The 72089-nt window shown below is 43.8% G+C and overlaps 2 protein-coding genes and 1 long non-coding RNA gene across 3 annotated transcripts; all 3 read left to right on the top strand.

The window, feature by feature from the left end:
• The first annotated feature begins 29994 nt into the window (after positions 1-29994).
• LOC142193033 (uncharacterized) lies at positions 29995-33137 on the top strand. The gene is made up of 3 exons (XR_012714990.1): positions 29995-30073; positions 30978-31029; positions 32992-33137. It is a non-coding gene; the product is annotated as an uncharacterized LOC142193033 (long non-coding RNA).
• A 2494-nt stretch (positions 33138-35631) lies between these two features.
• LOC142200847 (uncharacterized) lies at positions 35632-45133 on the top strand. Its single transcript, XM_075271533.1, has 8 exons — positions 35632-35658; positions 38249-38341; positions 38650-38762; positions 42288-42423; positions 42580-42750; positions 44149-44274; positions 44995-45087; positions 45119-45133. Exons 1-8 carry the CDS (start codon positions 35632-35634, stop codon positions 45131-45133), a joined length of 774 nt encoding a protein of 257 aa, XP_075127634.1.
• Positions 45134-47155: 2022 nt separating this feature from the next.
• Positions 47156-69338, top strand: LOC142200769 (uncharacterized). The gene is made up of 11 exons (XM_075271406.1): positions 47156-47239; positions 47829-47930; positions 48795-48977; positions 52749-52880; positions 55125-55354; positions 56247-56415; positions 57718-57801; positions 58199-58401; positions 65263-65341; positions 66824-67033; positions 69258-69338. The coding sequence occupies exons 1-11, from the start codon at positions 47156-47158 to the stop codon at positions 69312-69314; spliced, it is 1533 nt and encodes a 510-aa protein (XP_075127507.1). The 3' UTR covers positions 69315-69338.
• The last annotated feature ends 2751 nt before the right edge of the window (positions 69339-72089 follow it).

Here is a 72089-nt window from a genome sequence, read left to right as displayed (position 1 = left end):
TAAATTGGTGCGCGGGGTTTCACTTGCTGTCTCACAGACAAAGCCAGCTCTGCTATCTCTCTTCATAGCAGTATGTTTGCAGTCAGTAATGAGGGATGGTTGTAAATAAATTGGCACAGTATCACTGGAAGATACATAATATGAAGCTGATGTAGCAGAGTTGTATTTGATAGGTGATGAGAATCCCAAATTTACATGCTACAGGACCAAAATTCAGCTTGCAATAAACTCATTTTTAGGCCTGTGTTTACATACAGAGGTAACAGACTCCCTGTCTCAGCCCTTATCAGCAAAATTCAATTAGCCGACCTGATAACTGGAAGAGCCAGAGATAAACAGCTCAGAAATACACGCTCACTCCGAGCACTCAGCTCCCCCTCCACTCCCTGAGAGCAGGGAGCTACATCACTTGTCCTGGGTGGAAAGATAAGATCATCCCCTGGTCTGTGGTTATGGAGACGCAGTGTAAACAATGAAGTGAATAATCTCAGATAGCAGCCAAACCAAGCAGTTTTGCTGAAGCAATGTATTTCGGAAAAGTCTTAAATCCACATAAGCTAGCAGTATAGATAGGATCCTTGAGATGGGACAACCCCATTAAACTATACCCTTTTTTGATCTACTTGTAATATTTTGGTCTAAAATTAGATGCACCAAAATGTTGTTAGTTCACCATTACAGCTTATTTGCTAAATTTAGCATAAAGGAAAAAATGATAATATAAAATTTGGTATGTGCAAAAGATTTGCTATCAAACTGTACAGAATATGGAGACACAAAATAATGGATGATTTAATATGGCAAGTTGCATATACAGTATTTACAAATGGACAAGTGTTATTACCCATATGGTTGCTTGGCACTCAAGTAGAATTGAACAGGTAGGTGTGTTTAGTCAAATATAAGGTGATCCAGTATGCATGTCATCTTTTGTAATATAAAAACAGTGATTTATTTGGCATTATATCCATGGACATTGTATTTCAGTGTAAGATCCCTGGAGCCATGTTAAATATCAGAATACTGTATCTTGTCTGCCATCTAGTGTCTGCTTGTAACAAGGGCTGAGTCACATGAACATATGATATATAATTTAAATTGCATCCACAACAGACGATTTTTCATCTGTGTTGTAAGTCCATATGCCAGATATATAACAAAACTGTGTGAATAAGGCCTTATGCTGCGTGCACATTTGTCCTTTCAAGCCATATGATCACATTCACACCTCTGTGGTGGGGGTAGCTCAGAAACAAGCAGCTACTGAAAATAAGAGCGCTTAGAGCCTGTGCACACAGGTGTCAAGTTGTCTAGCTTAGTCAATAAACAGCAGCATTTGATTGGTTGGGAGAAGGAAGTTGCAGGCTGCGGCCATGTATGCGCATGTTGTTATCAGTGGCGGACACGCTACACGGCACATCAAGTTAAATTGATTTTTTTGTCAAAGCAGACCTTTGCTGAAAACAGGAGGCAGGAACAAGTAGGGTCAGGCTAATAAGAGTAGTGGAGAGGGACTACAGGCTGCCAATCTATTTTTCACTGTAAAATATGGCAGATTACCACTACAGGGAAATAATGGGTTTATATTTAGCCACTTCCTATTGTATGGACATGAAGTGATTTACAGCAGAAACTGATTTTAGCGCCCATTTATAAGGTTGCTCAATTTTCATATCAATCAGTGATATAAAACAGATGGTCGCTTTTAGGCTTAATATTCATTAGAATTAGAGATGAGCGAACACTAAAATGTTCGAGGTTCGAAATTCGAATCGAACAGCCGCTCACTGTTCGTGTGTTCGAACGGGTTTCGAACCCCATTATAGTCTATGGGGAACATATACTCGTTAAGGGGGAAACCCAAATCCGTGTCTGGAGGGTCACCAAGTCCACTATGACACCACAGGAAATGATGCCAACACCTCTGGAATGACACTGGGACAGCAGGGGAAGCATGTCTGGGGGCATCTAACACACCAAAGACCCTCTATTACCCCAACATCACAGCCTAACAACTACACACTTTACACACTCAATACCACCTCTCTGACAGTAGGAAAACACCTTGAAACATGTGTATTTGGCACTTGCAGTGAGGAGAGCTTGTCACCAGCAGTGAATTTGGCCCTTGTAGTAAGTTGAGGTTGGCACCAACATTTGTTTTGAAAATCAGGGTGGATTGAGCCTCTAACCAGCAGAGTTTGGGCAAATTCATGGTGGAGGGAGCCTCTAAAAACCCCAGTTTGGACCAATTCATGGTGGAGGGAGCCTCTAAAAACCCCAGTTTGGACCAATTCATGGTGGAGGGAGCCTCTAAACAGCCCAGTTTGGACCAATTCATGGTGGAGGGAGCCTCTAACCAGCAGAGTTGTGGGAAAGCAGGGTGGAGGGAGCCTCTAAACAGCCCAGTTTGGACCAATTCATGGTGGAGGGAGCCTCTAAAAACCCCAATTTGGACCAATTCATGGTGGAGGGAGCCTCTAACCAGCCCAGTTTGGACCAATTCATGGTGGAGGGAGCCTCTAAACAGCCCAGTTTGGACCAATTCATGGTGGAGGGAGCCTCTAAAAACCCCAATTTGGACCAATTCATGGTGGAGGGAGCCTCTAACCAGCCCAGTTTGGACCAATTCATGGTGGAGGGAGCCTCTAACCAGCCCAGTTTGGACCAATTCATGGTGGAGGGAGCCTCTAAAAACCCCAGTTTGGACCAATTCATGCTGGAGGGAGCCTCTAAACAGCCCAGTTTGGGCAAATTCATGGTGGAGGGAGCCTCTAAAAACCCCAGTTTGGACCAATTCATGGTGGAGGGAGCCTCTAAAAACCCCAATTTGGACCAATTCATGGTGGAGGGAGCCTCTAAACAGCCCAGTTTGGGCAAATTCATGGTGGAGGGAGCCTCTAAAAACCCCAGTTTGGACCAATTCATGGTGGAGGGAGCCTCTAAAAACCCCAGTTTGGACCAATTCATGGTGGAGGGAGCCTCTAAAAAACCCAGTTTGGACCAATTCATGGTGGAGGGAGCCTCTAAACAGCCCAGTTTGGGCAAATTCATGGTGGAGGGAGCCTCTAAAAACCCCAGTTTGGACCAATTCATGGTGGAGGGAGCCTCTAAAAACCCCAGTTTGGACCAATTCATGCTGGAGGGAGCCTCTAAAAACCCCAATTTGGACCAATTCATGGTGGAGGGAGCCTCTAAAAACCCCAATTTGGACCAATTCATGGTGGAGGGAGCCTCTAAACAGCCCAGTTTGGGCAAATTCATGGTGGAGGGAGCCTCTAAAAACCCCAGTTTGGACCAATTCATGGTGGAGGGAGCCTCTAAAAACCCCAGTTTGGACCAATTCATGGTGGAGGGAGCCTCTAAAAAACCCAGTTTGGACCAATTCATGGTGGAGGGAGCCTCTAAACAGCCCAGTTTGGGCAAATTCATGGTGGAGGGAGCCTCTAAAAACCCCAGTTTGGACCAATTCATGGTGGAGGGAGCCTCTAAAAACCCCAGTTTGGACCAATTCATGGTGGAGGGAGCCTCTAAAAACCCCAGTTTGGACCAATTCATGGTGGAGGGAGCCTCTAAACAGCCCAGTTTGGACCAATTCATGGTGGAGGGAGCCTCTAAAAACCCCAATTTGGACCAATTCATGGTGGAGGGAGCCTCTAACCAGCCCAGTTTGGACCAATTCATGGTGGAGGGAGCCTCTAACCAGCCCAGTTTGGGCAAATTCATGGTGGAGGGAGCCTCTAAAAACCCCAGTTTGGACCAATTCATGGTGGAGGGAGCCTCTAAAAACCCCAGTTTGGACCAATTCATGGTGGAGGGAGCCTCTAAAAAACCCAGTTTGGACCAATTCATGGTGGAGGGAGCCTCTAAACAGCCCAGTTTGGGCAAATTCATGGTGGAGGGAGCCTCTAAAAACCCCAGTTTGGACCAATTCATGGTGGAGGGAGCCTCTAAAAACCCCAGTTTGGACCAATTCATGGTGGAGGGAGCCTCTAAAAACCCCAGTTTGGACCAATTCATGGTGGAGGGAGCCTCTAAAAACCCCAGTTTGGACCAATTCATGGTGGAGGGAGCCTCTAAACAGCCCAGTTTGGACCAATTCATGGTGGAGGGAGCCTCTAAACAGCCCAGTTTGGACCAATTCATGGTGGAGGGAGCCTCTAAACAGCCCAGTTTGGGCAAATTCATGGTGGAGGGAGCCTCTAAAAACCCCAGTTTGGACCAATTCATGGTGGAGGGAGCCTCTAAAAACCCCAGTTTGGACCAATTCATGGTGGAGGGAGCCTCTAAAAAACCCAGTTTGGACCAATTCATGGTGGAGGGAGCCTCTAAACAGCCCAGTTTGGGCAAATTCATGGTGGAGGGAGCCTCTAAAAACCCCAGTTTGGACCAATTCATGGTGGAGGGAGCCTCTAAAAACCCCAGTTTGGACCAATTCATGGTGGAGGGAGCCTCTAAAAACCCCAGTTTGGACCAATTCATGGTGGAGGGAGCCTCTAAAAACCCCAGTTTGGACCAATTCATGGTGGAGGGAGCCTCTAAACAGCCAAGTTTGGACCAATTCATGGTGGAGGGAGCCTCTAAACAGCCCAGTTTGGACCAATTCATGGTGGAGGGAGCCTCTAAACAGCCCAGTTTGGGCAAATTCATGGTGGAGGGAGCCTCTAAAAACCCCAGTTTGGACCAATTCATGGTGGAGGGAGCCTCTAAAAACCCCAGTTTGGACCAATTCATGGTGGAGGGAGCCTCTAAAAAACCCAGTTTGGACCAATTCATGGTGGAGGGAGCCTCTAAACAGCCCAGTTTGGGCAAATTCATGGTGGAGGGAGCCTCTAAAAACCCCAGTTTGGACCAATTCATGGTGGAGGGAGCCTCTAAAAACCCCAGTTTGGACCAATTCATGGTGGAGGGAGCCTCTAAAAACCCCAGTTTGGACCAATTCATGGTGGAGGGAGCCTCTAAAAACCCCAGTTTGGACCAATTCATGGTGGAGGGAGCCTCTAAACAGCCCAGTTTGGACCAATTCATGGTGGAGGGAGCCTCTAAAAACCCCAATTTGGACCAATTCATGGTGGAGGGAGCCTCTAACCAGCCCAGTTTGGACCAATTCATGGTGGAGGGAGCCTCTAACCAGCCCAGTTTGGGCAAATTCATGGTGGAGGGAGCCTCTAAAAACCCCAGTTTGGACCAATTCATGGTGGAGGGAGCCTCTAAAAACCCCAGTTTGGACCAATTCATGGTGGAGGGAGCCTCTAAAAAACCCAGTTTGGACCAATTCATGGTGGAGGGAGCCTCTAAACAGCCCAGTTTGGGCAAATTCATGGTGGAGGGAGCCTCTAAAAACCCCAGTTTGGACCAATTCATGGTGGAGGGAGCCTCTAAAAACCCCAGTTTGGACCAATTCATGGTGGAGGGAGCCTCTAAAAACCCCAGTTTGGACCAATTCATGGTGGAGGGAGCCTCTAAAAACCCCAGTTTGGACCAATTCATGGTGGAGGGAGCCTCTAAACAGCCCAGTTTGGACCAATTCATGGTGGAGGGAGCCTCTAAAAACCCCAATTTGGACCAATTCATGGTGGAGGGAGCCTCTAACCAGCCCAGTTTGGACCAATTCATGGTGGAGGGAGCCTCTAACCAGCCCAGTTTGGACCAATTCATGGTGGAGGGAGCCTCTAAAAACCCCAATTTGGACCAATTCATGGTGGAGGGAGCCTCTAACCAGCCCAGTTTGGGCAAATTCATGGTGGAGGGAGCCTCTAACCAGCAGAGTTGTGGGAAAGCAGGGTGGAGGGAGCCTCTAACCAGCAGAGTTGGTGGAAATCAGGGTGGAGGGAGCCTCTAACCAGCAGAGTTGGGGGAAATCATGTTGGAGGGAGCCTAGTATTAGCAGAATTGTGCAACGCTTATGGTGGATGAGTATGAGGATGCGGAGGAATTGGAGAGGTTGAGTACAGACATGGAGTTTCATGTTGGGGTGCTTTACACAGGTGGGCACAAAAATGAAGGCTCTATCCAGTGGTGGTTCATTTTTATCAAAGTGAGCCGGTCGGCACTCTCAGCTGACAGACGGGTGCGCTTGTCAGTGATGATGCCACCGGCTGCACTGAACACCCTCTCAGATAGGACGCTGGCGGCAGGACAGGACAGCACCTCCAAGGCATATAGGGCAAGTTCAAGCCACAGGTCCAACTTCGACACCCAATACGTGTAGGGCGCAGAGGGGTCGGAGAGGACAGGGCTGTGGTCGGAAAGGTATTCCCGCAACATGCGCCTATACTTCTCACGCCTGGTGACACTAGGACCCTCTGTGGCGGCACTTTGGCGAGGGGGTGCCATCAAGGTGTCCCAGACCTTAGACAGTGTGCCCCTCGTTTGTGTGGACCGGTGAGAACTTGGTCGCCTACTGGAGGAACTGTCCTCCCTGCCGCCAACGTCACATGCTGGAAACATCTCCATCATATTCTGCACCAATTGCCTGTGGCAAGCATTGATGCGATTGGCCCTCCCCTCTACCGGAATAAAAGACGAGATGTTGTTTTTATACCGGGGGTCAAGGATAGCAAAGATCCAGTACTGGTTGTCCTCCATGATTTTGACAATACGCTTGTCGGTTGTAAAGCACCCCAACATGAACTCAGCCATGTCTGCCACAGTGTTAGTTGGCATGACTCCTCTGGCCCCACCGGAAAGTTCAATCTCCATTTCCTCCTCATCCTCCATGTCTACCCATCCGCGCTGCAACAATGGGACGATTCGAAGTTGCCCGGAAGCCTCCTGTATCACCATCACATCATCGGACAACTCTTCTTCCTCCTCCTCCTCCTCCTCCTCCATTAAACGCGATGAAGCGGACAGATGTGTGGACCTACTCTCCAGCTGTGACGGATCGGATGCTATCCCTGACTCCTCTGTGTGATCTGAGTTATCCCTGATGTCAATCAGGGATTCTCTCAGAACACACAAGAGCGGGATTGTAAGGCTCACCATCGCATCCTCAGAGCTCACCCTCCTTGTGGACTCCTCAAACACCCGTAGGATGTCACAAAGGTCTCTCATCCATGGCCACTCATGGATGAGAAACTGAGGCAGCTGACTTTGTGGCACCCTAGGGTTTTGTAGCTGGTATTCCATCAAAGGTCTCTGCTGCTCAACCACTCTATTCAACATCTGAAACGTTGAGTTCCAGCGTGTGGGGACGTCGCACAAAAGCCGGTGTTGTGGCACATGCAGGCGTTGCTGGAGAGATTTTAAGCTAGCAGCGGCTACTGTCGACTTGCGAAAGTGGGCGCACATGCGCCGCACTTTCACCAGTAGCTCTGGAACATTGGCGTAGCTCTTTAGGAAACGTTGCACCACTAGGTTGAAGACGTGGGCCAGGCATGGAACATGTTGGAGTCCGGCAAGCTCCAGAGCTGCTACCAGGTTCCGGCCGTTATCACAAACGACCATGCCTGGGCCCAGGTGCAGCGGCTCAAACCATATTGCCGTCTCATCGAGGAGGGCATCCCTCACCTCGGAGGCAGTGTGCTGTCTGTCCCCCAAGCTGATCAGCTTCAGCACAGCCTGCTGACGTCTACCAACGCCAGTGCTGCAACGTTTCCAACTCGTAGCTGGGGTCAATCTAACAGCGGAAGAGGAGGCGGTGGCGGAGGAGGAGGCGGTAGAGGAGGAGGAGGAGGGGGGTGTTCTTCTCGTGTCCCTGCCAGGAATGTTAGGCGGGGAGACGAGGTACACCGGGCCAGTTTGGGAAGCAGTCCCAGCCTCAACTACATTCACCCAGTGTGCCGTCAGTGAAATGTAGCGTCCCTGTCCGCATGCACTTGTCCACGCGTCGGTGGTCAAGTGGACCTTTGTGCAAAGCGCGGAACTAAGGGCCCGCCTGATGTTGAGTGACACGTGCTGGTGCAAGGCGGGGACGGCACACCGGGAGAAGTAGTGACGGCTAGGGACGGCATAGCGAGGTGCCGCAGTTGCCATCAGGTCCAGGAAGGCGGGAGTTTCAACAAGCCGGAACGCCAACATCTCCTGGGCCAGCAGTTTAGCGATGTTGGCGTTCAAGGCTTGCGCGTGTGGGTGGTTAGCAGTGTATTTCTGCCGCCGCTCCAATGTCTGAGAGATGGTGGGTTGTTGTAAAGAAACGCCTGATGGTGCCTTTGATGGTGCAGGAGAAGGAGATAAGACAGGACCAGGGGAGGATGAGGTAGAAGTCAACAAAGTGGCGGAGGCAGATGAAGTGGTGTCCTGGCTCGTCCTCTGGAGTGCATCGCCAGCACAGTCAGCAGTGGCAGTGGCAGAGGCAGAGGCAGTGGCAGAGGCAGTGGCAGTGGCGTGAACGGCAGGCGGCCTTTGTCCTGCCGTTGCTGCCTGCCACTGATTCCAGTGCTTGGATTCCAAATGACGGCGCATTGAAGTGGTGGACAGGTTGCTCTTCTCAGAGCCCCTAATCAATTTCGAGAGGCAAATTGTGCAGACAACACTATATCTGTCCTCGGCGCATTCCTTGAAAAAACTCCACACCTTCGAGAAACGTGCCCTCGAGGTGGGAGTTTTTCGGGGCTGGGTACGAACTGGAACATCTTGGGAGATTCCGGGTGTGGCCTGGCTTCGCCTAAGCTGCTGACCTCTGCCTCTGCCTCTAGCTACCCTTTTTGGTGCTGCACCTGCCTCAACATCCACACTACTTTCCCCGCTTGACATCCCCCCTGTCCAGGTCGGGTCAGTGTCCTCATCATCCACCACTTCCTCTTCCAACTCCTGTCTCATCTCCTCCTCCCGCACAATGCGCCGGTCAACTGGATGCCCTGACGGCAACTGCGTCACATCATCGTCGATGAGGGTGGGTTGCTGGTCATCCACCACCAAATCGAACGGAGATGGAGGAGACTCTAGTGTTTGAGCATCTGGACACAGATGCTCCTCTGTTAGGTTCGTGGAATCGTGACGTGGAGAGGCAGGTTGAGGGACAATGAAAGGAGCGGAGAACAGCTCTGGGGAGCAGGGACAGTTTGGGTTATTGTTCTGTAAAGCTTCGGAATTTTGGGAGGAAGGAAGACAAGACTGTTGGGTAATAGGAGGAGAGGAGGCAGAGTCTGACTGGCTGCTGGACAATGTGCTGTAAGCGTTCTCTGACAGCCATTGCAAGACCTGTTCCTGGTTCTCGGGCCTACTAAGGTTTGTACCCTGCAGTTTAGTTAATGTGGCAAGCAACCCTGGCACTGTGGAGTGGCGCAATGCTTGCTGCCCCACAGGAGTAGGCACGGGACGCCCTGTGGCTTCACTGCTACCTTGCTCCCCAGAACCATTCCCCCGACCTCGCCCACGGCCTCGTCCACGTCCCTTTCCGGGAGCCTTGCGCATTTTGAATTCCTAGTTAGAAATTGGCACTGTATACCAGTAGTAAAAATTGTGGGTGCACGTAACCCCAATATATTCTTTGAATTCCCAGTCAGACACTGGCACTATATGGCAGTAGCAAGAAATGAGGGTATTTGTATTCCCAATATACTCTTTGAATTCCCAGTCAGACAATGGCACTGTATACCAGTAGTAAAAATTGTGGGTGCACGTAACCCCAATATATTCTTTGAATTACCAGTCAGAAACTGGCACTATATGGCAGTAGCAAGAAATGAGGGTATTTATAACCCCAATATATTCTTTGAATTACCAGTCAGAAACTGGCACTATATGGCAGTAGCAAGAAATGAGGGTATTTATAACCCCAATATATTCTTTGAATTCCCAGTCAGACAATGGCACTGTATACCAGTAGTAAAAATTGTGGGTGCATGTAACCCCAATATATTCTTTGAATTCCCAGTCAGAAACTGGCACTGTATACCAGTAGTAAAAATTGTGGGTGCACGTAACCCCAATATATTCTTTGAATTCCCAGTCAGAAACTGGCACTGTATACCAGTAGTAAAAATTGTGGGTGCACGTAACCCCAATATATTCTTTGAATTCCCAGTCAGAAACTGGCACTATATGGCAGTAGCAAGAAATGAGGGTATTTATAACCCCAATATATTCTTTGAATTCCCAGTCAGAAACTGGCACTGTATACCAGTAGTAAAAATTGTGGGTGCACGTAACCCCAATATATTCTTTGAATTCCCAGTCAGAAACTGGCACTGTATACCAGTAGTAAAAATTGTGGGTGCACGTAACCCCAATATATTCTTTGAATTCCCAGTCAGACAATGGCACTATATACCAGTAGCAAGAAATGAGGGTATTTATAACCCCAATATATTCTTTGAATTCCCAGTCAGAAACTGGCACTGTATACCAGTAGTAAAAATTGTGGGTGCACGTAACCCCAATATATTCTTTGAATTCCCAGTCAGAAACTGGCACTGTATACCAGTAGTAAAAATTGTGGGTGCACGTAACCCCAATATATTCTTTGAATTCCCAGTCAGAAACTGGCACTGTATACCAGTAGTAAAAATTGTGGGTGCACGTAACCCCAATATATTCTTTGAATTCCCAGTCAGAAACTGGCACTGTATACCAGTAGTAAAAATTGTGGGTGCACGTAACCCCAATATATTCTTTGAATTCCCAGTCAGAAACTGGTACTGTATACCAGTAGTAAAAATTGTGGGTGCACGTAACCCCAATATATTCTTTGAATTCCCAGTCAGAAACTGGCACTATATGGCAGTAGCAAGAAATGAGGGTATTTATAACCCCAATATATTCTTTGAATTCCCAGTCAGAAACTGGCACTGTATACCAGTAGTAAAAATTGTGGGTGCACGTAACCCCAATATATTCTTTGAATTCCCAGTCAGAAACTGGCACTGTATACCAGTAGTAAAAATTGTGGGTGCACGTAACCCCAATATATTCTTTGAATTCCCAGTCAGACAATGGCACTATATACCAGTAGCAAGAAATGAGGGTATTTATAACCCCAATATATTCTTTGAATTCCCAGTCAGAAACTGGCACTGTATACCAGTAGTAAAAATTGTGGGTGCACGTAACCCCAATATATTCTTTGAATTCCCAGTCAGAAACTGGCACTGTATACCAGTAGTAAAAATTGTGGGTGCACGTAACCCCAATATATTCTTTGAATTCCCAGTCAGAAACTGGCACTGTATACCAGTAGTAAAAATTGTGGGTGCACGTAACCCCAATATATTCTTTGAATTACCAGTCAGAAACTGGCACTGTATACCAGTAGTAAAAATTGTGGGTGCACGTAACCCCAATATATTCTTTGAATTCCCAGTCAGAAACTGGCACTGTATACCAGTAGTAAAAATTGTGGGTGCACGTAACCCCAATATATTCTTTGAATTCGCAGTCAGACAATGGCACTATATACCAGTAGCAAGAAATGAGGGTATTTATAACCCCAATATATTCTTTGAATTCCCAGTCAGACAATGGCACTGTATACCAGTAGTAAAAATTGTGGGTGCACGTAACCCCAATATATTCTTTGAATTCCCAGTCAGAAACTGGCACTATATGGCAGTAGCAAGAAATGAGGGTATTTATAACCCCAATATATTCTTTGAATTCGCAGTCAGACAATGGCACTGTATACCAGTAGTAAAAATTGTGGGTGCACGTAACCCCAATATATTCTTTGAATTACCAGTCAGAAACTGGCACTGTTTACCAGTAGTAAAAATTGTGGGTGCACGTAACCCCAATATATTCTTTGAATTCCCAGTCAGAAACTGGCACTGTATACCAGTAGTAAAAATTGTGGGTGCACGTAACCCCAATATATTCTTTGAATTCCCAGTCAGAAACTGGCACTGTATACCAGTAGTAAAAATTGTGGGTGCACGTAACCCCAATATATTCTTTGAATTCCCAGTCAGAAACTGGCACTGTATACCAGTAGTAAAAATTGTGGGTGCACGTAACCCCAATATATTCTTTGAATTACCAGTCAGAAACTGGCACTATATGGCAGTAGCAAGAAATGAGGGTATTTGTAACCCCAATATATTCTTTGAATTCCCAGTCAGAAACTGGCACTGTATACCAGTAGTAAAAATTGTGGGTGCACGTAACCCCAATATATTCTTTGAATTCCCAGTCAGACAATGGCACTATATACCAGTAGCAAGAAATGAGGGTATTTATAACCCCAGTATATTCTTTGAATTCCCAGTCAGACAATGGCACTGTATACCAGTAGTAAAAATTGTGGGTGCACGTAACCCCAATATATTCTTTGAATTCCCAGTCAGAAACTGGCACTATATGGCAGTAGCAAGAAATGAGGGTATTTATAACCCCAATATATTCTTTGAATTCCCAGTCAGACAATGGCACTGTATACCAGTAGTAAAAATTGTGGGTGCACATAACCCCAATATATTCTTTGAATTCCCAGTCAGAAACTGGCACTGTATACCAGTAGTAAAAATTGTGGGTGCACGTAACCCCAATATATTCTTTGAATTCCCAGTCAGAAACTGGCACTGTATACCAGTAGTAAAAATTGTGGGTGCACGTAACCCCAATATATTCTTTGAATTCCCAGTCAGAAACTGGCACTGTATACCAGTAGTAAAAATTGTGGGTGCACGTAACCCCAATATATTCTTTGAATTACCAGTCAGAAACTGGCACTATATGGCAGTAGCAAGAAATGAGGGTATTTATAACCCCAATATATTCTTTGAATTCCCAGTCAGAAACTGGCACTGTATACCAGTAGTAAAAATTGTGGGTGCACGTAACCCCAATATATTCTTTGAATTCCCAGTCAGAAACTGGCACTGTATACCAGTAGTAAAAATTGTGGGTGCACGTAACCCCAATATATTCTTTGAATTCCCAGTCAGAAACTGGCACTGTATACCAGTAGTAAAAATTGTGGGTGCACGTAACCCCAATATATTCTTTGAATTACCAGTCAGAAACTGGCACTATATGGCAGTAGCAAGAAATGAGGGTATTTGTAACCCCAATATATTCTTTGAATTCCCAGTCAGAAACTGGCACTGTATACCAGTAGTAAAAATTGTGGGTGCACGTAACCCCAATATATTCTTTGAATTCCCAGTCAGACAATGGCACTATATACCAGTAGCAAGAAATGAGGGTATTTATAACCCCAGTATATTCTTTGAATTCCCAGTCAGACAATGGCACTGTATACCAGTAGTAAAAATTGTGGGTGCACGTAACCCCAATATATTCTTTGAATTCCCAGTCAGAAACTGGCACTATATGGCAGTAGCAAGAAATGAGGGTATTTATAACCCCAATATATTCTTTGAATTCCCAGTCAGACAATGGCACTGTATACCAGTAGTAAAAATTGTGGGTGCACATAACCCCAATATATTCTTTGAATTACCAGTCAGAAACTGGCACTGTATACCAGTAGTAAAAATTGTGGGTGCACGTAACCCCAATATATTCTTTGAATTCCCAGTCAGAAACTGGCACTGTATACCAGTAGTAAAAATTGTGGGTGCACGTAACCCCAATATATTCTTTGAATTCCCAGTCAGAAACTGGCACTGTATACCAGTAGTAAAAATTGTGGGTGCACGTAACCCCAATATATTCTTTGAATTCCCAGTCAGAAACTGGCACTGTATACCAGTAGTAAAAATTGTGGGTGCACGTAACCCCAATATATTCTTTGAATTACCAGTCAGAAACTGGCACTATATGGCAGTAGCAAGAAATGAGGGTATTTGTAACCCCAATATATTCTTTGAATTCCCAGTCAGAAACTGGCACTGTATACCAGTAGTAAAAATTGTGGGTGCACGTAACCCCAATATATTCTTTGAATTCCCAGTCAGACAATGGCACTATATGGCAGTAGCAAAAATAGTGGGTGTATATAGCCCCAATTCTATTGCTAGGGGACTTGCAGGGTATTTCTGGGGTGAAGGTGGGGGGGCACACCGTTGGAACGGGTATCGGGGGTATATATCGGGTATACGGGAATACACTGACAGTGTATTCCATTCAGGATCCTGGGAAAGCTGGGTTGCGGCGATTGAGCCCGTCAGTGCCACGTTACACTGACAAGCTTCTCCCTGGAATTTAGCTCTTATAAGAGCTGTTGTGGTTGTCTTCTCCTTCCTATCCTAGCCTGTCCCTGCCTACCCAGAATCTAAGCCCTAGCTAGCTGGACGGAAACCTCCGTCCTCGGTGAATTGCAAGCTCAGAATGACACGAACCTGGGCGGCGCTGTTTTTTTAAATTAGAGGTCACATGTTTTCGGCAGCCAATGGGTTTTGCCTACTTTTCTCAACGTCACCGGTGTCGTAGTTCCTGTCCCACCTACCCTGCGCTGTTATTGGAGCAAAAAAGGCGCCAGGGAAGGTGGGAGGGGAATCGAGTAATGGCGCACTTTACCACGCGGTGTTCGATTCGATTCGAACATGCCGAACAGCCTAATATCCGATCGAACATGAGTTCGATAGAACACTGTTCGCTCATCTCTAATTAGAATAAGAACACAGCACTTCATTTCTTCTTATATAAAGATGTCTGAACTAGGCCCCAAGAGCTATTGAGATCAATATACACAGCTGTCCTGAAAAGCTGTGTATACAGGCTCCTCTGCAAACAAGTGGAAATACAGTTCCTCTTCATCTGCCATCATCTGGTATAGGGACAAACTTGTACTCTCCATATCATAATAATTATCTGACATCCTTTTTCATTACCATGTAGTCACACGACAGTAAAACTGTGTGACGGTCGTTTTTTTAGTGGGGTCGCACAACTGTACTAATTTTACTGTAGGTGAATGGGGGCAATACACATGGCTGATATTTTGACAGTCCATGAAAATGAAGCATCAGATTATAGGTATCCTATTTTTGTGCATTTTCACAGATCTCCGCATACACTGAAATGTAAGAGGGATCTGTGACCCTCAGGTGCAGTTTGGTTGTTTGAATGTAGCCAAAGGGTAAGTTCACACGGGGTTTTTTGGTCCGGAACCTGAGGCGAAGGCCGCCTCAGGTTCCGGACCAAAATACAGGTAGCTGCGACTGGATGCCAGTGAAGTGCATTGGCATCCAGTCACACACTCCGTTCCGGATTAGACCCAAATGAATGGGCCTAGTCATGAGGGAGTGTCTTCAGGCGGATTCGCCTTGCTTCTTTTTCCAGGAGCCGCAACAAACAGCTCCCGGAAATAAGAACTGACTGGCTCCCATTGATTTCAATGGGAGACGTCTTTTTGGTCAGGATTTTGAGGCAGATACGGCCTAAAAATCATGACCAAAAAACCCTGTGTGAACTTACCCTTATTCTGAATTTTGTTGTTCCTTTAATACTCTTCCTACATTGTATGACTAAATTGACAACTGGGTGTTACCCTTTCCCATGTTAAAGGGGATGTCCCTACACAGACTGATAATACTGTCACTGATTGGACAGTATAAGACTGTGTAAATAGGTCATAAAATTGCTATTTCATGGGAATGCAAGAATTTACTAACATAGACATGTCAGGAAGGATGATGAGTTCTCTTTACATATGATTTTTGTAATGTAGATCTCAGTAGCACTGTCTATATAAGGAGAAGTGTATTAAAGTGTTAATCTGTGTTACCTCAACAAGCAGTTGTGATTGAATTGCAGTATTGGATTATTGATGTAGTCATACCATTAAAACCCTACAAGAAGGTGCAGAACATGTGTATTTTCACTCATTTAGTGATGTCCTGATTCATCACTGTACGTGGAGGAGCAATAACTATATACTATCTTATACCCTCTCCGTCTCTTGTGCAGATAAACAGCAACTGCATGAAGTCAATTCTTATAAAGCTGACGTTACCTCTGACGCTAGAGAACAAAGGAAAGACACAGAGAGTAAGAAAGATGAGTACAAGTGGAGGCTATCCCAGCTATTAGGCTCTGAAGAGACCGTGGGTGAAGAATACCAGAGTGACGCCAACTCCGCTGAGAGTGTTTGTACAGAGGACTTTGCTGTAAAGTTCAAGCAAAGAATGGTCGAGCCAATAGCAAGGGCTCATGAAAATGCAGAGTACAGCATTGAGAAGACTACTGTAGGTTACTCTGAGAGGGTAGCACTACTACTCCCATCAGCTGAGGAAAGCCCAGGAGATACTGAGTTGAATACAGCTAGGAGAGAACATATCCTTCAACAGTTCAAGGAGGAGTTGGAGGATGACCTGCAAGCTGCTCTTACCAAAAATACAGAGGGTCAAGCTTACCGAGAGAGGAAAGATAGCATGGAATCTTTAGGCGGACAGATATCAAGACTAAGCCAAGTCAATTATTCACAAGTCTCAAGTTTACAGAGTTTGGAGAGAAGTTCTGCTGTATGCAACCTGTCCTCCAGAGGTGGTGAAAAACCCCAGCTTCCTCTTCATGCCGGGAACTCCGCTGAAAACATGAGCAGGAATGGAGTGTCCCAATGCCCCAATGATTATGAGGCTGCCAGGGAACGGAATACATACCCATATGAGGATGAGAGGCGCCCTGCAGACCTAGATCAGACTGAATGTAAATCCATGAATCCCATGTTGAGCACTACTGACACAGGAACTGCAGGTCATACTGCAGACACATTGGATGCCAGACGGATGAATAGATGCGAAGGATTTATTCCCACAAGAGAAGATGGCAGGGGTACAAATCCTGTCTACCAAGTGTCTGACTCAAGTGTACTGTCAAGCTGTATGGACAAGAAGGCCAACACTGAAGGATCTTCATTATCTAGTAAGAAATCGTTGTATGATGGAACAGAAATGCGGCAATCAATCTGTAATGTCATAGAATGGCCTAGCGTAGATGTAACACTCATATTTGTAGAAGAGGATTTGTATTAAGCTGGTTATAGACATATACTTAGGCATGAATAACTTGTAGAAATAGTTTTGTTTCTTTAATAAGAAATTATCTTTTCTGACTGAGGAAAATCTGTTCCACGGAGGACTAGCCAAACTCCTCCAAAATAATTTCAGCAGTAAGGAAGGATGGACATCACGCCCAATGCTTTTTACTGAGCTTGCTTATTTATTATAACTTGAGAATCCATGCACAATTTTATGTCGAATTATAGACTTTGTATAAACATGGGATTTTGGGCACATAATGTGAAATGTTTAAAATTGTCCATCCTTCTTCACTGTTAGATTTACACCAGGCTCAGTGTGCTGAATACCACAATAGGAGGCGCCACAGGTTACTACCACAATCAGGTACCCTGCAGGCCCCCCCAGCTCTGCACCAACCCCAGGAGGTGGACTGGAGCAGATGACTGAGATTTTTAGCTTCTGTGACAAGTGCTATTATTTCAACTACTACCCCCATTCTCCAGATTGCCTCCAGTGGGTTGCTGCAGAACCTATAGTGTCCGTAGCATGACTGCACAGATCTGTGCATCTTGGAGTGGTACTCCACCAGTATTCAGAGATACACTAGTGAAGGACAAATTTTTGAGGCACCAGAAGTCGATCTAGAATATGGTTTTTATTTTTTTGCCAAGCTTAAAGTTATTGTTTTTTTTTGCCCTAGAAAGCTTTTTGTTAAAGTCAATGCAGTCTATAGTAGTCCTTGCTTTTTAATATTACATACAGATCAGTCCCAAGTATTCAGTATCCTACAGTGCCTGTACTGGTATTGTGATTTATTATAAGTAGTAATAGTAACTGACCGGTAATTGTAGATGCTAATATTAATTGTAATCCTATCATGGGTGTAATTGATATGTGCAAGGCCTGGAGCCATTTATATCCACCTCTGGGATCCATTACTGCTCCAGTATAAGACAGTAGTAAGGTGATGGTTGAACGAACAGCTGTCTGGTGAACAGTCGATTTGCTCAATTGACCACACGATCAAAAACAATCACTCACTACTAAATTCATTCACATGTCAACTTCAGTCTAATATATATGACCATCTTTATGCCTACAAATGAAGGGGGTGTTGTTCCTTTATCTTCTGCTCTAAATCTGTTTTGTGAATCGTGACCTAATTCCTACCGTAATAATCCCATATAAACCGATGTTATCTCTGATATCCAGGTTGTAGCTGTCACTTGTATTCAGAGAATAGTTTGCGCATTACCATTAGGCTGGAACACATTCATGTATATATTTTATATATTTAAGACCTTGCAGACTTTGGTACTTATAGTGTTTCCTGTAAATGACAGTCATCCCATATTTCAGTTTATGTATATGTAGAAAGTAGAAAAGCGTTACTATTATTATTTTCATGTGACGTTGAATAGTTTATGTAAAGCCCACATACTGTAGACGGGTTAGCTTTCCAGGTCATGGGTTGGTAGGGTCTTTTGGATGAATGTGTTACTTGGAATTGCCTGTGCATGGCATCTAGTGGGATAAAAGAACCTAAAATGTTTTGGTGTGAATGTTGACATACGTGTGATGCTCTATGTATGCATTACATTTGACAATATTCTGTATAGTACTACCATGAATCTTCAGTGTCTGTCACAGATAGAAACGATTTGTTCATAGCATTAAGAAAGATTGCAAGGAAACAAGGACAGTAGAGATGAGCGAACACTAAAATGTTCGAGGTTCGAAATTCGATTCGAACAGCCGCTCAATGTTCGTGTGTTCAAATGGGTTTCGAACCCCATTATAGTCTATGGGGAACAGATACTCGTTAAGGGGGAAACCCAAATCCGTGTCTGGAGGGTCACCAAGTCCACTATGACACCCCAGGAAATGATGCCAACACCTCTGGAATGACACTGGGACAGCAGGGGAAGCATGTCTGGGGGCATCTAACACACCAAAGACCCTCTATTACCCCAACATCACAGCCTAACAACTACACACTTTACACACTCAATACCACATCTCTGACAGTAGGAAAACACCTTGAAACATGTGTATTTGGCACTTGCAGTGAGGAGAGCTTGTCACCAGCAGTGAATTTGGCCCTTGTAGTAAGTTGAGGTTGGCACCAACATTTGTTTTGAAAATCAGGGTGGATTGAGCCTCTAACCAGCAGAGTTTGGGCAAATTCATGGTGGAGGGAGCCTCTAAACACCCCAGTTTGGGCAAATTCATGGTGGAGGGAGCCTCTAAAAACCCCAGTTTGGACCAATTCATGGTGGAGGGAGCCTCTAACCAGCCCAGTGTGGGCAAATTCATGGTGGAGGGAGCCTCTAAAAAACCCAGTTTGGACCAATTCATGGTGGAGGGAGCCTCTAACCAGCCCAGTTTGGGCAAATTCATGGTGGAGGGAGCCTCTAAAAAACCCAGTTTGGACCAATTCATGGTGGAGGGAGCCTCTAACCAGCCCAGTTTGGGCAAATTCATGGTGGAGGGAGCCTCTAAAAAACCCAGTTTGGACCAATTCATGGTGGAGGGAGCCTCTAACCAGCCCAGTTTGGGCAAATTCATGGTGGAGGGAGCCTCTAAAAAACCCAGTTTGGACCAATTCATGGTGGAGGGAGCCTCTAACCAGCCCAGTTTGGGCAAATTCATGGTGGAGGGAGCCTCTAAACAGCCCAGTTTGGGCAAATTCATGGTGGAGGGAGCCTCTAACCAGCCCAGTTTGGACCAATTAATGGTGGAGGGAGCCTCTAACCAGCCCAGTTTGGACCAATTAATGGTGGAGGGAGCCTCTAACCAGCCCAGTTTGGACCAATTAATGGTGGAGGGAGCCTCTAACCAGCCCAGTTTGGACCAATTAATGGTGGAGGGAGCCTCTAACCAGCCCAGTTTGGACCAATTAATGGTGGAGGGAGCCTCTAACCACCCCAGTTTGGACCAATTCATGGTGGAGGGAGCCTCTAAACAGCCAAGTTTGGACCAATTCATGGTGGAGGGAGCCTCTAAAAACCCCAGTTTGGACCAATTCATGGTGGAGGGAGCCTCTAACCAGCCCAGTTTGGGCAAATTCATGGTGGAGGGAGCCTCTAAACAGCCCAGTTTGGGCAAATTCATGGTGGAGGGAGCCTCTAACCAGCCCAGTTTGGACCAATTAATGGTGGAGGGAGCCGCTAAACAGCCCAGTTTGGGCAAATTCATGGTGGAGGGAGCCTCTAAACAGCCCAGTTTGGACCAATTCATGGTGGAGGGAGCCTCTAAAAAACCCAGTTTGGACCAATTCATGGTGGAGGGAGCCTCTAAACAGCCCAGTTTGGGCAAATTCATGGTGGAGGGAGCCTCTAACCAGCCCAGTTTGGACCAATTAATGGTGGAGGGAGCCTCTAAACAGCCAAGTTTTGGGAAATTCATGGTGGAGGGAGCCTCTAACCAGCCCAGTTTGGACCAATTCATGGTGGAGGGAGCCTCTAAACAGCCCAGTTTGGGCAAATTCATGGTGGAGGGAGCCTCTAAAAAACCCAGTTTGGACCAATTCATGGTGGAGGGAGCCTCTAACCAGCCCAGTTTGGACCAATTAATGGTGGAGGGAGCCTCTAAACAGCCAAGTTTGGACCAATTCATGGTGGAGGGAGCCTCTAAAAACCCCAGTTTGGACCAATTCATGGTGGAGGGAGCCTCTAACCAGCCCAGTTTGGGCAAATTCATGGTGGAGGGAGCCTCTAAACAGCCCAGTTTGGGCAAATTCATGGTGGAGGGAGCCTCTAACCAGCCCAGTTTGGACCAATTAATGGTGGAGGGAGCCGCTAAACAGCCCAGTTTGGACCAATTCATGGTGGAGGGAGCCTCTAAAAACCCCAGTTTGGACCAATTCATGGTGGAGGGAGCCTCTAAAAAACCCAGATTGGACCAATTCATGGTGGAGGGAGCCTCTAACCAGCCCAGTTTGGACCAATTAATGGTGGAGGGAGCCTCTAAACAGCCAAGTTTGGACCAATTCATGGTGGAGGGAGCCTCTAAAAACCCCAGTTTGGACCAATTCATGGTGGAGGGAGCCTCTAACCAGCCCAGTTTGGGCAAATTCATGGTGGAGGGAGCCTCTAAACAGCCCAGTTTGGGCAAATTCATGGTGGAGGGAGCCTCTAAACAGCCCAGTTTGGGCAAATTCATGGTGGAGGGAGCCTCTAAAAACCCCAGTTTGGACCAATTCATGGTGGAGGGAGCCTCTAAAAACCCCAGTTTGGACCAATTCATGGTGGAGGGAGCCTCTAAAAAACCCAGTTTGGACCAATTCATGGTGGAGGGAGCCTCTAAAAACCCCAGTTTGGACCAATTCATGGTGGAGGGAGCCTCTAAAAAACCCAGTTTGGACCAATTCATGGTGGAGGGAGCCTCTAACCAGCCCAGTTTGGACCAATTCATGGTGGAGGGAGCCTCTAAAAACCCCAGTTTGGACCAATTCATGGTGGAGGGAGCCTCTAAACAGCCCAGTTTGGACCAATTCATGGTGGAGGGAGCCTCTAAAAACCCCAATTTGGACCAATTCATGGTGGAGGGAGCCTCTAACCAGCCCAGTTTGGACCAATTCATGGTGGAGGGAGCCTCTAACCAGCCCAGTTTGGGCAAATTCATGGTGGAGGGAGCCTCTAAAAACCCCAATTTGGACCAATTCATGGTGGAGGGAGCCTCTAAACAGCCCAGTTTTGGCAAATTCATGGTGGAGGGAGCCTCTAAAAACCCCAGTTTGGACCAATTCATGGTGGAGGGAGCCTCTAACCAGCCCAGTTTGGGCAAATTCATGGTGGAGGGAGCCTCTAACCAGCAGAGTTGTGGGAAAGCAGGGTGGAGGGAGCCTCTAACCAGCAGAGTTGGGGGAAATCATGTTGGAGGGAGCCTAGTATTAGCAGAATTGTGCAACGCTTATGGTGGATGAGTATGAGGATGCGGAGGAATTGGAGAGGTTGAGTACAGACATGGAGTTTCATGTTGGGGTGCTTTACACAGGTGGGCACAAAAATGAAGGCTCTATCCAGTGGTGGTTCATTTTTATCAAAGTGAGCCGGTCGGCACTCTCAGCTGACAGACGGGTGCGCTTGTCAGTGATGATGCCACCGGCTGCACTGAATACCCTCTCAGATAGGACGCTGGCGGCAGGACAGGACAGCACCTCCAAGGCATATAGGGCAAGTTCAAGCCACAGGTCCAACTTCGACACCCAATACGTGTAGGGCGCAGAGGGGTCGGAGAGGACAGGGCTGTGGTCGGAAAGGTATTCCCGCAACATGCGCCTATACTTCTCACGCCTGGTGACACTAGGACCCTCCGTGGCGGCACTTTGGCGAGGGGGTGCCATCAAGGTGTCCCAGACCTTAGACAGTGTGCCCCTCGTTTGTGTGGACCGGTGAGAACTTGGTTGCCTACTGGAGGAACTGCCCTCCCTGCCGCCAACGTCACATGCTGGAAACATCTCCATCATATTCTGCACCAATTGCCTGTGGCAAGCATTGATGCGATTGGCCCTCCCCTCTACCGGAATAAAAGACGAGATGTTGTTTTTATACCGGGGGTCAAGGATAGCAAAGATCCAGTACTGGTTGTCCTCCATGATTTTGACAATACGCTTGTCGGTTGTAAAGCACCCCAACATGAACTCAGCCATGTCTGCCACAGTGTTAGTTGGCATGACTCCTCTGGCCCCACCGGAAAGTTCAATCTCCATTTCCTCCTCATCCTCCATGTCTACCCATCCGCGCTGCAACAATGGGACGATTCGAAGTTGCCCGGAAGCCTCCTGTATCACCATCACATCATCGGACAACTCTTCTTCCTCCTCCTCCTCCTCCTCCTCCTCCATTAAACGCAGTGAAGCGGACAGATGTGTGGACCTACTCTCCAGCTGTGACGGATCGGATGCTATCCCTAACTCCTCTGTGTGATCTGAGTTATCCCTGATGTCAATCAGGGATTCTCTCAGAACACACAAGAGCGGGATTGTAAGGCTCACCATCGCATCCTCAGAGCTCACCCTCCTTGTGGACTCCTCAAAGACCCGTAGGATGTCACAAAGGTCTCTCATCCATGGCCACTCATGGATGTGAAACTGAGGCAGCTGACTTTGTGGCACCCTAGGGTTTTGTAGCTGGTATTCCATCAAAGGTCTCTGCTGCTCAACCACTCTATTCAACATCTGAAACGTTGAGTTCCAGCGTGTGGGGACGTCGCACAAAAGCCGGTGTTGTGGCACATGCAGGCGTTGCTGGAGAGATTTTAAGCTAGCAGCGGCTACTGTCGACTTGCGAAAGTGGGCGCACATGCGCCGCACTTTCACCAGTAGCTCTGGAACATTGGGGTAGCTCTTTAGGAAACGTTGCACCACTAGGTTGAAGACGTGGGCCAGGCATGGAACATGTTGGAGTCCGGCAAGCTCCAGAGCTGCTACCAGGTTCCGGCCGTTATCACAAACGACCATGCCTGGGCCCAGGTGCAGCGGCTCAAACCATATTGCCGTCTCATCGAGGAGGGCATCCCTCACCTCGGAGGCAGTGTGCTGTCTGTCCCCCAAGCTGATCAGCTTCAGCACAGCCTGCTGACGTCTACCAACGCCAGTGCTGCAACGTTTCCAACTCGTAGCTGGGGTCAATCTAACAGCGGAGGAGGAGGCGGTGGCGGAGGAGGAGGCGGTGGCGGAGGAGGAGGCGGTAGAGGAGGAGGAGGAGGGGGGTGTTCTTCTCGTGTCCCTGCCAGGAATGTTAGGCGGGGAGACGAGGTACACCGGGCCAGTTTGGGAAGCAGTCCCAGCCTCAACTACATTCACCCAGTGTGCCGTCAGTGAAATGTAGCGTCCCTGTCCGCATGCACTTGTCCACGCGTCGGTGGTCAAGTGGACCTTTGTGCAAAGCGCGGAACTAAGGGCCCGCCTGATGTTGAGTGACACGTGCTGGTGCAAGGCGGGGACGGCACACCGGGAGAAGTAGTGACAGCTAGGGACGGCATAGCGAGGTGCCGCAGTTGCCATCAGGTCCAGGAAGGCGGGAGTTTCAACAAGCCAGAACGCCAACATCTCCTGGGCCAGCAGTTTAGCGATGTTGGCGTTCAAGGCTTGCGCGTGTGGGTGGTTAGCAGTGTATTTCTGCCGCCGCTCCAATGTCTGAGAGATGGTGGGTTGTTGTAAAGAAACGCCTGATGGTGCCTTTGATGGTGCAGGAGAAGGAGATAAGACAGGACCAGGGGAGGATGAGGTAGAAGTCAACAAAGTGGCGGAGGCAGATGAAGTGGTGTCCTGGCTCGTCCTCTGGAGTGCATCGCCAGCACAGTCAGCAGTGGCAGTGGCAGAGGCAGTGGCAGTGGCGTGAACGGCAGGCGGCCTTTGTCCTGCCGTTGCTGCCTGCCACTGATTCCAGTGCTTGGATTCCAAATGACGGCGCATTGAAGTGGTGGACAGGTTGCTCTTCTCAGAGCCCCTAATCAATTTCGAGAGGCAAATTGTGCAGACAACACTATATCTGTCCTCGGCGCATTCCTTGAAAAAACTCCACACCTTCGAGAAACGTGCCCTCGAGGTGGGAGTTTTTCGGGGCTGGGTACGAACTGGAACATCTTGGGAGATTCCGGGTGTGGCCTGGCTTCGCCTAAGCTGCTGACCTCTGCCTCTGCCTCTAGCTACCCTTTTTGGTGCTGCACCTGCCTCAACATCCACACTACTTTCCCCGCTTGACATCCCCCCTGTCCAGGTCGGGTCAGTGTCCTCATCATCCACCACTTCCTCTTCCAACTCCTGTCTCATCTCCTCCTCCCGCACAATGCGCCGGTCAACTGGATGCCCTGACGGCAACTGCGTCACATCATCGTCGATGAGGGTGGGTTGCTGGTCATCCACCACCAAATCGAACGGAGATGGAGGAGACTCTAGTGTTTGAGCATCTGGACACAGATGCTCCTCTGTTAGGTTCGTGGAATCGTGACGTGGAGAGGCAGGTTGAGGGACAATGAAAGGAGCGGAGAACAGCTCTGGGGAGCAGGGACAGTTTGGGTTATTGTTCTGTAAAGCTTCGGAATTTTGGGAGGAAGGAAGACAAGACTGTTGGGTAATAGGAGGAGAGGAGGCAGAGTCTGACTGGCTGCTGGACAATGTGCTGTAAGCGTTCTCTGACAGCCATTGCAAGACCTGTTCCTGGTTCTCGGGCCTACTAAGGTTTGTACCCTGCAGTTTAGTTAATGTGGCAAGCAACCCTGGCACTGTGGAGTGGCGCAATGCTTGCTGCCCCACAGGAGTAGGCACGGGACGCCCTGTGGCTTCACTGCTACCTTGCTCCCCAGAACCATTCCCCCGACCTCGCCCACGGCCTCGTCCACGTCCCTTTCCGGGAGCCTTGCGCATTTTGAATTCCTAGTTAGAAATTGGCACTGTATACCAGTAGTAAAAATTGTGGGTGCACGTAACCCCAATATATTCTTTGAATTACCAGTCAGAAACTGGCACTATATGGCAGTAGCAAGAAATGAGGGTATTTGTATTCCCAATATATTCTTTGAATTCCCAGTCAGACACTGGCACTATATGGCAGTAGCAAGAAATGAGGGTATTTGTATTCCCAATATATTCTTTGAATTCCCAGTCAGACAATGGCACTGTATACCAGTAGTAAAAATTGTGGGTGCACGTAACCCCAATATATTCTTTGAATTACCAGTCAGAAACTGGCACTATATGGCAGTAGCAAGAAATGAGGGTATTTGTATTCCCAATATATTCTTTGAATTCCCAGTCAGACAATGGCACTGTATACCAGTAGTAAAAATTGTGGGTGCACGTAACCCCAATATATTCTTTGAATTCCCAGTCAGACACTGGCACTATATGGCAGTAGCAAGAAATGAGGGTATTTGTATTCCCAATATATTCTTTGAATTCCCAGTCAGACAATGGCACTGTATACCAGTAGTAAAAATTGTGGGTGCACGTAACCCCAATATATTCTTTGAATTACCAGTCAGACACTGGCACTATATGGCAGTAGCAAGAAATGAGGGTATTTATAACCCCAATATATTCTTTGAATTCCCAGTCAGACAATGGCACTGTATACCAGTAGTAAAAATTGTGGGTGCACGTAACCCCAATATATTCTTTGAATTACCAGTCAGAAACTGGCACTATATGGCAGTAGCAAGAAATGAGGGTATTTGTATTCCCAATATATTCTTTGAATTCCCAGTCAGACAATGGCACTGTATACCAGTAGTAAAAATTGTGGGTGCACGTAACCCCAATATATTCTTTGAATTCCCAGTCAGACACTGGCACTATATGGCAGTAGCAAGAAATGAGGGTATTTGTATTCCCAATATATTCTTTGAATTCCCAGTCAGACAATGGCACTGTATACCAGTAGTAAAAATTGTGGGTGCACATAACCCCAATATATTCTTTGAATTACCAGTCAGAAACTGGCACTATATGGCAGTAGCAAGAAATGAGGGTATTTATAACCCCAATATATTCTTTGAATTCCCAGTCAGACAATGGCACTGTATACCAGTAGTAAAAATTGTGGGTGCACGTAACCCCAATATATTCTTTGAATTCCCAGTCAGACACTGGCACTATATGGCAGTAGCAAGAAATGAGGGTATTTGTATTCCCAATATATTCTTTGAATTCCCAGTCAGACAATGGCACTGTATACCAGTAGTAAAAATTGTGGGTGCACGTAACCCCAATATATTCTTTGAATTACCAGTCAGAAACTGGCACTATATGGCAGTAGCAAGAAATGAGGGTATTTGTATTCCCAATATATTCTTTGAATTCCCAGTCAGACAATGGCACTGTATACCAGTAGTAAAAATTGTGGGTGCACGTAACCCCAATATATTCTTTGAATTCCCAGTCAGACACTGGCACTATATGGCAGTAGCAAGAAATGAGGGTATTTGTATTCCCAATATATTCTTTGAATTCCCAGTCAGACAATGGCACTGTATACCAGTAGTAAAAATTGTGGGTGCACGTAACCCCAATATATTCTTTGAATTGCCAGTCAGAAACTGGCACTATATGGCAGTAGCAAGAAATGAGGGTATTTGTATTCCCAATATATTCTTTGAATTCCTAGTCAGACAATGGCACTGTATACCAGTAGTAAAAATTGTGGGTGCACGTAACCCCAATATATTCTTTGAATTCCCAGTCAGACACTGGCACTATATGGCAGTAGCAAGAAATGAGGGTATTTGTATTCCCAATATATTCTTTGAATTCCCAGTCAGACAATGGCACTGTATACCAGTAGTAAAAATTGTGGGTGCACGTAACCCCAATATATTCTTTGAATTACCAGTCAGACACTGGCACTATATGGCAGTAGCAAGAAATGAGGGTATTTATAACCCCAATATATTCTTTGAATTCCCAGTCAGACAATGGCACTGTATACCAGTAGTAAAAATTGTGGGTGCACGTAACCCCAATATATTCTTTGAATTACCAGTCAGAAACTGGCACTATATGGCAGTAGCAAGAAATGAGGGTATTTGTATTCCCAATATATTCTTTGAATTCCCAGTCAGACAATGGCACTGTATACCAGTAGTAAAAATTGTGGGTGCACGTAACCCCAATATATTCTTTGAATTCCCAGTCAGACACTGGCACTATATGGCAGTAGCAAGAAATGAGGGTATTTGTATTCCCAATATATTCTTTGAATTCCCAGTCAGACAATGGCACTGTATACCAGTAGTAAAAATTGTGGGTGCACGTAACCACAATATATTCTTTGAATTACCAGTCAGACACTGGCACTATATGGCAGTAGTAAGAAATGAGGGTATTTATAACCCCAATATATTCTTTGAATTCCCAGTCAGACAATGGCACTGTATACCAGTAGTAAAAATTGTGGGTGTATATAGCCCCAATTCTATTGCTAGGGGACTTGCAGGGTATTTCTGGGGTGAAGGTGGGGGGGCACACCGTTGGAACGGGTATCGGGGTATATATCGGGTTATACGGGAATACACTGACAGTGTATTCCATTCAGGATCCTGGGAAAGCTGGGTTGCGGCGATTGAGCCCGTCAGTGCCACGTTACACTGACAAGCTTCTCCCTGGAATTTAGCTCTTACAAGAGCTGTTGTGGTTGTCTTCTCCTTCCTATCCTAGCCTGTCCCTGCCTACCCAGAATCTAAGCCCTAGCTAGCTGGACGGAAACCTCCGTCCTCGGTGAATTGCAAGCTCAGAATGACGCGAACCTGGGCGGCGCTGTTCTTTTAAATTAGAGGTCACATGTTTTCGGCAGCCAATGGGTTTTGCCTACTTTTCTCAACGTCACCGGTGTCGTAGTTCCTGTCCCACCTACCCTGCGCTGTTATTGGAGCAAAAAAGGCGCCAGGGAAGGTGGGAGGGGAATCGAGTAATGGCGCACTTTACCACGCGGTGTTCGATTCGATTCGAACATGCCGAACAGCCTAATATCCGATCGAACATGAGTTCGATAGAACACTGTTCGCTCATCTCTAAAGGACAGTTATTTGGGAAATGTTTTGGGGCTAACTTATCAGCCATGTTATGTATTCCAAAACGGCTAGACTGAGGCTCCATGTTGCGGAAAAGCTTTTTTTTTTGTTGCAGATTTTGCTGTGGATTTTTGCACAGTAGTACAGTAGTATCTATCTACTCGTGAACTTGCCTCGTCGTCCTGACAGCAGTGCAGCACACAGTGATTCACCTGCTGCATTCGGACTATTGGCTACAATACAGAATTGCTTTGAAATTCACTCATCGCAAGCAACTGCAAGGAGCCCCAGATTGAGGGCCCCTGCTGACAACATAGTGAGCAACAGGTTCTTGTTTTTTTTTTTCTTAAATCAGCCATTACCGATAGGATTATTTCACTTCTCCTCCCACCTAGCTCCTACTCTTCAGCCCAACATACACCCATATAAGATGAGCTGAGACTGTCAGCAAGTGGACGTAATGTGCAGCAGCTCCTGTAGCAACTCCATGACAATGCCAGGGCTTTACAGCAGATGTAACAAGCAAATGTGGGGACACTAAGGGGGCATTATGCTGTGTGTGAGGGCAGTAGAGGGCTCCATACTATATGTGTGGGCACTAAGGAGGTAGTATCGGTGAGGGCAAATATTTCATTGCTTGGGGCCCAAGAAAGGCCAAATCCTGACTATATAACTTGCAATCTTGTGCTAGAAACTTGCCGCCACTTATCGACAGAACATATTTAATGTATGTACATCAGAACATGTATATTTGTATGTCATTTATTGGTTTCTATGTTATTCACTATTTAGGATTATATGCTGGATTTGTCATCAGTCTTTTCTATGTGTTGGATTATATTTTCACAGAATCAAATGATCAAGTAGAAGATGTGATGACTGTGGACTCCTCATTGACAGAAAATAACAAAATTTCCTCTCCATATAAACATGTGGCTGGTATGTAATAGATAACACTTGTCAGTCCTGCTCAACTAAAATAAGGGCTCTAAAGTTTCCATAGACATAAATTCTGTTTCCAAATTCCCTATTATTGCGCCTATTCAGCTCTGTTTTATCCTTGTTTCAGCTGGTGGGAGATGATGGGCTGAGCCCAAACTGTATCAGATTATAAGCAGATATACTGATATATATCTAATGCCTATGACCAGAATTGATTTCTGACCTCTAAGGGCACTATCGTGTCCCTTCTCTACAGATCTATACTGTTATTTGATATTACTCAATGGTTATCTGTAGGCTGCTCCTAGACTGTTACATAGCACTGAGAGAGACTGACATGAGTATCAATGGGATTTAGGACAGTATCACCACCTGTGGATACTATAAATCACAGCAGTCACCGAAGCTTAGCCAGTGACCTAAACAGCTCTTACAATGAATGGGATTGAAGAGGCCATCCTTGTATTGTTTACAAGAATCCTGTCATCCAGTCTCTTTCCAAGCGAGACTGATCAGGTCTTCCAGATATTACATGATCCATACCAATACCTGCTCATTGTCTAATCTACATCTACAGGGTTGGAAGGGGATAAGGTTGGATAGTCAACCAAATGAAAACAACTTTTTATTGCCTATGATATTGTATTGGATTCCTAAAATGAGGCCCCAGAATGGTAAACTTTGTTATTTTGTCTTCTCTTAAGGTGTTCCTTTAAGGAGTTTTGATGCAGTGACTGTTGACAGTGATTTGGACTCTGTGACAACAGAAAGAGTCCGGGATCACATCCGTAAAGCTCTGAGCAACAGCAAAGGAGGTGAGCGGTTAAATTAGCTTTACTGTATAAATAATCCAATATTAACTCTTTGGAAGATGCATTTTAAAGGTGATTTTTTTTTTTTTTTTTTATTTATTGCCCAAATATTTTCAGTTTCCTTTGTATGGAATTGATGGCTTCTACATTGGGATGAGCTCTGTGTGGTAGCTGGGATAGACCGCAGTTTGATTTACTTACTTTTTTACCCTCTTGTTTCTTGAGATTTACTATTTGATGTATTTTAGTTATATAACATATAATTTAGCTTGTACTCTCACATGACATTGCTTATTTTGGTTTAAACCACCATTATGACTTTTCAGACAGTGAAAATCTTTTTTCCTTCCTCTCTCCTCAGCTGTATTCTTTAGATCTGTTGTGACCATTACAAAGATTCTTTAAGGGTTAGTTCTCACGGGGATAAGCCCCGTGCATTTTGGTCCTGATTCTGATGCGGGAAGCTGCATCAGAATTGGACCAAAATGCGCCTGCCACGACTGTCGCAGCTTCCGACAGTCACGGCTTCCCCCATTGGATTAGGCTCAAATGAATGGACCTAGTCCAGCGGTTGCTGTCGCAAGGCGGAAGCCGGGGCTGATTCAGCTGCAGAGTCCGCCTGAAGAAAGGCCAGCTCGCTTATTTTTTCCATGAGCTGGAACATACCGCTCACGGAAAAAAGAAATCTAGCGGTCTACATAGACCTCCATTGTGAGGGGGCGGATTCTGAGCTAGATTTGGCATCCGTGTGAACCCCGTGCCGAGCCCTAAAGCTTGTGCTGATTTATAGTGAAAACATGGAAGAAAAACCTCTTGCATGTGTCACAGTCCTTTATTTTTGATGTTCATGTTCTCTATTTGTTTTTAAATAACTGTAAGTAAAATCCTATATTTATTTCTCTTACAGATTCCACTCATAGAACCCGAAGGTTTACCCACAGTAGGAGTAGTTCAGGACGGTAGGTCATTTCTACTGAATTATTACTTAGTCTCTAGCTGTACTTACATACCCATGCCCATCACATGACCATGAACTGAATTTTATCCACTGGTAGTAAACAATGAATGACAACAAGCAGAGATCTAGAAAACTGTGAGGAATTGATTCAGAAAGTATATTGGAAAAGTGTACAACTTTTCATTATACATACAATAACATTTCGTTTCTGAGGACAATTCCTTTAGGCTGTGTTACGCTGCGTTTTATATTACCTGCAAAGTGGATGGGATTCTGGCTAATTCCATCCACGCATTGTAGAAAAAGATCTGCAGGAGAAATGTCAAGTTACACCTACAGAAAAACAATGCAAAAATGTAAACAATGGAGCCGCACACTCTTAATAGGTGCTGGCAAAAAAAGGTCCTCCAACCCCAAACGTGCAAGGAAGTAGATTGCCGCACACACTAGGACAGTGCCAGAAAACAATTCGTGAAATCTTTTACCTCCATTGTAGATCTTACCTGAAGAAGGTCTTTCGACCGAAACGTCCTAAATTTTGTGATCTGTTTCTTTTTTGTACATATTGTCTCCGATACATGGCGTGTATATGACGTATCAACCTATATTGTTATTATGTGGATTTCATGAATTAAATATTTTCTGGCACTGTTCTAGTATGTGCGGCAATCTACTTCCTTGCAAGTTACACCTACGGAAATGCTGGCTGGATGTTCTTTGAAAAACGCTGCAGAAAAAAATGCTCTTCCACTGCAGTCTTCCGCAGTGTTTTTTAGCTTACTACGTGAAGCCTTAGGTTGCGTTCACACGATGTAACGTGGAGCGCAATCGACACGTATACACGTGTCAGCAGATTGCGCGCTCAAAAATATCGCATTCATTTCAATGGGAGTTAGGAGCATATACGCCGCGTTATTTTACGCCCGTGATTTTGCGGCCACAAAATCACGGGTGCAAAATAATGCGGCGTATACGCTCCTAACTCCCATTGAAATGAATGCGATATTTTTGAGCGCGCAATCTGCTGACATGTGTACACGTGCCAGATTGCGCTCCACGTTACATCGTGTGAACGCACCCTCAGCCTCAAAAATGTTTTACTACATTTGTTTTATTAATAATTCCTGCTTGCTAAGAGATTATGAAGAAGTTAAGATACCTTTAAATATGAAATTCCATTTTCTTAGGACTGAAAATGGTGCTAATCCTCTGTTGTTCTTTGTGAAAATTTTACATATGAAATTAATAAGTGGGTATTATCCCTGTCAATAAGGCGTGTCTCTATACAGTATTATATTGTTAACACTATTTGGTCAGTATCAATGTCTATAGGGACATGACTTTTCAAATGACCATTTCCAAGTTGTGCATTTAATTTTTTTTAAGGTCACACTGAGGCATGCCCCTTACTACAAAAATAGTCTGACCCCTCGTTCACATCTGCGTTTGTATTCTGTCCGGAGGAGTCCACATGGGGACCCCCCGAACGGAATATCAAACGCAATTAGTATAAATATAAATATATTAAAAAAAAGTTACAAGTGTCAGACTATGGTCACTGAAAGATTTTTTTTTTTTAAAGTTTTGGATTTTTGTAAAGGAATTAAAACATACAATCTATATAAAATTGGCGTCTTTGTTATCCTACCAATCCACATAATATAGTCAACATGTAATTTTTACTGTACAGTGAATGCTATAAAAGCAAAACACACAAGAAAATGGTGCAGTTTTTTTCTAATTTCAGCATCCAAGAACACTTTGCGGAGTATTAAATGGTACCATTAGGGAGTTCAACTTGTCCCACAGCATATATATGGTTCTGTAAACTGAAAAGTTAAAAAAAAAGTCAAAAATGGCTTTTGGAAGGTGAATAGTAAAAAAAAGAAAATGCAAAAATGAAATAGCTGTGGAAGATAGACGTTAACTTATACTATTCACTAACCCACATATATTCTTTCAGATACCCTGACTACAGCAAAGTGTCCACAGATGATGAAGAAGACTTTGATAGATCATTTACCAACAGAGAACAGAAGGAAGAAAGTACTAAACGATGGATCCTAAGCCCTCTTAAAACAGGAGAGTCATCCAGAAATAGCAGTGCAAAGGGCATTCCTAGTGACCTTCTGGTAGGTGCTACAGATACACTTGTTGGTGTGCTATTGGTGCATTTGACCCAAATGTTATGCTAATCAATTCTGTTTTGTCTTTTTATACCACGTTGGACCTGGCACAGCACCAGACATGAAAGCCCATTGCTTTTCATGAGCTTTTTTGCTTTATGTCAGTCAGCATCAGTTTTGCCCATGTGACTCGGGTTTTAGTAGAACTGTACATTAAGCAAATAGAGGGCATTTGTATTGAACACATAGTTGTTTAAAGTGATTCTACCATTAAAATGCTTTTTTTCCTCGATAACACGTAGGAATAGCCTTAAAGGGATCCTATCATTAAAACACAATTTTTTTCTGGTTGACACATAGGAATAGCCTTAAAAAAGTCTGTTCTTCTCCTACCTTTAGATGTCTTCTCCGCGCCGCCGTTCTGTAGAAATCTCGGTTTCGTCGGTATGCAAACGAGTTCTCTCGCATTACTGGGGGCGGCCCCCAGCACTCAAACAGCGCTGCGGGCGTCCCCAATGCTGGGAGAGAACTCTCCAGCGACGCCTCTATCTTCTTCAGGAACTTCCTTTTCATGTGTCTTCTTCCGGCGCAGGCAGTCAAGCTTGTAGGTCTCGGCAGAGCCGACTGCGCATGCCCGTGGCCACAAGAAAAATGGCCACTTACACAGTAAGCGTAAGTGGCCATTTTCTTGTGGCTGCGGGCATGCGCAGTCTGCTCTGTCCGAGGCATGAGGCCTAGAAAATTGAAACCCAGCTCAGGAAGAAGAAGCGCAGAGAGGCGGGTTCCTGAAGAAGATGGAGACGTCGTTGGAGAGTTTTCTCGCAGTATTGGGGACGCCCCAGTGCTGTTTGAGTGCTGAGGGTGCCCCCAGTGCTTCGAGAGAAATCATTTGAATACTAAAGAAAACCAGGATTTCAACCGAACTGCGACACTAAGAAGACATCTAAAGGTAGGAGAAGAATAGACTTTCTTAAGGTTATTCCTACGTGTTATCAAGAAAAAAAAAAAAGCATTTTAATGGTATGATCCCTTTAATATACTGTATTTGCACTCCATTCATAACTTGTATGCAAAGCACCTCAGCTCTCATGATTTGTGATGGTTCTAGCTGTCAGACCCCCACACCCCGACTATCATTTACATAGCGGGTAACTTGCTGTGACTGGAATACTTCTTTAAGGCTGTGAAGATTATTGTTAACCTATTCATAACTTACTATAATTACATCTATCAAAGTATAAACATTTATTTTGCAATTATCATACAGCTTATGCTTTTATCCACAGCCAGGACCGTGAACTGTATTTGCCATACTTGACCTGTAGTGTAAATGTGCTGCATTCACTCATTTTATTAGATGTAGCTTGCACATCTCTGCATATTAATAGTCCAGTGGACATTGTTTGCATGGGTCTGGCCCTTGTATGGTGTCACTGAGGTCACTTAGGTTATGATTGCATTTGCAGGATGAGGATTGTATAATTACTAGCCTGATAATGACTGTATAATTGTGTAGTCACTGTAATATATGTATAATTATGCTGTAGATTGGCAATAATTTATCTGAACTCTGTAATGGTATGTACTTAATGTTTAGCATTATAGTCATCATTACTCTTGCCTGTTTATAAAGGAAATAAAGGACTGAAAAAAATAAATGTGTTTCTTGGAAAGCCAATTTCATGGAAAATCACGCACCTAAAGAGAGGTCTTGGTGGAGAGAATGGGAGGTTTGGATTATGGAGGATGGTAATGTTCAATCTTTAGCAAAATACTGTGTATAGGTAGGGTTGTGGATGGAGATGAGGGAGGAAATACAGGAAGATGCGGTACTGTAGATAAAAGTGAAATGCTTAAATTGTATTATATAGTGGATGGGCAAGCAGCGGTATAGGTGGCACATGGTAGAGGCATTGAAGTGATGGTTGGACATAAACATGAGCTGCTGCATTCAGGATAGATTGGAGAATGGTTTATTGAGGGAAAGAAAAATTAGTAATGAATTACGGTAATGTACGCCGGTGTTAATAAATGGCTCAACTGGCACAAGGACTCGCCTGATCCCTGACCCAAATCACCCACAGTCACACAATGTGGTGGGCAAGGTGCAGATCAGGGATTGAGGCATACGTTTGCGGCAAGAAAGATCCTTGACCAGATATGTGCCTCTAAATCCCCCCACTGTGTTCTTCTCTACATGAAACATATCACAATGTTTTAGTTTTTGTTGACTTTTGGATAAATAGTTGTGAAGCCTGGCAATAAAGTTTAAGCCTAAAGAAAAAACAGCAATTATTATCTTCACGTTCCACTTTTAATTTAAGGGAGATTGTTTTTCAGTGCCCTTCTGAACAAGTACAGAGCAAGAGAATAGTAGAGAAACTTGCAAATGAACGAATGATACTGGAGGATACTGTTGCGAAACTGCACAGGGTAAGGAATATAACCAGCTACCAGGGGCAATCTATCTCACTAACATGTGGGATTGCAGTATGCTAAAGCAGGTAGGTCAATAATACCAGCTTTGGCAGTGGAGTAAAAAAAATCATGTTATTTTAGATTTTATATTCATTTATGCTAGTGGAACATACCGTTGTAGGGCTACACACTGATGTACTATTTCAATGTATGTCTGTTCTGGTAGGCAGATGGGGTACAGGTTTTCTTTTTTTTTGGGGGGGGAGTTGCAGTCATAGCATTTGGGAAACCCCGCTCAACAAAATTGCCATAAATCTGCTAAAGCTATTTTGTCAGGTGATTTCTGGTGCCCTTTCTGAGAGCAGCGTGTGACATAGGGTGAGAATCTTAGCTTGGTCGTACATAGGTATATAAGATTTGGAGTAAGATTTCTGAGTAAACAGCTTAGTAAATTCTTAGTATTTCCTAGGTGACACCATGTGAATATTTCTAACCTCGTAAACACAGTGATTAACAGCCTTCTGTGTATACACACTAATACAGGGAAATCTATCAATCACAGGGCAGGGCAAGCAGGACTCTTACTTTATATTCTAGGGGTCCGGTCAGCATTCACTCTGCTTTTTACTCAGAAATTGTACTTGAAATCATATAAACCTGTATATCACAAATCTCGGCTTATACCTGTCTCTCAGATAAGGAGGCAGTAATCAATCACCTGACATTTTTTTTTTTAATGGGATATTACAGGAATTGTAGTAACTAGAGATGAGCGAGTATATTTCGAATACCTACCCTGCATAGTTCTTGATGTAAAAAAGCGCCAGGGAAGGTGGGAGGGGCATCAAATTTTTACTCCTCTCTAGTCGGAACCACTGTGGAGGATGGGGAGGTGTAAAATATAAAGCTAAAGCATACTTACCTGTTCCCAGTGCCTCCTTGTCTGCCGCTAGTGTCCGTTCTGTCTCGTGCAGATGTATCAATGCCACAAGTTCTCAGCCTCACATGAGACTAATCGGCAGCCTTAGCAGTCCCTGTCATGGGGCCAATTATGTCTATGTCTGACGCCACAGGACCCTCTCTAGCAACTGCTGAAGCCGATCATTGGTCTCCTGCTGAGGAAAACAAGTAGTTTTTCAGTAGGATTTCTCTAATCTAGTACTCTTTGGTCCAGAATATCTAAAAATCTTCCACAAAAAAATTAATTTAGTCATGTCTAGCCACCGATAGTGCTTATGATCCAAAGGCTTTGTTTCCGCTCAGTTAGCAGTGGATATACACTCACCGGCCACTTTATTAGGTACACCATGCTAGTAACGGGTTGGACCCCCTTTTGCCTTCAGAACTGCCTCAATTCTTCGTGGCATAGATTCAACAAGGTGCTGGAAGCATTCCTCAGAGATTTTGGTCCATATTGACATGATGGCATCACACAGTTGCCGCAGATTTGTCGGCTGCACATCAATGATGAGAATCTTCCGTTCCACCACATCCCAAAGATGCTCTATTGGATTGAGATCTGGTGACTGTGGAGGCCATTGGAGTACAGTGAACTCATTGTCATGTTCAAGAAACCAGTCTGAGATGATTCCAGCTTTATGACATGGCGCATTATCCTGCTGAAAGTAGCCATCAGATGTTGGGTACATTGTGGTCATAAAGGGATGGACATGGTCAGCAACAATACTCAGGTAGGCTTTGGCGTTGCAACGATGCTCAATTGGTACCAAGGGGCCCAAAGAGTGCCAAGAAAATATTCCCCACACCATGACACCACCACCACCAGCCTGAACCGTTGATATAAGGCAGGATGGATCCATGCTTTCATGTTGTTGACGCCAAATTCTGACCCTACCATCCGAATGTTGCAGCAGAAATCGAGACTCATCAGATCAGGCAACGTTTTTCCAATCTTCAATTGTCCAATTTCGATGAGCTTGTGCAAATTGTAGCCTCAGTTTCCTGTTCTTAGCTGAAAGGAGTGGCACCCGGTGTGGTCTTCTGCTGCTGTAGCCCATCTGCCTCAAAGTTCGACGTACTGTGCGTTCAGAGATGCTCTTCTGGCTACCTTGGTTGTAACGGGTGGCTATTTGAGTCACTGTTGCTTTTCTATCAGCTCGAACCAGTCTGGCCATTCTCCTCTGACCTCTGGCATCAACAACGCATTTCCGCCCACAGAACTGCCGCTCACTGGATGTTTTTTCTTTTTCGGACCATTCTCTGTAAACCCTAGAGATGGTTGTGCGTGAAAATCCCAGTAGATCAGCAGTTTCTGAAATACTCAGACCAGCCCTTCTGGCACCAACAACCATGCCACGTTCAAAGGCACTCAAATCACCTTTCTTCCCCATACTGATGCTCGGTTTGAACTGCAGGAGATTGTCTTGACCATGTCTACATGCCTAAATGCACTGAGTTGCCGCCATGTGATTGGCAGATTAGAAATTAAGTGTTAACGAGCAGTTGGACAGGTGTACCTAATAAAGTGGCCGGTGAGTGTAGGTCTCTCAAGCATCCATAGGGCATGTAAAGCTAACATAAACATCTAAAGATTGAATGACATGAAATGGGTCACAAAGTTTGTTTTATAAAATTATCTTTCTGATTTACCTTAGTCCAGTATCCTGGAAAGCAAATGCTATATCTATTATAATAATGTAAGTTTTCTTATCACAGGATGTAGCATGTGAAGAAGAGAGATTGTCACAAAGGAGATCACAGTACAGGGAAGCAGAACAGCTATTTAATGATGTCCTGCAACAGAAAAAGGTAACTTATCTGTCCTAGATTTCTGTGTTTTCCAGTTGACTTCCGCTTATTTATTTTTTAGACGTTTCATGTTATTAAATCTTAGCGATTTCAGGAATTTCTTATATTGGTATTTCCCTTCTCTGTAAGAGGCTGGCTGCCGTCTATGCTTCAGATTAAGCGCTACTCTAGCCCCCATTATTGTTGTTCAGACCTCTGCCCTGCAGGATGAGATTATTTGTTACATCTGCTCAGTTACATCATTACGCAAAGACTGTAAGATCTAAATGTGACATATAGTAAAAGATTACATGCTCTGTTTGTGATAGGAAGCTTATCATGAACTGCAGTCTGTACGTGATTTACTAGAGAGTACCCAAAAAGAAGTTGTGAAGATGGAAGTGCGTGTGAGGGAGAGCCAAGTCACAGAGGAGGACTTCAGGTAACAAGTAAAAGGGCAAAAAGTCACAAGTGATACTAATAAATGGTACAGAGGTCGTTGTGTGGTGGGTTAAAGAGGACCTTTCACCATTTGGGGAACATGCGGTTTAATACACCGCTAGACAGCAGACAGTGCATTGAATTCAATGCACTATCGGCTTTCCATTTCTGTGCCCCCGGTGAAATGCTATCGGTGCCGGTACCATAACTCTTCACCGTCAGAAGGGCGTTTCTAACAGTCAGTCAGGAACGTCCTTCCTCACAGCAACGTGTATAGTGCTTTTCTGTGAGAGGGGGTGTTCCTTACTGCCCAGTGATGACGCTGAGCGGTGAGGAACGCCCCAACCCAGTACTCTTCTATGGACGAGTACTGTCAGAAACGCCCTTCTGATGGTGAAGAGCTACGGTACCGACACCGATAGCTCTTTACCGGGGGCACTGAAAGGGAAAGCCGACAGTGCGCTGAATTCAGCGCACTGTTGGCTTTCTAGCAGTGTATTAAACCGCATGTGCCCTAAGTGGTGAAAGGTCCTTTTTAAGGTCAAGGCTGGTGCAAATGAATAATATAAGGTCCTTTTAGACAGGCCGATATTCATGGCTGTTATCAGCACGATAAAACTTGTAGATTACCGGCAGCACATCATCCTGTATGTAGTAGGGATAGTTCCTCCCTCATTCAGTTTGCATTGGCCTGTGTAATCAATTTGCTGCCAATAATACATGGAGGAGAAGCGATCATAGTAAAGATCATTCTTCCCCCATTCAGTTTGCATCAGGCCAATACAAACAAGTGCCTATCAATGTGTTTCTTGTTAATCAGCACTTCAGGGGTTAACATCTGGCTGTATAATACAGCCTATAGTGACCAACCATAGAAATCTATCATACACTAGAATATGTCTTATGTAGTCTCTCTCGAGGTACTCAAATCTCATTGACCTTAGTCTTGGTATTCTTTGATGCTGATCCTTGATGCTGAGGAAACACCTTTTCAAGTAATTAGATAATGTCTGATATGTATAGTCAGATGATAACTATCCACCCTATACTGTAGTGCAGGGGTACTCAATTACTTGTCCTAAAGGCCCACTGACCGGGGTCTGCCATCAGGTTAAGATCCAAACTAAACAGTGGTTGGCCATGTCCAGAAGAAGAAAAATTAGGAAGAAATATGTCATATTAGTTTAACTTCTGGTGACCAAATGGAGTAGAGGGAGCCATATCACTAACTGGTATGCTAAGGAGGTAAAAGGGGATATTAGCGAACAGAAAAGACACGCATACACAAAAAGCCCTTAGGTGGTCTCCATATGCTATGTCCCGTGGGTGCCTCCACACAGTTTAATGGGGCATTATACTGTGTATCGGTACTGAGGAACATTACCCTGTGTGGGGCACTAGTGTGGAATTATACTGTGTGTCGGTACTGAGGAACATTCTACTGTGTGGCATTATATACTGTTGGGCGCACTAATATGAAATATTAAGGAGCATTACATTGGAACAGAGGAGCATTATAATGTTGTAGGGGCCACTAATGGGGCATAAGTGCTCCCTCACAATATACTCCTTTGTGCCCCTTCCTCCACGTAGTATATTTCCCCGTTTGTACAGACAATGCTGTAATCCCCTGTAGTGCCCCCACAAAGAATTAACACTAAGAGTGGCCCAGAGAAGCACTCACCTCCCAACCACTGTCCCCTAAACCCTGATACATTACAATAGCAGCAGCAGGGTCAGTAATTGCCCCTTTTGCCTCTACAGGAGCATTACCACATTAGTCCTGTGCAGGCAGCAGGGATGATTACCAAACCCCACTGTCCCCATTGTAATGTATCAGGGTATACGGGACAGTGGTTGGGAGATAAGTCTTTCTCCTACTGTTATTCTGAAAGGGGTCCTGACATCTGGCTGCCACCGTTTGGGTTTGGACCATGGTCCAGCAGTTGCGTATCCCTGCTTTAATGAATTCAAATATACAGGGTGTCCCATTCTGGAGTACAGCTTTAAAAATTCAAATTACTCTGCAAGGTGTGCATGTATCATCATGCAACAAGGTTCAAAATATTCCTAAATATATTTAATGAAGAATTGATTCTATGTCATAAAGAGGCAGGCACTAAGGCTGGCGCCACTCCGGGCCGCCGTAGCATTGAAAACAAGCATGCAGTATACCGTACCACAAAGAGTGTTCACTGTGAAGACCTACTGGGTCACCGGGTCAGCAAAACAGTATCAAAGGGAATATTTGAAGAAATTTGGAGGGAAAAAACTTCCTATCTTCAAAATATCACAAAATTGGCCAAAAAGTTGGATGTGATGGGAAGCCTGGTTGATCAGCATTCTGGAGGACGACCTCGGATGTCAGATGAGACTGTGCAAGATGTTATGGACCTTTTCCCTAAATGCAATACCACTAGACATCACTTGGTTCACTGATGAAGCATGGTTTCATCTCTCTGGATACATAAACTCACAAAACACCCGTATATGGGACTCGCAAAATCCCCATGGCTTGCACGAGGTTCCCTTACATGATCAGAAGATCGGAGTGTGGTGCGCAATTCTCGTTCTCGGATCATTGGTCCAATTTTCTTTGGAAAGACAGTGAACACCAACCAATACTTGTCTATATTTGGCGAATTTGTGAATCAACTGGACGACTACAAACTTTAAGAAGGTTACTTCCAACAAGATGGGGCAATGCGCCATACCTTTCTTGCAGCATGGAAGAGATCTGATTGTTTTTTAGAGACAGGGTGATCTTGAAAGGTTTGTGACCACTTCGATCACCTGATTTAACTCCCCCAGATTTTTTTCTATTGGGATATTTAAAGGGCAAAGTTTATGCAAGCAAACCCAAGACCATCAAACAACTGAAAGCAAACATCGAGCGTGAAATGGCTGCCATCGACAGTGACATGTTGCAGAGGGCATTCTCAGATATGGAGCGTCGCGTTTCCTTGTGCACGGACGTTGGGGGAGGACATTTTCAGCACCTTTTGTAATGTGGACTTGCTTTCCACTAAATACAGGTATGTTCAGTTTTTTCAGCTTGCCTTTACGTTCACATGTTCACAAGTAATTCTCATTTTTAAAGTTGTACTCCCAAGTGGGACACCCTGTATATGAGAAAGACTATGAGACCATTCTGAGAGGAACAATATTGTGGCCCATACATGCTATAGATTTTTCATTCTATATAATGTTAAAGGATTTTCTTATGAAGACAACCATTGCAAATATATCTGGTCATTTGCAGAAGAAAAAGAGCTTCTCTGTACAAACAGCTCCTGATCAGGCAAGCTTGAGCTGAATTTGTATTACATGGATGGCCATCCACCTGAATGGCCACAAGATAACACACATATTACAGCTGCTGCTGGAGCAATGCCTGGCTGAGCATGGCTTCCTTGGTAATATCAAGTGCTTGCTAGAGGTGGCTGTTGAGACGACCTCTTTTATAACTTATCTCAGTGATGCAGATGGTTTAACCAGCTATTGCTATTTCCTTTGATGTCTGTAGGCGTGAGCTAGTGATCCTGGAGTACAAACGGGGCGAGTATATGAAAGAATTGCAGGAACTAGAGCTGGAACTGGAATCCATACGACAACAATGCTCCAGTACTCATAGCAGCCAAGTATCCAGCTTTCAGTACGAGGTATCTCATTAATATAATGTACTGTATCATGGCATAAGATAAGAGATCAGCTGCTCCAGACGCCTACTTTTTCTTTAAACTAATACTGTATTAAAGAATTACTGCTGACAGTGTATCTATTAAACTACACTGTTAATAATTCTTCCTCCAAAATAGATTTCGTCTTTGAAAACAGAGAGAGACGAGCTAAAGGCGCGTCTTCGTCATCTTGAGGGAAGCTTGACATTTATGGAAAGGCAGGAGCTAGAACGTCAGCTGAACCATACAAAGTCAGAACTGTTTTCTGAGCAACGGACGTCTAGAGCAAAGATAGAGAAGCTGCATGAGGTACACCGAACAAAAAATAAGACTGATATTGTGGGATGAAAGCCAATCTCTTATACAAGCTTTGCTACATGTGCTGATTTTTGCCTCAGAATTTGGAGACTCATAATGGTAAATAGGGACATCCCGAGAATAAGCTTCACTTCACAGTAAATGATGCTTACTCACTCTATAATGAAGTTATGGATCTTTCTTACGTTTATTCTTGCTTACATACACTGGTACACTGGTTACATATGCTTCTACCCTTAAAAGCCCAGTCTTAGCAATACTCTGTGAACTAAACAACATGGACTCTGGGGTCAGGAATCATTACAAGAAAGAGATGTGTTGCTTCCAATATGTTTAGCTCACGTAGTATTGTCTATATCTGTAACACAAGGCCTACAGCTGGCCATACACATCAGATTTTATACTGCCATTCCCCATCTGAAATGAACTGTGGCTGGTTGTGCAACCAACTGTCCCAAACATATGACTAACTACAAACCTTTCAATGAGCGCTCAACTACCCCAGAGAATTACAAATAGGTGAAAAAATCGTTTATTGCTAATGAAGTTCTGAAAACAAGGCATGACAGACACATTGTTAGGGAGCCTTCACACGGAGTTTACGCTCCACTCATTCTGAACGTAAACTCGTTCAGAATGAGTGGCGTTAAAACATCCCATTGATTTCTATGGGTGCCGGCATATGTGCACTCACCATTGAAATCAATGGGAGGATTTTTTACCTATTGCTTTCAATGTGATAAGCTCAAAAATGTTTACTCCGTGTGAATGGACATTTAGTGTGTTAGTACACATGCACACAATACAAAAATCTCCCACAGGTCTGTCAGTCTAGCCCATACACAAACATCAACATGGCAGATTGTGGTTGATGGCTGGCTCTCTGGGACAGACTGTCGTAGGTTTATGTAGCGGACAGTCCAAAATCTGTCACTTCAGCAAATGAAATGTAATGTGTATGGCCAGCTTAAGGGCCGGTTCACTTTAGCGCTTGGCTCCTGTCCGGAAGGAGTCCGCATGAGGACCCCCCGAATGGAATACCAGCGCAACTGCAAGCGTTGGACAGTTAAGCACATGAACCCCATAGCATAGTCTATGGGGTCCGTGCGCTTTATCTGTACAGCGCTTGCAGTTGCGCTGGTATTCCGTCCAGGGGGGTCCTCATGTGGACTCCTTGCGGATGGAACACATAAGCTAGTGTGAACCGACCCTAACACTCCACAAAGCAGATAATAAAAGCAAAAAAAGATGCAGAGAGTGAACAAATTCCAATTTCAGAATACATGTGCTGTGCTTTCAATGGATATACAATTGGTATTATTGTAGAATAATTCTTTAAACAATAAATATACTGAGTATTGATGATCAGGAAAGTGAATCTCTTTGCAGAATTTAGAGGAGTGTCAGAGTAAACTGGAGGAATCAAGAGCAGACATTGCTGAGAAGCAGGAAAAGAACAGACAGCTGAAGTCACAGCTGCGAGAGCTTGAAAAAAAGTATGAGAGCCAATTCCAGGTAACGTTATCTGAATGTCTGCTCATAGTTCACCTCTCTTCGCTTTGACAGAATATGACCCTGGGACGGTACTTTTATTTTACTGACAGTGCCCAGGGAACATACTGTACTTTTGATACAAATGTATTATAATCACTTTAAAGTATACCTCCAGTTCTAAAACTTTTTGAAGAAATGAATAGTATGTGTGAATAAGAAACTTTGTAATGTATCTTATTTAGGAAATAGGTTTCCTTCTCAACTCATCATGCTTACTTACTTTTTACATATTATTCTATTGAGAAGGGAGGAGGAGGCTGCTAGAAAGGGAATATCAATAACCGCAACTACTACGTGCTGATATTATGTAAATCAGCAAATCCTTATAACACTGCTGTGTTTCAAGATAACAGTCTACCATGGACAGAATCAGACAGTAAATCAATTATAAGTCTTTTCCTCCCCTCTCCATAGAGTTCTTTACCTGTCTATGGATAGGACATCAGCTTTATGGTTGCCTTCAAGGGGCTATAAATGTAAGTAGACCTAACTGGCATAGCTACGTTTATAGAGTCACAGAATCTTTGAAGACAACCGTAAGGCTGATGTGGCCCTCGATGAAAATTAGTGTCACTCCTGTTTTATAGTATGGTGAAGTGTCTATAACATCTGTATGAGGTATCTATGTTGTAAGCTGGTCAGTTTTTATTTTACCTTTCTTATTGTATTCTGCAACTACAGAGTCAGGCAGAAGAAGCCAGTGAACAAAAAGAAGCATACAGCCAGCAGATTACTGACCTTACTGCACAAGTCAAGGAACAAAGCACAAGGACGGCTTCCCTTGAGAAGATTCTTTCTGAGAAAGAGCTGGAGCTGCTGAGATTGAGAGATATTATATCTTCAATAAAAGCGGAGAAGGAAGCCCAGATGCTGGCGGCAGAGGTTCTGAAAGAAGAACACAGTAAGCGATTGCTTGAACTGCAGCTCCAGCACCAGCAAGACAAGGTACACTTCTTATATCCAGCAAGGCTGACCAGAGACACTGAACTGTGCAATGATCAGACATGTTACCATATGTATTTATGCTTAGTTTATAATCTACAGACTGGTAGATCAGGGGTTATATATCCAAATTATATTAAATGTCAGACATGTTTTATTTGCCTTGTGAGACGTTTGGTATTCAGACATACTTTTTCTTTTAAAGTAACTTAGCAGAAATACTTTACGATAAAATTAATAAAAAACTTAGTATAAACTTGGATTGTCAGTCAGCCATAGTAGAAGCCTTCTGAAGTGTATGGTACTGAAGCTCAGCCCTATTTTACTTAAAGGGGGCTAATCTGGAGTGCCAAGCATAATCACAGGTAGTGAAACAAAAACTTTCACGACTTGATAAAAATTGTTGTGAAAAAAAAACAATAACAAAAAACTTCCGTCATTTTTTTTACATTAGAGTGAATGCAGATGGACAACGCTCCGTCTGCATCAGACACTCTGTTGTCATCTAAGTCCGTCACACTAATCCTACGACGGATGAGAGTAATAGACCATAATAACGTTCGTGTGAATACACCATTGTTTTTACCACTGAACTTGGTTGTCATTGTACATTTTAATATCTATCTATCTATCTATCTATCTATCTATCTATCTATCTATCTATCTATCTATCTGTCTATCTATATGTATTTTACTGCTAATACATGACAAAACATCTCATTACTTTGTCAGGATCTACATATCTCAAAACTGAAAGAAGAACTGCAGAGCCAAAAACAAAGGGAAATTCAACAGGTATGTTCTTAATTAGAGTTGAGCGAGTATTGTTCGGATCAGCCGATCCGAACAGCACGCACGCATTGAAATCAATGCACGGAGCCGGCCCGCGGCGGGTTAAGCGGCCGGCTGCCGTCAAACCGGAAGCACCATGTGCTTCCATTCATTTCAATGCGTGCGTGCTATTCGGATCGGCTGATCTGAACAGTACTCGCTCAACTCTATTCTTAATCTCTCTGGACAGTCTAGAACTTTATTAACCTCGTCTGTTACATTTACACCAGCTACATGCAGAAACAGCCCATGTGTAGCTGGCTTTGGGGACTATTAATTATACATGCAGTTATGGCCATGGATACCGCTCACCATTTACTGATAAGTGCCACATTGCAACTGGATTTGCAACATTAAACACCGGTATAGCAGCACCGTCTGGAAATTACTAATAATCTGCGTGCGATACTTCCAGCCACTACTGCATGTGAATAGCTTCCTTATTGTTTATTTGATATTTGATATTTTGTAATAAGAAGCACATGGTTTCCTGCTATTCTCATTCTTAAAGAGGACCTTTCATGAGTTGGGGCACATGCGGGTTTATATACCACTGGAAAGCCGGCAGTACGCTGAATTCAGTGCACTGTCGGCTTTTACGATCTGTGCCCCAGGTGAAGAGCTATCGGTGCCAGTACCGTAGCTCTTCACCATCAGAAGGGCATTCCTGACAATCTGTCAGGAACGTCCTTCTTCACAGCAGCGTCTATAGCGCTGTACTGTGAGAGCGGGGAGAAACGCCCCCTACCCTCCTGATAGTGCTTGTCCATAGACGAGTACTGGGGGAGGCATTCCTCCCCACTCTCACAGTACAGCGCTATAGGCGGTGCTGTGAGGAAGGGTGTTCCTGGCTGACTGTCAGGAACGCCCTTCTGACCGTGATGGGCTACGGTACCGGTACCGATATCTCTTCACCTGGGGCACAGATCGTGAAAGCCGACAGTGAGCTGAATTCATATAAAACCGCATGTGCCCCAACTCATGAAAGGTCCTCTTTAAGTGATGGTTTGTTTGTTTGTTATATTTGTGATGTTTCTGATTTGTTCCTTTATTGAAGTTTGCAGAAAATATGGAACAAGTGAAAGCAAAAGCTCTTCAAGATCAAGCAGAATCTCTGAGAAAAGAAATGGATAAAGTTGAAGATACCGCCAAGGTATTCTACTGATTTAGATGATTTCTAGCATGATCTATATCTTTTGCTCTGAAACTGCCACTTAAACCACCTAAAGTCGCACTGTTTCTGAAAAACAGGAGGCTGAATCTTTATCTAAATGGGTTTTAAATTGATGACCTGTCCTTTATGATAGTTCATCAATTGAAAATCAGTGGGGTCCGAAACCCAGGAACCCTGCAGGTCAGCTGATTGAGGTGGCGATCGATCTCCCAAAGCACCTCTACCATTTCTCAGGTTATGTGACGTCATGGTCATCTGTCACATGTCCTGATCGTAGCTCAGTCCTATTCCAGTGAATGCGCTGAGCTGCAATACCAAGCACTGCCAATGTACAAATGTACGATGCTGTGCTTGGTAAGTACTGAAGAGGATTCAGTTCTATCCTGAATACTGCAGCTTCTTCAAGCAGCTGATCGGCTAGAAGTCCTGGTGTCTAACCCCTTCCTGTCTTTAATTGATGATGATGATGATGACCCATCCTAAGGATACCTCAGTACATTGTCTACTGATAAACTATATCTTTAGCCATTCATTCTTACTGTTAGTCTTATTTTGCTCTTATATTCAGATTAAAGACAAAGAAATTGAAAAGTTGAAGGAGACTCTTAAGTCACAAAAGGAAACAATGAAGAAATTGGCTGTAGAGCTCAAACAGGAAGCAAGGGAAATGGTATGAGACATATTGTGTTATTTGCTCTAATTATTTTTTCGAGTTGCTTCTAAAGCGCATATTATTTGCTGTTGTATGGGCAGTCAGTACATACTAAACAGACGTTTTTTTGTTGGTGAGAAACTCAACTATTAATGCGTATGCAAATGAGCGGTACAGTGCACCTGGGACATGGCGGTTACTGATAGGGACTGCTCTCTAACAAAAAGATTGATAGGTCCTGGTATGTGACAAGCACAAGTGCTCTGGTAGATGTGCCCTTACAAACAGCTCATTTACATACAAATTAAAAGTTTACTTTTTTAACAGCAAGACTGCACTTTGACATGCAAAACCTATGCCAGTAACAGCATATACGTTGTTAAGAAGTCGTTTTGGTAGTGGTGGATGCCCTTTAATGAATTTTATATCACTTAGTCATTTGTTCCCCTTTCTCTTGGTCACATTACCACCAGCTGCTGGTGCCTGAAATCCAGTTGGTATACAGTATGACATGACTGTCTAAGATAACCATACAGAATGCTGCTGCTTTCTGGTAGCTTTCTGCTATGGTTTATAGAGGTGCATCCCAAACAGAGGATAATATGGCATATATATAGTGGTTGTCCTAGTAGAACAGCCTCGCTTGGTTCACATACATATGTTTTTACCGCTGTCAAGATCATCTATGTTCAAACAGAAGAAAATGACTCAGAAGTTCTGTTTTCTTGTGTTATTTCTAATGGAGATCAGTTGAGTAACAAATACAAAGGGTTAATGGAATAAAGCTTATAAATGGTTATGTAATATCTACCAGACCTAATTAATTCAATAATGTTTGCTAAATAGTTGTAGCTAATGAGAAGTGTTTTTCTTGTATATCAGGTGCACAATACAGTGCTGCGAGAGCAGAAAAAGTGGGAAAGTGAAAAAAGAGACGCTCTTCAAATACAGAGGCACACACTGGAGGAAGAGAAACTTCGAGAAATGGCAGATCTGCGGGAAGCATTGGAAAGAGAGCATAGGATGTCTATGGCATTGGAAAAGAAATGTGCTGACCTCCAAAATGTAAGATTGCTTAATTATGATAATCTATTGTTTTTATTGTCACTCGGACCAACATGAGTTTACCACAAACGAATAGACTATTTCCTGATATAACAAGGGGAATTATTAATGGTAATGGGAAAAGTACACATTAATGGCCATCATTGATTATTGAGTGGTGACACTAGTTCTCGGCTCAAATAGAGCAAATTAATATAAAAATAATAATAATAATAATAATTAATTTTCTGTATACTTTTGTATTTATTAATTTTACTTATATAGCAGCAACATATTCTGCAGCGCGTTACAATTATTATCATCACTCACCGTTCCAAGTAGGGCTCACAATCTGAATTGCAGTATGCCTTTGGAGGGAGGGAAAAATGTCACATAATTATATGCAGAACATATAAACTCCATGTAGATGTCAAACAGCACAACACTGCTAACCACTGAGCCACCATGCCATACACCATACCAATAAATCCATGTTGGATCTCCGCAAGAATTGCATATTCAGTTAAATGCCACCAATCAGCGAATCTCAGGATTGGCTTGTCTAGTATAACTTTAGGCTGGCCAGGGGTGCCCTTCTATAATGATGTCACTGGGGCTCCTCCTTATTCAATTTGAGGCTTTGAACAGAATATCAATTACTTCTGTCACATAACAAAATTGGATTATGAAATGGCACCCTGTGACAGTTTTTATATCTTTCACCTCCTGCAGTGTTTAACCACTTCAGGACCGGGCCATTTTAGGGCCAGACACAATTTAAGATTTTTTGGTACATGTACTTTTGAATGTATAACATCTCTTTCGTTCAGATTAATAATTGAATAATAAATTTTGTGCCTTTTTTCGGTAATACATAGGGCTTTATTTACCGATTGAGAAGGCGGGTATGGTATGGTATAGTATGGTATGGTGAAAAACTGTCCCTGCCTTCTCTCTGGGCTGTCTTTCTATTGTAACAACTGGTTCCCTTCTTCTGCAGCTAAACGATTTTGTGCAGCTGCTGATCTCTGTAAGGCTGGGTTCACACAGGGTTATTTGGGCCGGATTTTGACGTGGAATCCGCATCAGAATCTGGCTACAAAAACACCTCCCATTGACTTCAATGGGAGCTGTTCACTTCTTTTTTTCCACTAGCGGTTTTATGCCATTCATTTGGGCCTAATCTGGAGCGGAATGCTGCGACTGGATGCCAATGCCAGTTGCAGCTAGCTGTTTTTGGACCAGATTCTGAGGTGGCCTCTAAGTCAAAATCCGATCCAAAAATCCCCATGTGAACCCAGTCTTAGGATGTACAGGTGTGTACTTGCAGAGATAAATGCTAACTGTCTTAATGTACATTCGTCAATGGGCAGTCAGCAGTCTGTAACTTAAAGGGGTTGTCCATCCTAAGATTTTATCCCCGCGCGGCCTTGTCCTGCAGCTTTGTTGTTGTATTCCAGCAGAAGTACCAGCCCCACATGACAGCTTAGTCCAATCAGCAGCCTCATGAAGGGAACACAGACGTTCCTGGTTCCTTTCCTGAGGTCACTGATTGGCCTCAGCAGTCCCGTGACCACTGAGGCCAATCAGTAGCCTCAAGATTGAAACGGGGGATGTCACTACCTGTGATGTCCCCGATACCCTTTCTGAGGCCACTGATTGATCACAAAACTGCTGAGGCAATCAAAGGCCTCAGTGGAAGGAATCTGTAATGTCACAGCCAGCAATAAATTTATCAACAGTAGGCAGCTGACCAGACTGGACCAATCCGCTTGGGAGGACACCGGAGCATCGGGGACAGGTGAGTATGTTTGTTTTTTTTATTTTTTTTCACCTCCCCCTAGCCTATTTAGAAAATATTATTTAGCCTGGACAATCTCTTTAAGCCCACCATATGCATGCATGCTTGGCCAAATGTGCATGTGCTCGTGATAGGAAGAGGGGATAAGCTAAGATAAATCTAATACTGATTCCACCATCTGACAACAGGGGAGCATTTGTGATCCCTGTGTACATTTCATGATTTTCTGGTCCCCCTAAAATCAGTGGGTTTAGCTAAAATCCATTTACGTTTGTAAAGGTGAGCAGTGAATATTGTCTGTATAGCTGTAGAACGGCTGGTTTGGTTTTTTTCTGTTTTATCTGCTCAGTTGCTGATATACTGTGCTGTGTCATATTCCATAGCTGAACAAAGTGTGTTCAAGGTACTGTTTGTATATTGTATTTAGGGGGATTTCTCCTGATTTTGCAGAATCTTTTTATAACAAATGTACGGTAAGTGAAGATAAATGTGCCTGGAATAAACACGTCTATCCTGAGATAAAATGGAAATAATATAAGGACAGACCAGATGGACCGTGTGGTTTTTTTTCTGCTGACAATCTTCTCTGTTTCTATGATGCTATCTAAAAATAGCAAATAAATAGTTCAGATCCATTTACAGCTCTGGAAATTTCCATTTAGTCCAACACATATTACTTTTGCTAGTGTTCCTTTCCTTCTCTAACTTTATGTGAAATGGGAAGAAATCTGTGTCTACAAATGTTAAACCTGCAAATGCAGTGGAAGAGCAATATTGTGTACTTATTCCAAGCTTAAAGGCGTATTCCCATGAGAACAATCATATAAAACTACTTTCCAAAAATCACTTTCACCCATTGAATTAGCAAAACTATATATATCAGAAGGAAAAGCCCAATGGAATCCCTTTTCTTACCACTGTTTGAGCACCGTTGCCACTGGATACATCCTGTAGTGTATCCTTATCCAGGCAGAAACTTTTACTTTTTCTACCCTATAGCAGTTTATTAGATTAATGTTACATAACCATGTATGTGACTGATAGAGCATGTGCAATGCCGGAATATTTCTTGTTATGAGAAATGTCTAGTGCAGTGGTTAGGAGGTGCACAGAGCCCGAGGTTCACCTGGAAATGTAGTTTTCACTAGTGAAGTAGGTAGTCACCTGCTCCATAGTAAGGACCTCCCACTGGTCCAGCCACTGTAGCCTGAAAATGTAAGAGATTTTGGGGTGCAGATTTTAGAAGAGGGAGCCCATAGGCGGTGAGTGAAGTCTCAGTTACTGTGTCAATGGTTTATCCACATGGTTGCTTAAGTTTTACACCCCATTCACACACAACTGAGTGCACATCCTAGTTGGGGTAGATTTTGCAGCGGAATGCACTCGGATAGGACTCCAAGTGACATCTGAGTGCATTTAGCTCTATAGGGGTCTCCAATAAACACCTATAAAATGGAGCAAGATACAATCTGCTCTATTTTTATCGGAACTGAACAGCCATCGGAAACTGCCTCAGATGGCACACTTTGAAGGGCGCATGAAGCCTTAAGAAAAAAAAACTTGTATGTTGAGAAAACTCCTTTGAAAGGGAATGCATTACCTATATATTTTTAATAATTGAAACCACATAGTGAAATTTATTTCTGTTTTCTAATCTGTTTTTATTTTCTAATTGTAAATTTCTATATTTTTTTCTGTGCATGATTATGAGCGCAGCCATCTTACTTGACCAACATTAACAACATTTCCAGTTAAAGGGGTTGTGCCGTTATGGACACTTCTCTGCTATCCTCAGGACAGGGGATAAGTGTACCATTGCAGTGATCAGGAATACTGGGTGCTTAAAGTGCCCCTAAGGCCTCCTTGTGAATAAAGTGCCAGTGCACTTGTGTGACCACTGCTCCATTCACTTCCATGCGGCAGCCACATATTAAGACTTTACAACTACATACAGGATTAAAATAATGATGATTCAATAACTTCATTAACAGACAATTCAGGAGCATGAAAATCACCATCGTTCGCTACAGCGTGAGAAGCAAGAAGCTTTAGATGAACTACGTAGTATCCTAAAAGAAGAGAAGCAAGAAGATATGAGGAGACTGGAGCAAGAGCTGGCACAAGTATGTTCAGATGGGTAACATTAAAGGGGTTTTTTGAGCCACATAAAGTTGTTTTAAATAGGCTGAATAAGATGTGGATTCGCTAGGCAAATCCACTGACTGCTCTATTTTTCCACTACCCGACTTCGACTCCTTCATAAATGACTGGCAGCCATGGTCACTCAGAAACAATAAAAAATCCTCTAATTCCTTAAAAAGCCAATGATTGACATCCTATGGGTGCATTCACACTGAGTAAACGCTAGCTTATTCTGAACGTAAAACACGTTCAGAATAAGCGGCGTCTAAAGCAGCTCCATTCATTTCTATGGGAGCGGGGATACGAGCGCTCCCCATAGAAATGAATGGGCTGCTTCTTTCACTCCGTGCAGTCCCATTGAAGTGAATGGGGAGTGCCGGCGTGTACGCTCCGGCATGAGCAGAGCTTGCCGTATACGCCGTTTTACGTTCAGAATAAGCTAGCGTTTACTCAGTGTGAATGCACCCTATGAAAGTAAATATCCAAATATCAACATAGTGAATTTTAAAGGTGACATCTACTTTTGTTACTTGAGCATATATACAGCCATTTTATTCAAAGTGTTAAGCAGGAAAACATCTTTAACCACTTGCTGACCTCCAATTGACTATAAATGGTTGGGCTGAGCACTGAAGCCGTCTGATTGAGATGCATCACTGGGCCAATCCTTAGCCTTAGCAGTTGCTGAAAAGGGACAGGTGATGTATGTAAGTGACACGTGAGGCACTGGGTTTACAGGGACTGTAGCTCGGTGCATGACCCAACGGGCTGTGGTGGCAGACATGGGGACAGGTAAGAATGGTTTGGTTTTTTTTTTTTAAATGTTACACCTGCTCTAGCTCCTCCGGAGTATGTACAATTCCTGAAAAAAAAAAACCCTTTAAGAATAGTGTCTCACAGTGGCCACTTCAAACCATATAATGTCCTATAGTGGGCTCAATACAGTACAATGTTCCATAGCAGCCTTCCAACACATTATAATGTCTCATAGTAGCCCCGCCCACACATTATAACATTCCATGGTGGCCCCTACAAATTTTCCAAAACTTTTCGGTTTGGCCGAAACTGAAAATTTTAGGGTTCGCCAGTCACAATATAGTATTATACCCTGTTGATGTCATAATGCATCATGACACCAGTGTGAACCACATGATTGGGCCTCAGCAGCCTCTGACATCATTCATGTCTCTGAGATCAGAATAGGCCTGAAGCTAGCCATCAGAGCCCAGGGGAGATAAATAACACTTTGTTATGTTTAATCTCCACACTCACCCCAAGACCCTCCGCTCATCATACTGTGGGCTCTGAATAGACCACAGAGTATAATAATAGTAGTTTTGCTTTGGATGTGCTGTTTCCGAACCAAACCACTAGGCAAATTTCACAAGATGAATCCCACTAGGTTCTAGGTTCCCGCTAGGTTCTCGGTTCCCGCTAGGTTCTCCCTCTCAATGCCACTTGGCAATCTGCCGCCTGAGGCGAGATACTCAACTTGCCTTATGACAGATGTGGCCCTAACTAGGAGGCTATTTTCCTCCTGTAATTGGGGATGATGTTAATCTTTTGATACTTATATCTCCAGAGTCAGGTACTACTACTAAGGATATTTTATGTCATTTAAAAAGTTCTCTGGTAAACATTTATTTTCTTTTAGGAAGGGTTCACACTACCATTGGATTCTGTTATTGAAGGTGTCCGTTAAAAATGAAAAAACGGACAACTATCATAACAGACATAAATGGACAGTAACTGATGGCTATCAGTTACTGTCCGTTATAAGTCATTGCCCATAGACTTCAATGTTAAAAAAAATAACGGACACTTGCCGTCCGTTTTTTGTAACGGACAGAAAATTCCTGCATGTAGGATTTTTTTTACACTGCAAAACAGACTTGCATGTAAACGGACACAAACAGACACTAATGGACACAAAATAAAATCCCATTGAAATGAATGGAAATTTTAACAGACTACTGATGATTCTGCTAGTGTCCGTTGCTAAAATCTTGTAACAGACAATAGCTACGGACACTGCTGACCATCACCTACAGTAAAGTGAAAGCCCCCTTACATTACAAACCAGTCATAGACGCTCTCAATTTATTTACATTTTACATTCATTTTGGGAGATTTATTGTTATTGTTTCTCAGACAAATCACCCAGGAGTTACAGTAGATGACGATATCAGATTATCAATATACTGACTTGGTTGTTAATTATTTAGGAGAAGGAACGGGACATTGAGCGCCTGAAGCAGTGTCTGCAGCAGATGGAAGAAGAGCAGCATGAGCTCAGGGCTGAAAAGAATGAATCAATTTTCAGAGAGCGAGAGGCAATGGCCCAGGCTGAGCGAGCAGAAAGGGCCCTTGCCAGGGAGATCAATACAGCTTGTGAACGCATACAGTGTACTCCTGGGAGGTCTAAAGTGTCAAGTCCATCACGAAGCAGACATGGGTAAGTGACAGCTTCCAGATCAGTGACAAACATGGAAATGTGTAGGTGTTATGAACAACATAAAGTACAGTGATCAAAAAAAATATAGCGTATATACTCAAGTATAAGCCGGCCCGAATATAAGCCGAGGCCCCTAATTTTACCACAAAAAACTGGGAAAACTTATTGACTCGAGTATAAGCCGAGGGGGGGAAATGCAGCAGCTTCTGGAAAATTTCAAAAATTAAAATGGTTGGAGTTTTTGGGTGCAGTAGGTGCTGGGAAAGGGGAGGGGGTGTTTTGGTTGTCTGTCTGCCCCTTCCCTGAGCTTGAGGATTGTTTTTTTTCCCCCCACTTGGAATTCAGCCTGGCTGAATATAGGGTATCTGCAGTGCTCCTATTAACCCCTTCCCGACGGAACAGGAGCACTGCAGATCCCCTATATTCAGTAGACCGGGCACTTTCAGACACAGGGATACCTAATGTGTATGTGTTTCACAGTCATTCTCTACTTTTATATGTATTCTAGGGAAAGGAGGGATTTAGAACTTTTATTTACTTTATTTTTTTATTATATTTTTTTTAAAGTTTTTTTTTCCCCCCACTATTTTATGGAAGATTCTATAAATTACTATTGCAGCTGGTCATAGACCCCCTCCCAAAAAAAAAAAAATAATAATTTTTTTATTTTTTTTTTTGCTTGACTCAAGTATAAGCTGAGGGGGGCTTTTTCAGCACAAAAACTGTGCTGAAAAATTGGGCTTATACTCGAGTATATACGATAGACAGATAGACCATTGATTATGGCATTACTATATAGATCACTCTATATTAAGACCAGAAAGTAGTAGGTTTAATGCACTGGTTGAGGACTTTTTATAAGGTGATAGATTGCAAGAATTATGCCTTGCAGGAGTCCTTCTCGTCCTTCCACCAGCCAAGCATTGAAGGTGCTGCATGAAGTAAGTGAGGAAACCAACCTGTTCATTCATGAACTACAACAAGAAGTAGAAGCTCAGAAGCGCACTGTAGTGCATGTGCAAAAAGAAAAGGTAACATGTAACATGTATATCACCATTAGAGTTCATGGCTTACTTTGCCTCCAGAAAGCAAATCATAACAGAAGAACTGGACTTGGGCAGAGAAAATATATATTGGGGGAAGAAGTGTTATAGTGAGACATAGGCACAGTCAGCTAGCCAGGGTTCACATGAATAAAATGATTTTTCCACAAGGCCATCACTGTTGCTGACATTGCACTAAAGAGCTGCCACCCTGCTGTGATTGACAGGATCAAGAAGTGTACATATCAGTCATAACAGGGATGGATGGAGGGACTGGGCACTGGCATGCATAGCTCTTTGATGTGATGAGAGCAATGGTAACGTCCTCCTTGCACCAAACAGCTCATTAGCATATATCAGCAACAAAGGAACGTGATCATTAAGCAGAAAAAAATGTTTTATTCACGTGAACCCCGACTATTTGACTGTACTTATAGCTCAATAGAGACTTTTCTGGTAACAGACTCTCTTCAATATTTCTCATTCAATCCCATTTTTCAATTATATGATTTCAAAAATATACTCTGTTATCATTTTAATTTGGGACCATATTAAATGGAGGGAAAAAGGGTAATTTTCCCTGCAGCAGCCCTAATCACCCAGTTGAAAAAGGATTGTGCAGTCCAAACATTGCTTACCCCAAGACGATTTTGGGGAATAGTGTATCTGCAGTATCTACATTAGATTGTTGTCTTTCCTGTCATTGAGTGACTATACAGACAATGATGTAAAGGTTTTTAAAGGGGCTCTATCAGCAAAATTATGCTGATAGAGACCCACATATGCGTGAATAGCCTTTAAAAAGGCTATTCAGGCACCGCTAAAGTTATATTAAACTACCCCCCAGTTTTAAAATAAAACCCTAAAACAGAATATGGTCAACTTACCCATCGTGCATGGTGGGCGGGCATTCAGGGTCCGCCGTCTTCTTCAGCCACGCCTCCTCTTCCAGCGATGTCCTCGGGTCCCGTCTAACTAGCTAACTGACATTGTTAAAAAATGGCGCGGGTGCATGCGCAGTAGCATGCTGCTTCTACTACGGCTACTGCGCATGTGCCCGCGCCATTTTTTATCAATGTCAGTTCGTGAGTTAGACGGGACCCGAGGATGTCGCTGGAAGAGGAGGCGTAATTTTGCTGATAGAGCCCCTTTAAGCTTACATTACAGACCCTTCTTACCTAAGACCCTCCACTGTTTTTGTTTTTGCAAATCAGGTTATTTCTTTGCAGATGATAGATAATTATTGATTATTTTTCCTCTTTTTTCTATTGGATTCAAAAACATTGTATATGAATTTAGAACATTTTTTGTATTGTAAAGGAACGTGAGCTACAGCAGTTAAAAGAACAGATGCAGCTTGAAAAGGAGAAAGCTCTGGATATGTTAAAAGATAGACTCATACAGGTAGGTTCGGTGTCTCGGCATTGAGATCTCTCATGTATCAATGAGTCAAATGTCTTTAATGCTGTTTTAGATGCTTTTCTTTCTAAGTTTTACTAATTTTTATGGGGATTTTGCTTCCTTATGATATTGTTGAATGCTAATTTGAAGATATCCCCATCCCCACCCAGCAGTATGTGATTCCATTGCTCATTTTGTAAAGATGATTTAGTTGAGTGAATACTAGGGAAAAAAATAGTGTTAGCAAAATTCAGAAGGAGGTGAAACACCCAACAAAATTACCTATAATTATTACTTGTAATATTTGGTTAAATTATAACCTCAGACTGCCAGACTTGAGCTTTGGAGTTGAATTACCTAATTAATCTAATAATATGTAACCTATGATGTTGCCCATCAGGAACATATAGAGGAAATTACTAACCTGCAGCGAGAACAACTAAGGGAGTCCAATGGAGGTGAGAACCAGTCTCTACGGCAGAAGCTTAGAGAGAAGGACAATGAACTAAAAGCCATCCAGAGAAACATGGCCAAATGGAAAGATGAGACTTCCACAAAACTTGCTAGAAAATTTGAAGAGGAACTTAATGCAGAACTTGAAAAGTAAGTTGCCTATATGGTATCCTTCATAGATCTGAGTAGAAAAATAGAGTTTATGTGTAGATCTGTAAGGGAAATGCTAGTTGAGCAATTCCTCAGTTTTGCTGCTGAAACCATGGAGGAAGGAAAAGACAGAGATAGAGAGTCCTAAACTCGAACCAGCCCCTGTCCCTACCTAATTGCCTCAACTGTCCTAATGACAGGGGCAACTAGGTGACAGTCCCTTCTCTAAATAAGTGTAAACATAGAACGCGGAGACAAGACAGCACAACACAGAAGAGGAGTCAGCAAGCCAAGGGTCAAGACCAAAGAGACAAGCAATACCAAATTGTAATCCAAAAGAGTAGTAACAAGAAAAGCCAAAGGCCAGAAGTCAGTAAATACAATACAATAGGAAAGAAAACAGCTTAGTGAGGACAGCGTCACTGTAAGGATTGGAGTCAGGGTCAGGCAGTGCAAAGTGACACAGCTGGGAAAGCAACACTGTGCAGCTAATGACAAAAGGGGTCGTAGGCCCTGCAGCTATAACTATGCTGTAATATCTAAGATGAGGCAGACCAATGCACTTCCTAATTGAAGTGCGCCTACCACGACTCCTTACGCTTCTATCCCGGCGGCTAGGATAAGGGAAGAGGAGGCCCTGAAAGTCCTAGGGACTGGAGTCACGGGGTCACACTTAAACAGAAAGCACAGTGTAACTGCAATGCAAAACAAAAGACTAAACAGCATGGAACCAGGGAGGACCACAAGTCCCAGCAAGACACAGAAGAGAAGGCGAGGTCAGACGAGCAAGAGGTCAAGCCAGGAGATATAATAAAGGTACCGAATCAAAAGACAAGGATAGCCAAAAATACAAGCCGGGTATATAACCAAGGAACAGACCGAATACAAACAGACAGGGAAACAGACTGAGCAGGGGAACCAGGAAACACAAAGTGAATGGCTGGCAAGGATCCATGCCTGGGTGGGGTTTAAATAGCAGCAGAGAACACACCTGATGGCTAATGGCATGGAGACTGAAGGCAAGGAAAAGATTAACCCTTAATGACCTAAGCACACCCAATAGAACTCCTAACACGTCTCCCAGGGAGACGCCGCGCAGCAAGGAGACCGCGGCGACTCCGTATCCTGACAGTACCCCCCCCCCTTCCTTTGAGGAGGGGCCTCCGGACCCTCAAGAGGACCCCCTGGCTTAGTAGGGTAAGAACGGTAAAACTTCTCCACCAATCTAGGAGCGTGAAGGTCTCTGGCTGCCACCCAAACACGCTCCTCTGGTCCATACCCCTTCCAATGTATGAGGAACTGAAGGGAATTCCGCACTCTGCGTGAATCAATGACCCGTTCCACCTCATACTCTAGTTCCCCCTGAACGATCACGGGTTCGGGTGGGGAACGAGTGACCATTGCCGGAACATACTTTTTGAGTAGGGACTTATGAAAAACTGGGTGAATATGGAGGGACCTAGGAAGTGATAATTTGAATGACACAGGGTTGATTATTTCAGAAATGGGATATGGACCAATAAAACGCGGGGCAAATTTAGTAGATGGAACACGAAGTTGGAGATTTTTAGTGGATAACCAGACCTTGTCACCCACTGCAAAGTCAGGTCCAGGGCGGCGCTTTCTGTTGGCGAAATTTACTTGATTAGCCTGGGCTTTTCTCAGCGATGCCAGGCTTTCAGCCCATACAGTACAGAGAGATTTAGCAACGTCCTCTACTGAGGAAAAGGCGAATTCATTACCTGTTCCTGAGGAGAATCTGGGGTGAAAACCATAGTTATATAACCAAGGAACAGACCGAATACAAACAGACAGGGAATAAGACTGAGCAGGGGGACCAGGAAACCCAAAGTGAATGGCTGGCAAGGATCCATGCCTGGGTGGGGTTTAAATAGCAGCAGAGAACACACCTGATGGCTAATGACATGGAGACTGAGAGCAAGGAAAAGATTAACCCTTAATGACCTAAGCACACCCAATAGAACTCCTAACACGTCTCCCAGGGAGACGCCGCGCAGCAAGGAGACCGCGGCGACTCCGTATCCTGACAGTCACAATAGCCAGCAACCTTGTGTGGGCTGATGACCTGTTTATAGGAAGTCCAGGACCCACACCAGACTTAATTGGCAGATAGGCTATCAATCACACAGATAAGGCTAAGATTAACTATTAGAGTATCAGAAGAAAACCAAGGTGAAGGAGATGGGAAAATCAATTACAGAGGTGAGGGAATAGGAGACAGTGTTCAGATCACACAAGAAGAACCTAAAGTAAGGAATAATAACTGAACACGCCTCCTCCTGCGCCAAGCTCACGAGCGGAGGGCGGCGCGGAGGCCTGAACAGGCAGGGACACTACAAAACTACAGCTTTCCATTCTTCTGATAGAGGACCTGAAAAATGAAAAGCTAACTCGCTTAAAAAGTGGTTACCCACGGAAACCCATAGACTCCGGTTTCTGCCCAAAAAATGCTCTCTGCTTTTTTTAAGCATTTTCAGGGATAGAAACCCTGAACGGAATACAGACGCAGGTGTGAACCTAGCCTAACTCAGAACAGTCAGTCACATTTTGTACTTATTTTTCAGATTCCATTTGTAAAATCAAAGCCATAACTATATTGGTTACAGGGAGCAGCCACAAAGGATTTCAGAAATAAACCTCTCTGAGCTGAGGCACAACCATTTCTAGTCTTTTCTGCATATCCTAATTTCTTCACTTTCTCTTTTCTCACTTTGTTGCTTCCTCTCTTTGGAACGTTGCATTTAAGTAGCTGTTTATTCCTACAGATGCAAGGTGGATTTTCTAAGAGAAAGGTAACATGTTATATAGCTGAAATAACAGAGATATAGTTGTAGATATCCATCCTATAACTCTACTGCATGTTCATAGAAACTGAGGGAACATTTATAAAGGCCAGAATAAGAAGCTTGCGATCAGATCTTCTCGTTGCACATATATGCCATACATATGATATCAGACCCGTATCATTAATGAAATGGCCATTTCCAAAATACTTTGCTGAAACAATTGGATGTTGAAAATAAACTCCCAAGTACTGTAAGTCAGACAAAAGGTCTAACACTAGTCTGATAAGTGTCAGGTCAGTCCTATAAGATCTCTGTAGGAAGGTGCTCTGTGCAGTTATAAATGTTTCCCAGTGCTTTATATTTCTATATGAGCGTCACTAACGTTACTTAAAATTGAAGTTGTATAAAGAATCCGCAGACAAGAAAATTAGCCATGCTTGCAGCTATTGATATATTAACTCTTGAGATTTTTGTTAGCAAAGGTGCCATACATACATGGATATTGTATAGATGTGCCATAGTATAAAACAGCCTACACTCTTGCTGCACCCCAGTGGAGACTTGAAAGGCTAGTGATGTAGCACATAGTGGCTTGTTTTAGGCATTAGGTATCCTAAATGAACCTTGGTTGTTTTCTTAACAGATTTCCTGTAAGTTTTTGCTGACAGGAAAATACTGACCAGCTTGAGCAGTTTCAAATAGACGTTATTCACACTTCAATATTTGATCAGAGTTTTACCGTTTCTTTAAGATAAAACCAGGGCTGAATTCTAAACACTGATCTAATATAGTGGAATCATTTATATTTCTCTTTTTTAATCCACTTCAGGTTTTGCCCTAAAAACAGGTCACAAAAAAAAAAAAATACTGATGGAATACTGAATTCTAAATGACGCTGGTTTCACACCTGCGTCTGGGGTCTCCGTTCTGTGGTTTCCGTCTTCTGCATGCCAGAAGACGGAAACCACAGACCGGGTCCGGCCGTGCGCGGCGGTGAGCGTTTTGCGCTCTCCGCCACGAAACCGGATTTTTTTATCCGGACACAGAGTACTGCATGTCCGACTCTGTGTCCGGATTATAAAACCCGGTTTCGCGGCGGAGAGCGCAAAACGCTCACTGCCGCGCACGGCCGGACAGCTTTCTCACCCATTCAAATGAATGGGTGAGAAAGTCTCCTGCAGGCTTCCGTCTCCTGCATCTGTTTTATGCAGGAAACGGAAACCTGCAATAAGGACCGACGACACAGATGTGAACGAGCCCTGAGGCCTTACATCTGCTTTTAATGGTGGCCTTATAAGGCTGAGTTCACTTGGAGTTTTTTGGTCAAGAACTCTATTGGGAGGCTTTTTTGGACCAAAAAACTCCATGTGAACTCAGCCTGAGGGTACGTTCACACTGAGTTTTTTGGTCCAGAACCTGAGGCAGAGACCAAAATATGGGTAGCTGCGACTGAATGCCAGTGCACTGCACTGGCATCCAGCCGCGCACTCTTCTCCGGATTAGGCCCAATGAATGGGCCTAGTCCAGAGGAAGGAGTGTCTCCAGGCCAAATCGCGAGGCGAATTGGCCTGAAGAATGAGCATGTCGCTTCTTTTTTCCCGGAAAAAAGAACTGACCGGCTCTCATTGATTTCAGTGGGAGCCGTCTTTTTGGTCAGGATTTTGAGGCGGATATGGCCTCAAAATCCTGACCAAAAAAAACCAGTGTGAACTTACCCTAAAAGGTTACAAGCATTCAGTACCTAGACAAGTTAGGGAAATCTTATAGTCTACTTTTCAGGCAGCCTTTTCTTTTATAGTAGAAGAGGGGAAAATTGGACACTCTTGAAGATTGCCATACATTGCAAATGTAGATCCAGCCAATTCTGCAGGAATGGAATGAAGGAAGGCTAATAAAAAACTGATCTCATACCGAGAGTAATAAGGATGCTATAAATACTTTACATCCTACTAATGGAAAGTTTGTGTGTTTGGATTTTTGTGGGTTTGAATGTTTGGATGTTTGTTCTTCAATCACGACCAAACTGCTGCACGGATTTGGCTGACAATTGGCACATGCCTAGCTTGGACATTAGAAGGAAACATAGGCTGCCTTTTATGCCTCTAAATGACCGGACATCGCGACCGCTAACACCGGAATGCCGTCCGCGCTCGGCTTCCCAGGTCCTTCAGCCCTGCACCGATAGGTTCGGGCCATTGAGTGGGCGGGCACATGGACACTGTGCATGTCGGAGAAGATGGCGATTGCTTGCGGCTCCGGAGAGTGCCGAACATGCGGCCTTGCTGTGCGCGGCTCCACATTGTGTTTCGGCTGTTGCGGATCGGTGTGAGTGGCGGAGGATACGGCGGCTGCTTGCGGCTCCGGCGAGTTGCGAACATGCGGCCTTGCTGTGCGCGGCGCCTGACATGTGTCACCTGGCTATGGAGACTCGCAAACATGCAACTTGTCTGTGTGCAGCACCTAGAGTGTATCAGTTGTGCCTGGTGTGTGTAAGTAGCCTGGAGGACTGGAGGGTTCGGAGCCAGGGGGGTATGCGGGAGGAGAGGGGTTTGGGGGGAGTGCCTGGGCCACACGGGAGGAGCCCCCCAGGATTGGGTTTTCGGGGAGCCCCAGGGAGGGGGGCCACGGAAGATGGGTTTCAGGGGGTCACGGAAGAGGTGGTCGTAGAAGAGGAGAATTGGTGTCTGGAACGGGGGCCGGTGAGAAAGGGGGAACACAGGAGGGGGGGTTGGGAAAGGGGCGTCAGGGAGGTGGCGCACGCTTACATACAGACATGTGCAACAGCCGACATGCGGGCGCAGTCGCATCGTCGACAACAACGACACACGGACGAAGTCGCGGGCAAATGCTAGTGACTGATATAAGAATAAGAAACTTTGTAATCGTATGAGAGAAAACATGATTATTTCTCTGGCTCTTTTCCTCCTCCTGAATTCTGTCGTGATAGTGCAAGACAGACAGAAGGTCACAGGGATGTCATATTACAATAGAAGTCTATGAAGAGGGTGGTGCAGGAGGCCAGAGAGAGAGGAGAGAGACAAACACAGTCAGAGACTGCTGCAAATAACTGTAATGTCTGCATCTCACCCCAACTGCTCTATTTACATCACTGCTGGTCAGTTCTCCTCTAATGCATTATATAATCCTACTAAAAAAATGTTAGGGAGATTTTCCTCTACTTTGTGGGTTGTCTGTGACAGACAACATATCAGTTAGTCTCTACCCACAAGCTCTTAGACAAGTGAGAAACAGAAATAGAGCCTGCAGAGGGGAAAACTGCTAAACCTGCCGGACACAAGTCATGTAATGGCCAAAACATACAGACACAGATCCATTACCTTACTTTTATGGTTTAAAATAGTCACAAATTGGTAATTATGTAACACCATATGCAACTAAAATAGTCGCAGGTGTAGTTTTTGCACTGGTGTCACGACTGTTCCGAAAGTGCACGGCATGTGGTCAGGGACACCACTCGCATCATATTCATTATCAGTTATGCCACAAAAGTGGTATAAATGATGGCAAATTCTATGGCAGTCATGTGTGCCTAGTGGCAAGTGCCTAATTCATGATGAATTAAGCGCTTTCTGCTCTGGTGTGGAGGGGTCTTGATAAATTTCCCCCTCGCCCACGATACTATTGATTTATGCAAATTTCTTAAAGGTTATGTAAACATTAATGCAATGTAATTTGGCCAATAACTGCGATTTTACCACACCTTGTGGATATACCCAAACTGTACCTAATGCAGCATGCAGTTTTATTCAGAAAATTGTCTATTATGCGTTCTTCCATCTATGAGCCATAACTATGAATCATCAAATTCTGCCCCCACAAAAATCAATAAATAAGATGAAAACACATGTTTAAGGAAATGACTGTAAGTATAGTTATTACTATTTGGAATTAACTCACTAATGTTTCTCATGAAATAAACATTTGCATTGGCATTAACTATTAAGTGTCCATTAAACATCTCTAGAATGTGCTTTTCTCTATATCATTATTTAAACAAACATTATTGATTTGACATATCTTTTATCTTTTACAGAAGTTTGTCCAGGAGTAAAGCCTCAGATAGTCACCGGAACCCAGAGAGAATTGGTTCAGCCATTCGGAGATTGTCATTGGTAAGCCCCTGTTTGAGGGAAGGGATGGCTGCTCATACCGGATACATGGGGGGTATCAAAGGATAAATGTCTGTCCAGTCAGGTATCTGTGCCCCTTTTCTGTCTGTGATACAATCACTTTTTATGCATTTGTTCATGCATCAGGGTGTTGTCTTACTATTTGATATTGATGTTTCCAGCTCTGTTTCCAGCTCCGTTCAGTGTATAGATCCTGTGCCAGTGGCTGCAGTGAACAGTGGGGTGCAAGCTATCAGACCCCCACCAATATGATACTGATGACCTCTCGCAGGGAAAAGTCATCAATATCAATAAACTGGACAACCCAAGAGATCAGGAACCCGAGCATATCACCCCAACCTTGCAGATAAATCGTTTAGCTCACCTGAATCAAACAGTGTATTGAGGCCTCCATTAACGAGGTAGCGCCTTTTTCTTTTTAATATGCAAATGAGCTCTTTGAAGAAATGGCAGCATCTTCCTTGCTTCAAAGAGGTAAGCGCCAATACCCTCTTTGTTCCAAGGATCTACTTCGCATATTGGAAACCCGGCAAAACTGAGGCAAATGAGGCACTGACTCTCAAGAAGAAAAGATTGTGTGAATCAGGTGACCATAACCTATCTATGTGTGAGGCTAGGTTGATATGCCAGATTCTGGTGACACACTTCCTGTAATGCTGAGGCCCCATATTGCAGAAACAGATTTTTTTGCTGCATATTTTGCTGATTTTTTTTTTTTTGACTCGAGGCTAAGAATAACTACAAAAGGAATTGGAAATATATAGGAAGCTCTTATTCTTCTCAATCCATTCTTGCCTATGACTCGAAAAAATCTGCTACAAAACAAGCCGCTTTTTTCCAATGTGGGACCTCAACACTATTCTGCAATGTGAGACCTCAACAGCTATACACTAGGATTTTTTTCTTACAGCCCACTGAATGGATTGCTGGAGTGCCTTCATGTGTGTTTGATAAAATCTACGTCCATGTATTTATCTGTTGAATTAAAGGGGCTCTATCGTTGGGAAAAGTCATTTTTAACTAAGTACATACTTGCATAGCCTTTAGAAAGGCTATTCCACACATATCTTTTGTATGTTAATCCCCTCGGTAATTCTCTATATGTGTGAGAGCAGAGAGGCTGCTGATGATGATGGCTCATCTCACTGCTCTCATACACATAGCAGAGAATAGCAGATGGTGCTCACAGACACTTCCGGTGCTATCTGGAGGCTAATTAGCATATGAATAAAAACGGGCTCATTCAAAAACTACTGAGGCGATTTACATACAAAAGGTAGGTGCGGAATAGCCTTTCTAAAGGCTATGCAAGGATGCGCTTAGCTAAAAATGACTTTTCCCAATGATAGAGCCCCTTTAAAGAAAAATACTATTCAGATCTGAATATGACAAGAATGTATGATTATAAAACAACATCATACAGTCATTTAGTGACAGAACATTGTGACATTTTCATGATGACAGGAAAGAAAAGACAATTCCCATCTGAGGTCAGCGTCCAGCCCATCACTTAATGGTGTCGGGCCACAGCATGATTTCAGTGCACTGAAGATTCTGCGCAATTTACAAGGGAGAGTGAAGGAACTACGAGCAGACAGTGCAGGATACCATGGCAAGAGCATGGAGGATCTGAGTATACTAAGGACTGACCTGGAAGGCTCATACCGAGAGAAAGTAAGAAAGTTGTTTTAATGTTATTGTCTATTTGCATTACTTTCATTATTTCCTTGCAGTGCAGGTATATCACCAAGCCCAAGGGATTTCTCTATGACAAATTTCCTTTGAGTTTTGTATAGATAGTACACAAGGAAGTATGGCTGGGGCTTTCATCAAAAGTGTCAACTGTGCTGCTTAATAAATATTATTATAGAAAATTCTTATTAGCATTAGGGTTGTCTGGTATGGTGCAACCAAGATTATGTTTGTATTCTCCATGATGACTACTTGGTGTTACCACTGTTAGGTTATACTTTTTGTACTAGAAAATTATAATTTTCACATACCCTATGAGTTTAGTAAAAGGGCCTTTACAACTTGGGATCCTCTGCTATGAAAAAACGCAGAGGAGAGCATCATTGATTTCATTAGGAACTACAGTGTTGGCAAAAAGTATTGGCACTCCTGAAATTCTGTCAGATAATACTCATTTTCTTCCAGAAAATGATTGCAATCACAAATTCTTTGGTATTATTATCTTCATTTAATTTGTCTTCAATGGAAAACCACAAAAAGAATTGTCAAAAAGCCAAATTGGATATAATTCTACAGCAAACATAAAAAAGGGGGTGGACAAAAGTATTGGCACTGTTTGAAAAATCATGTGATGCTTCTCTAATTTGTGTAATTTACAGCACCTGTTACTTACTTGAGGCACCTAACAGGTGGTGGCAATAACTAAATCACACTTGCAGCCAGTTGATAAAGAACCTCGACTAACATCCAAACAAGTTCAAGCTGCCCTGCAGTCCGAGGGTACAACAATGTCAACCTGTACTATCCGTCGGCGTCTGATTGAAAAGGGACTGTATGGTAGGATACCCAGGAAGACCCCACTTCTTACCCAGAGACATAAAAAAGCCAGGCTGGAGTTTGCCAAAACTTACCTGAGAAAGCCAAAAACATTTTGGAAGAATGTTCTCTGGTCAGATGAGACAAAAGTAGAGATTTTTAGGAAAAGGCATCAACATAGAGTTTACAGGGAAAAAAAAAAAGCCTTCAAAAAAAAGAACACGGTCCCTACAGTCAAACATGGTGGAGGTTCCCTGATGTTTTGGGGTTGCTTGGCTGCCTCTGGCACTGCACTGCTTGACCGTGTGCATGGCATTATGAAGTCTGAAGACTACCAACAAATTTTGCAGCATAATGTAGGGCCCAATGTGAGAAAGCTGGGTCTCCCTCAGAGGTCATGGGTCTTCCAGCAGGACAATGACCCAAAATACACTTCAAAAAGCACTAGAAAATGGTTTGAGAGAAAGCACTGGAGACTTCTAAAGTGGCCAGCAATGAGTCCAGCCCTGAATCCCATAGAACATCTGTGGAGAGATCTCAAAATGGCAGTTTGGAGAAGCCCCCCTTCAAATCTCAGGGACCTGGAGCAGTTTGCCAAAGAATAATGGTCTAAAATTCCAGCAGAGCATTGTAAGAAACTCATTGATGGTTACCGGAAGCGGTTGTGCGCAGTTATTTTCTCTAAAGGTTGTGCTACCAAGTATTAGGCTGAGGGTGCCAATACTTTTGTCTGGCCTATTTTTGGAGTTTTGTGTAAAATGATCAATGATTTGACTTTTTTTCATTCTCTTTTGTGTTTTTTCATTGCAACCAAAATAAATGAAGATAATACCAAAGAGTTTGTGCTTGCAATCATTTTCTGGAAGAAACTGAGTATTATCTGACAGAATTGCAGGGGTGCCAATACTTTTGTCCAACACTGTATGTAATGCTTCATTTTTCCTGAGGCGGCACTGCAGGGAAATTAAACATCTGCTGGTAGATTCCAATATAGTTTAAGACTGAGACCCCACATTGCAGAAATGCAGCTTTTTTTGTTGCCGATTTTGCTGCAGTTTTTTGAGCCAAAGCTAGAAGTGAATTTAGCATTAGGGAGAAGTATAAGAGATTCCTATGTATTTCCCATTTCTGTTGTAGCTACTGCTGTGTTTGGCACAAAAACAGCAGCTTTTCCACAATGGGAGGACCTTATAATAAAAAAGCAGACAGTACCAACCAGTAAAGAACATTTTAGTTTATTTAGCTATTTCTGCCATAAAAGCTCTCCTAAGCTCACCACCCAGCCGAAAGTTCCTGGCTTTGTTAAAATGCAAAGATGTTGCTCTTGTGCTTCACTGATGTGACGTAATAATATAATAAATACAAATTTCTTTATATTTTCTGACTTTAGAGACCTATTATAATGGAACGATCCATGTCACAGGTCCAAGGATACATGAGGAAATAAATCATATGGATTTGAGACCAAGAGGAAAACCTTGAACATCAGGAGTCCAGCCAGTAGCTATGAGAATCTGACCCCTGGTGTAAATGTAAAAAAAAAAAAAAAATGTATATTTGGCTTTACTAATTCCTTGCTAATATTCATTGGTTTACTATGTACTTTTGCCAGTGTAGAGAGTGCATGATCATGCTGGAGAAGAATAACATGAAACACTATTTAACACTGTGAATTTATCTTATATACTGTGAAAATCAGATTTTAGGAATACTATGGAACTGTATGATATTCTGTGATAGCTTGTTGTATCTTTAGTGTGCACGTTATTTATATTTTAGGATGAAAGATATGGTGCTTTATTATTTTTATAAATGGTAATCTTGGTCTATATTGTTATTTGTTATATTTTTTTTTTTATTAAAACATCCTTTGTATTTTATTCTACCTCTGTTGCTTTCTTCCAATAAATTGTATGTAGCCTAACCAGTGACTGTCCAAGACAGCTTTCCCAAACATTTACACAGTGACTGTCTGAGACAGCCTTCCAAATGCCTGTGCAGTGTCTAAGACTGCCTTCCTAAAGTTCCCACAATAAGTGTCCAAGACAGCTTTCTCAAACATTTACAGAGTGACTGTTCAAAACAGCTTTCCCAAATGTTTACACATGACTGTCCAAGACAACCTTCCCTAATGCCTCTGCAGTGACTGCCTGAGACAGCCTTCCCAAAAAACCTCAGCAGTGACTGTTCGAGATAGCCTTCACAAACGCTTTAGGAGTCACTATCTCAGACATCCTTCCTAAACGTCTCCACAGTGACTGTTCAAGACAGCCTTTCCAAACATCTTCGCAGTGACTGAGACAGCCTTCCCAAACATCACCTCATAACTGTCTGAGACAGCCTTGCCAAACATTACCTCATGACTGTCTGAGACAGCCTTCCCAAACGGCACCTCTTAGCTGTATGAGACAGCCTTCCCAAACGTCACCTCATGACTGTCTGAGGCAGCTTTCCCAAGCACATCTGTAGTGACTGTCTAAAGACAGCCTTCTCAAACGCTTCAGGAGTGACTATCTTAGACATTCCTCCCAAACGCCTTCACAATGACTATCCGAGACAGCCTTTCCAAACACCTTCGCAGTGACTGTCTAAGACAGCCTTTACAAATGTCACTTCATGACTGTCCGAGACAGCTTTCCTAAATGTCACTTCATAACGGTCTGAGACAGCCTTCCCAAGCACATCCATAGTGACTGTCCATAACAGCCTTCCCAAACGCTTCAGGAGTGACTATCTTAGACATTCCTCCCAAACGCCTCCACAATGACTATCCGAGACAGCCTTTCCAAACATCTTTGCAGTGATTGTCTGAGACAGCTTTCCCAAATGTCACCTCATGACTGTCTGAGACAGGTTTCCGAAATGTCACCTCATGACTGTGTGGTCTGAGAAAGCCTTCCCATACGTCACCTCATGATTGTCTGAGGCAGCCTTCCCAAGCACATCCATACTGTTTGAGACAACCTTCCAAAACGCCTCCGCAGTGACAGTCTGAGACAGCCTTTCCAAACACCTTCACAGTGACTGTCTGAGACTGCCTTCCCAAACGTTACCTCATGATGGTCTTAGACAGCCTTCCCAAGCACATGCCAGTGACTGTATGAGACGGCCTTCCCAAATTCCACTTCAGTGACTGTTCAAGACAGCCCTCCCAAAGGTCACCGCAGTGACTGACCGTTACTTAGGTCACTTTTTGTGTTCTTGTCTACTACTGTATGCCTGATGTGTCTTCCTACTGACTTTAGTGTCATCCCATCCTTGTGATTATCTGAAATACATAATTACAGGTTACAGTTTTACTTTTAGTTTGTTATCATTTTGTATGTTAGTATATGCAAGAGTGGTTTTATTATATAGATGTGTTATATACCACTACTATCGTGGATTATGTAGATAATCTGTTTTCTCTTAGTCCTAACAGCAGCACAATATGGGGTATTTTCTGCCCCTGTGTGCTGGTAGGACAGGCGGAATTTTAAATCAGCTAATTTAAATATGCATGGCAGTGACCCTATAAGAGGGCACAGAGACCCCCCACACACACGTGTAAATACAAGAGTAATATAACAGCAATAATAATAGAGAGGGAAGCCTTGTGCTGCTGTTAGGACTAAGGGAAAACAGATTATCTACATAATCCACAATTCCCTGTCATCCTACCAGCAGCACAATATGGGGAGATAGCAAGTAATCCTCTAGGGTGGGTCCTCTCTCCTTACTGAGCTTAAAACCCCTCGCCCAAAAGCGGTAGCTTCTGAAGCACGCATACTCAGCCAGTAGTGACTCACGAAGGTAGATTCGGAAGCCCAGGAGGCAGCAGCACAAATTTGGTCTAGGGGCAAAGCCCTATTCTCCGCCCAGGAAGTCGAGACCACTCTTGTCGGAGTGTGCTCTTAGGAGGTCTGGCGGAGAAAATCCTTGGCCTGCAAAGGAAATCTTTATAGCCTCCCTTACCCATCTAGAGATGGAGGTTTTAGGGCCCCTTTGTCGTCCGGGAAAATTCACAAGGAGGTTTTCAGATCTCCTAAAGGCATGCGTGTGGTCTAAATACATTTTAAGACACCTGACTAGGTCCAAAGTATGGAGCCTGACTTCTTCTGGAATAAGGAGAGGGATAGAAAACCAAAGATATCAACTGGTTGATGATAGCAACGGAAGGCACTTTGGGCCAGAACCCTGGAAGGAACCTCAGTTGTACTTGATCCTTGAAGAATAAGATATA

The sequence above is a fragment of the Leptodactylus fuscus genome, chromosome 1 (genome assembly GCF_031893055.1).
Source record: "Leptodactylus fuscus isolate aLepFus1 chromosome 1, aLepFus1.hap2, whole genome shotgun sequence".
Taxonomy (NCBI): Eukaryota; Metazoa; Chordata; class Amphibia; order Anura; family Leptodactylidae; genus Leptodactylus; species Leptodactylus fuscus.
Note: the sequence above shows the minus strand (reverse complement) of the source record. Positions and strands in the feature narration are given on the sequence as shown.

What these genes read in the sequence shown, in the direction of transcription:
- LOC142200847 (XM_075271533.1), top strand. Translation starts at nt 35,632, where the DNA reads ATGTGGGATTGCAGTATGCTAAAGCAG. An exon ending in ATTGCAGTATGCTAAAGCAG is followed by an intron (nt 35,659 to 38,248) that starts GTAGGTCAATAA and finishes TTCTTATCACAG; the next exon opens with GATGTAGCATGTGAAGAAGA. An exon ending in TATCCAGCTTTCAGTACGAG is followed by an intron (nt 42,424 to 42,579) that starts GTATCTCATTAA and finishes CCTCCAAAATAG; the next exon opens with ATTTCGTCTTTGAAAACAGA.
- LOC142200769 (XM_075271406.1), top strand. Translation starts at nt 47,156, where the DNA reads ATGGAACAAGTGAAAGCAAAAGCTCTTCAAGATCAAGCAGAATCTCTG. An exon ending in AAGTTGAAGATACCGCCAAG is followed by an intron (nt 47,240 to 47,828) that starts GTATTCTACTGA and finishes TCTTATATTCAG; the next exon opens with ATTAAAGACAAAGAAATTGA. An exon ending in ACATGTATATCACCATTAGA is followed by an intron (nt 56,416 to 57,717) that starts GTTCATGGCTTA and finishes TGTATTGTAAAG; the next exon opens with GAACGTGAGCTACAGCAGTT.